The sequence below is a fragment of the Mytilus californianus genome, unplaced genomic scaffold (assembly GCF_021869535.1).
Source record: "Mytilus californianus isolate M0D057914Y unplaced genomic scaffold, xbMytCali1.0.p SCAF_11, whole genome shotgun sequence".
Lineage (NCBI taxonomy): Eukaryota > Metazoa > Mollusca > Bivalvia > Mytilida > Mytilidae > Mytilus > Mytilus californianus.
Window position 1 is genome coordinate 24,437,851 of NW_026262593.1, and position 72,089 is coordinate 24,509,939.

At 32.3% G+C, this 72,089-nt stretch overlaps 1 protein-coding gene across 1 annotated transcript; it reads right to left on the reverse strand.

Moving 5' to 3' along the window:
• Nucleotides 1–22,524: 22,524 nt before the first annotated feature.
• LOC127719760 (peroxisomal acyl-coenzyme A oxidase 1-like) lies at nucleotides 22,525–49,652 on the reverse strand. Its single transcript, XM_052226014.1, has 14 exons — nucleotides 49,517–49,652; nucleotides 45,922–46,084; nucleotides 38,097–38,257; nucleotides 36,024–36,131; nucleotides 35,297–35,416; nucleotides 33,827–33,942; nucleotides 31,997–32,166; nucleotides 31,406–31,568; nucleotides 30,202–30,392; nucleotides 29,296–29,448; nucleotides 26,388–26,493; nucleotides 25,072–25,218; nucleotides 23,864–24,070; nucleotides 22,525–23,469 (listed from the first exon to the last, which is right to left on the reverse strand). Exons 1-14 carry the CDS (start codon nucleotides 49,635–49,637, stop codon nucleotides 23,389–23,391), a joined length of 2,007 nt encoding a protein of 668 aa, XP_052081974.1. The 5' UTR covers nucleotides 49,638–49,652; the 3' UTR covers nucleotides 22,525–23,388.
• Nucleotides 49,653–72,089: the final 22,437 nt, after the last annotated feature.

Genomic DNA, 72,089 nt, shown 5'->3' on the forward strand with positions numbered 1-72,089 from the left:
ATGCATATTCAGGACGAGAACATGTTAGAGGTATAGGGGATGGTTGAGAGAATCTTTGCGCCTGTCCCAAGTCAGGAGCCTCTGACCTTTGTTAGTCTTATATGTTTTTTTAATTTTAGTTCATTTATATGTTTTAGAGTTTAGTGTGTCGTCCATTTTCATTGAACTAGTACACATTTTTGTTCAGGGGTCAGCTGAAGCCCGCCTCTGGGTGCGGGATTTTCTTGCTGTGTTGAAGACCCATTGAAGGCCTTCGGCTGTTTTTTGCTCTTTGGTCGGGTTGTTGTCTCTTTGATATATTCCCCATTTCCATTCTCAATTTTAATACGATATGAATATGTTCCCTGCTTTGCACTAGATCGACAACCTGAGCCGGATTTTTAAGGTGCTAGTTCGCAAGATAACAGTCCGTAGGAAGACATGTTACCTTACACGGACACTTATTTCTGATTCCAAGCCTACCAGTCTTTGATTGGCGGAGAAGCAGCAAATGCCAATTTTAAAGTCTTTGGATTGACACGGTCGAGAATTGAACCCTCCCGCACTCGAGGCGAACACGCTACCACGAGACCACTGAGGCTATTGGACAGTAAAGAAGTCATCTGATACATTAGGTAGTTGAAAAGGAAGTTAGTAACCCCCGTACATGTACACTATTGCATTGATGAAATGCATTATTGTCTATGTCGAATTTGAATTGATCTATTATGGTTTCAGTTAATTGACGGTCGCCAAGTGATTTCGACCACTCATCTTAACCACGATTTTGCCACAAATAGATATAAGAAGATGTGGTATGAGTGCCAATGAGACAACTCTCCATCCAAGTCACAATTTGTAAAAGTAAACCATAAGTATAGGTCAAAGTACGGCCTTCAACACGGAGCCTTGGCTCACATAGAACACCAAGCTATAAAAGGCCCGAAAATGACTAGTGTAAAACCATTCAAACAGGAAAAACCTACGGTCTAATCTATATAAAAAACGAGAAACACTTATGAACCACATCAACAAACGACAACCACAAAGCCTTTTTATATCAAATGGGACAAAATTCAAAGGATGTAATTCATAAGCTTAAACTAATTATTTCGTAGTTAAGCAGGCTGGGATTACATTATCTTGATTCAGTTATTTCTTAGGGCGGAATTTGATTTAGTTATTTCATAGTTAGTGATACATGAATTACGTAATATTTATTCATTTATTGCGTTGTTAGGCAAACGGGAATTACGTAAATTTTATTCAGGAATTTCGTAGTTAGACGGGCTGGAATTACGCAATTTTGATTCAGATATTCAGTCATAGTCAGAGAGGCACGAAGTACGTAATTTTGATTCAAGCTGGAATTACGTCACTTGTATTCATTTATTTCGTAGTAAGTCATACTAGATTTACATTTCCCAAAAGGAGCAGTGATATACACTTAATGTTTCACCATCTGCCAAAATATATAATGAGGAACGATTTTGTTATTGTTATTTCATTTAATTTCGGACTATTAGAATTCTGTTTTCTTACGCGACAAATTATGTGTTTAAACATCTTAAATGCCGACGTAAATTCAATTTGCCTTTAATATCTAGAAAATAAAAAAAGACCCATGCTTAAGAGGTCCTCCGTTTGGTTGTGTTTGGTAGGATTGGGGGCGTTAAAGTGAATGTCACGTCACGGTTCAGAGATTACCGAGTTCTCGCGTTAAAAAAAATTTCATCAAACCAACCCTTTCAGGGATTCGTAAGTTACTTGTTGTCAGCTTAAATTTCTGCTCCTGTCCAACATAACCTCAAAGTATAGTGTCTGTTTGAATTTCGCGCCCTAATTCCATCCGACACACATTTTCAAAGTCTTCGTATGAGATTTGTTGGTTTGGTCTCGGACATGCATGGAAAATTGACAATACCGCATAAATGTTGCAAAAGTGTTACGGATGTAAATGTTGAAGAGATTGGATTTTTTTATTCTTTAACACCCATTCAAATACATTTATGGTTGAAGTTCAAGTACAGTATAAGAATACAATAAAGCATTTTTTATACATTTCTCAGCAATATACCACTCCAGTACTATCCACTGACGACCACACGGCGTTTCCCACAGTTCCTAATACCTCAACAATTGTCTAACTTAAAAAGTGTCCATTATATCAATTTTATAGAAAAGAAATATGGTCTCGATAATTATTATGTTAGATTGTGCCCAGATAAAAAAAAATTCAAATGTATTAGGGAGCAACCATTTAACTTCTACAGGGGGTTATGTCTTTTTGTCTGAGTCAGAAATTTTTTTTGCGGAAAGCGCGAATATTTTCTTTTTAGTTTTTCGACGTTTTCAATCAAATTTAACACTATAAGGTATGGGGAAAATCTGGATTCAAAATATTTTTTTTGTCATCTGCTTGACCACAATATTTTTTTTTTATCAAATTGGGGATTATAATATCTTTTTAGGAAAACACTATACCCTCCCCCCTCCATTGAAGTTTAATAATCTTTAATCGCAGGCACTTGTTTTTTTACCTAATGTATACCTTTACATAAGGTATTTTGGGGAAACAATTCGTAAACAAGTGTCTATGTCTTTAGTGTGTAACCTTCAATTAATGTGGCTACAATGCATTTACACTCGAACTATGTATTTTTATTTAACTTAAATTAAAATTGAAATGAAATGTTTTCCAATGAAATTTAAAAAGTGGAAAATGAAAAAAAAAAAAAAAAAAGGGAAGATAAAACAAGAATATTTGAAAACAAACCATACCAATACAAGAATACATAATTCAAAACTTACCAAATTGCATGTAGCTAACTTCCTTTAAGTCTCCGTTAGATTATGAATTATACTACAAATCTGGGAATGACAGTAGATCATCGACTTCTATCTATTTAATTATACCTATTATTCTATAGTATACTCTATTGCGAATTTAGATTGCATTGATTAGAAGTTATAGGAAATGTACATATCAGAATCTCCTGTGATATTAATGAAACCTTACATATAGAATGGACAAGAGAAACATATTAATCATTCATTTCTGTCAGTATCAATATTTGTCTTCTGATAAATTAACGTCTTCTTGTTTGATACATTGGTAGTCATAAGGTTTTATTTTTTCAGAGTAATGTTGCTTTGTCCAGAAATGAGAATAGCTAAGTTATTTGTTCGTACATAAAATTATAATGATTTACAGGGTTTGGTTTGTACATTTTGAAATACATGTGATTTTATGTGTAAATGATTCCATTTTATAATTCGAACCTATTGATTACAAAAATGCTTGATATTTGTTCGCATATTTTAAATATGCTCGAAATAAATAGTGTTGTCCTGTTTGGAGCTTTCTATGCATTTCCTTATTTCTATTACTTTAAAGAAAGTCTGAAACTCCACATTTTGTCTAAAGGACAATAATTTTTTACCGTCATGCAGAATCAGGAGTTCATATATCTTTTTGGCGGTTTTTAAAGAGGTTACTAATTTTCTATTTATTCCTGTCTCATTTAGATTTAGGTTTTGACTATTTTGGGGGAAAAAGCCATTACTTTCACCTCTTCAAAGGTATTAAAAAAGATAAGCTATATAAGTGATATAAAAATTGGTATCCAGATAAAGCACCAGATACGATCACACAGTTGTGTGTTTAAAATATGCATAGCTTAGCGATTTTGTTTGCATCCTCAAAGCACTATATGAGAGGATCTTTCTTACAGGACAACCGGGAGTAAAAAGGAATAACTACTGTCTTCTGCACGTAAGAAAAGTGTAGTATGAAGTGTATATGCGCCTGCATATGGAGTACATATCTCCCATTTGATTCAATATTCCAGAGCCTGAACTTACTATCACGAATTCCTTGATAGAGGGTTGCTGCTCACAAGGAAGCTATTCAACCATGAGTTCCATGTGGCGAACTTGAAATCATCCCTTCGAAAATTTTACGGACATAATCACGAATTGGTTAAACGTTAAAGAATATCTGTTTCACAGATGACGACGAATATGTTTAAATGTTTGTAACCACAACCCCGTCTTCTTTTCCTCGAATATGACCTACCGAATTAGACTCACTTACATTAGTAACTCGACGGGTACCACATGTCGAGCAGGATCTGCTTACCCTTCCGGAGAACCTGAGATCACCCCTGGTTTTGGGGTGGGTTCGTGCTTCTCAATCTCTAGTTTTCTTTGTTGTGATTTTATATTGTTGTCTGTCTTTTGGTTTATTACCATGGCGTTTTCAGTTTTTCATCGACTTGTGAGTTTGAACATCTCTTTGATATCTTCCACCTATCTCTCGAGTTGGGTTGGAGTGAGCAATTTCAAAGTCATTACAGTTTTTTTTTGGCATTATAACGGAACTATCAACAACCGGCATACTAGTGGGAGGTTATAGCTAGCTATAAAACCAAGTTTAATCTACTATTTTCTTCGGAAATGGCAGTTGGTTTTCTCTTGTTTCGTTGATTAATAGCGTTTGATTTTGTCAGTTTTTATGGACTTCCCCTTTTTGAATTTGCCTAGGGGTTTAGTATCTCTGTTATACTTTTCTAATGGTCACAGTATTGGTTACTGGAGTGTAAAGGTTTGGTTGTGTTTAACTTTAACGACATGTGGTCGATTAGACAAAGGGGTAAGTTTGTATGTACGTCAATCTGGTTTAAAGGGAAATCACACTATTTATACTACTAATAATAATTCATTGAAATTGTGCATGTAGACAGATCATACTTATTAAGATATTTTAGGCGAAAAAAAAATTGGGGTCACCGATGTTGTTTTCGAGATATGACGTCATCAAAACTTTAAGAATCGCGTTATAACGAAATATAGAAATACCGCTCTAAATTGTTAAAAAAAGACAAACTTATTGAAAAACCATGTTTAACTGGAATAACAAAAACAGTCAAATGTAAATTGTACCTTATGAACATTTATTTGTCTCGGTTTCCTTATTTTTGAAGGCATTTGAACATTTCCCGCCATTTTTAATTGCTATTTTTAATAGATTTTTCTTGAAATAAAAAAAATCTACTAATGTTTTTCCCTTCAAACTTCTGCAAAAGTTGCAGCTTCAGGGAAGATTTTAAAAGCATAAATAAAAAAGGGGGGTCACCGATGTTTTAAATCCGCTAAAACGGAAATAATCTTTATTACTGAATTTTGGCGGGAACTTTAAACTTTGAACGTTATAAAACGACGTTGCTGGCATAACAGCATTTCTTGCAACGCTTGGGTTGAATTAAACCTTTTCACTACAAAATATAATATCATTTTTGAACATTTTTAAGGTATTTTGATTATTCCTTGATATCTTTATCAATCTATCGAATCGTTAAACATAGATTCAATAACAGTTTATTATAAAGTAATTTTCAAAGTTGAAGTCATCTCATTTTTTTAATTGCATTTGTTGTATGGGGAAAACGAATGTTTGCCTCATGCCGTATTATAGAAATAATTTTCGGCTTCCAGATAAAGAATCTTCTACCTAGGAAGACTGAGGGTATCCGGGCTGAAAAGTAACACGTTCCTTTTAGACTGCAGGCAGAATAATTTCGTTACCATAGTTTCACTAGCTTGTCCATTCGCACCGGGAAGATAAAACCTGAAATGCCGTGTTAAAAATGCCACAAACTCAGCACGTTAAAAGAAACCTATTTTCGGTAGGAATTTAAAATTGGTTCCGTTATTACACAACGCTTCATAATTTATTCGAACTGTGGAAACCAAATTTTTTCTGAGTTCTATCATCCCGCACCCATTTTTCATACATCGTTTCATGTTCATTGTACATAATATGTTCTATGTTCATCACCTGCGTATTAAAACTTTATTTATTACGTATATTCTATTACCGTTCGATTAATCGCTCAACGTTGGTATGTTATGAGAAATACAATGCATCTGATAATTTAGAGTAAATTGACAATAAAATACACATCGCCATATTGATATCAGGAACATATAATGTTCCCAGTTGATATGTATTTAAAAAAATCTTTTAATTTGTAATAAACGGATCTAGTTTTTTTTTCTTGTTCTGCTACATCTATCCGTGTTTCTGTGGACATGTTGATATATTTTATCTAACTCTAGTTTTTTGTCGAGCCTTCGACTTTAGTCGAAAAAGCGAGACATAGCGATCCTACATTCCGTCGTCGGCGTCCACAAATATTCACTCTGTGGTTAAAGTTTTTGAAGTTTTAATAACTTTCTTAAACTATCCTGGATTTCTACCAAACTTGGACAGAAGCTTGTTTATGATCATAAGATAGTATCCAGAAGTAAATTTTGTAAAAATAAAATTCCTGTTTTTCCATATTTGACTTATAAATGGACTTAGTTTTTCTGCCAGGAAACAATACATTTACTCTGTGGTTAGAATTTTTAAATTTTTAATAACTTTCTTAAACTATCCTGGATTTGTACCAAACTTGGTCAGAAGCTTGTTTATGATCATAAGATAGTATCCAGAAGTAAATTTTGTAAACAAAAAATCTATTTTTTTCCGTATTTTACTTATAAATTGACTTAGTTTTTCTGCAAGGAAACAATACATTCACTCTGTGGTTAAAGTTGTTAAGATTTCAATAACTTTCTTAAACTATCCTGGATATGTACCAAACTTGAACAGAAGCTTGTTTATGATCAAAAGCTTGTATCTCGAAGGAAATTTTGTCAACATTTTGTACCTGTTTATCCGTATTTTACTTATAAATGGACTTAGTTTTTCTTCCAGTTAACATTACATACAGTATGCAGTTAAAGTTTTTGAAACATTTATTAGATCCATAAACTATCCTAGATTTACACCAAACTTGGACATAAGCTTCTTACAATAAAAAGATAGTATCGAGAGGAATATTTTTATTGATTTTTTTCCTCATTTTTGTTGAGCCTGCGATTAACAGCAAAAGTAGGCGAGACACTGGGTTCCGTGGAACCCTTACGAAATTTTTTATCAGATGACAAATGAGAGTGTGGATAACCTTTGATGTAGAATAAGAGTTCGAGTTCCAGCTAAATTTAGAGTTAAAGTTCCAGTTTTTTTTTTAGTTCGAATGTTAATTCGAGTAAGAGTTCTAGTTAAAGCTCGAGTTCCACTTAGAAACTTCCGACTTATACTGTAAGAAAGAATAAATTCTGGTAAGAGTTAAAATTTTGAGATCTGAGATCCGATGAAATTAAAAGAAAGATTGCAGTTTCTATTTTCTGTTGGTGCACCTCTCTTTCTTGAATTGTATATTCTTTTATCACATTTATGTTTCAGTATGGTATAGCCTATATACTTTTTTTGCCAAAACTGATTAATGATTTGAATTTGAAAATAACTGATTGATTGTGTGTGCCACTTTCAGCACTCTGCTATATCATGTTGGCCTTTTTTTTTTTAAAGAACCAAGGTATCAAGAGTAAATCAGTTACCTTTGTATTAAACAAATGGTTGTCCTTTACAGTCATGATCGGAATCTGACAATCTCCCTATATCACTGTTGGTTGACATGCAATTGATCACATTGAGTGATCTGAACACGAACCTACATCTGAACTACTAGTTTTTGTTTTGTTTTTGTTTTCGTTTTTTCTTGATTTTTGCAAAAATTTCAGTGGCAAATATTACATGAATATCAGCACAAATTTTTTTTCTATATGGGATGAATACTCTTTCACAAGACGGACCTTAATGTGATGGTTACAGATTAGCACTCTGAAAGACATGTTACTCTACATAAATACATGTGTGTGTGTTAAATATTTCTCTTGTTGGAGTCTTGTAAAGCCAAATATACAGTGTGGATTTTTGTTGTTGTTGTAGGCAGTACTGTCATCAATAGTACAAAAATAACTAGGCATAGTGTTTGATATTCCCAGATTGCTCTGACGTCTAGCGGCCTTATTTATTAACTTGCTGGTCGTACAGTTCGCTATATATAATTGACAGTTTGAAGAAATACTACAAAATATGATTTTTTTTTGTGCCCAAATTATGTAGGCTTGTACAAAGCGTTAAAGGAAGATTGAGTATAATGTACTATATAATATCATTGTTCTTATTTACATCCCTCTGTTGGACAGAAAACTACAAATTCCGGAAGCTGTACGCTTACATGCTGTTACTCTTGGTATATTGTTATTTTTTCCAGTATATTCCCACATACCGCATCGCGACGATACGCTGCCAACAGTTGGGTTACACTAATGACAGGACAATTGCCCGTATTGACCGGATGAGATATAAATAGTCAGAACTTTTTTGTTATTTGATAGATTATTTTAATATTTGAAGACCTTAGAAATATTAGACTATATTTTATGAATATTTAACAAAAAAAAGTTGACCGGATGGATTTCACACTCACTGATGTACGCTTTACAATATTGAACTGATCGACAAAAAGTGTTACTAGTAATATCTCTTTTGTTTTACAATATTTTTTCATACAACTAAGAAATCTGCGAGATTAATAGTTATCTTATATGAAAATTTAAACTTCATAGTAAAACAAAATGTTTTTCTAAAAAAAAAAGTTGACCGGACGGACTGATAATAATAATAATAATAATATCTATATTTAAAGAGATTAACTCATTTGAATTAAACCAAATCGTAAGGTAATTCAAGACCATATCAAGACCACTTTCGGCTATTTTTTTGCCATACATTTTGTCCGTTTCGAGTAGCATTTTCATTTTTTGCACTTAAATCAAAACGTCATTTGCTTTCTCTTGCTTAAGTGAACGTCCCTTTGAGCGGGCCGCCATTTTAGAAATTAGCAACCTTTACGACGGACTCGAAACGGCGACGTCATAATACGGTCACGACACTATAGCGGCGCCGAGAGCGATGCGTATAAACAATAGTGTGATTTCCCTTTAACTAAACATAACTGCGTGGTTGTACCAATCAAGGCTTTCAAAACAATGCGTTGTTCGTTGTTGGTCATGAAAAAGTTAATTGTTTTTGGTTGGTGTGGTCTGATATTAGGTCTATTGTTTTGTATTTCTTATTATTCGTTTATTCCACACACCGACAGAAAGTTGACACCTATGTGAATATAAAGTAATAAAGGTGGGAAATCAGTAGTCGTATAACATAGGATGTTGGTGATATTTACATTTCTTTCATTTTTCGTATTTTCAGTTCATTTATTTTGCTGATTACTATATTTTTGTTTTACTGCCAAGCTGCCGCCTTTCAAAAAATTAAAAGATAAAACGCCAAGTATTGAATGGAAAATGCGAAGGCGTGTATTGCAGGACTAGACAACCAGCTGTCGTGTAGTTTCTACAATGCAGGCTATGTAAGAATGTTTAGTATACATGTACTGGTACTTTTAGAGGTTTTTACAGCTGCCCCACTTTTTTCAGAATGATATTTTCATTTCCAATTCAGTTTACAGTAACTTCATCCTATTTTTTTTAAGCAATGCTGATGTAAATATCTTTGGATGCTTAATCCCCTCCCCCTCCTGTTTGTAAACATTCAAGAAGAATCAACATGGGAAAATTTAGAGGGGGCGCGGCGATGCAATGCATTATCCATATATATATATATATATACTGAAATTGGATACTCGTTATCAAGCTAAGAATTGACCAACTGGTTTAATATTAAGTGTTCTTTTACTATCAAAACCTTTTGACTTCAAGCAAAAACAAGTGACAGTGTGTTCGGTTTCGATTCTCGGCTTTGTCCAAATCAAAGACTTTGAACTTGTTCGCAGCCTCTCTGTCTTATCTGTCAGGAACGTGGCATTTCAAAAGAAGAGCAAAATTAATACCGGTCGGCTTGGAGTTATCTATTGAATGTCGGAGTTGTATGTTATGTCTTTTTGTGGGATGCTACCTTATAAATTACACAATCCGAATCAGAATGTCGCGCTAGTGCAAGGAATGGATTATTCATATTTCATAAACATATTTTCCCGTAAACTTTATGTAATATTTCCCGCTGGACGTTAGGTAGCCATTAAAAAATCAATAAAACTGTAGATAGGTCATTTTCAATTCGTAACAAATACAATCATATAAAAAAACATATAAGAAACTAACTTAATGTTCGTGCGAAAGTGAAAATGCCTAGTAATATTTATTTCCTAGTCAGTATGAAAAAATATGGTTTATGGGGTGGAAATACACGACACAGCCTATGAATATTGAAGGCCGTGCGGTGACCTATATATAGATTTTAGCGAGAGAAATTTATGTATTACTGAAAAATTATTACACCAGGATTTTCGATATCATAAACTAGTCAAAACATTTACTAAATTTTATCATCGGTATAAGGACATCATTCGTAAATATAACTCAACATGCAGACATCTTATACGTTCGGGTATTTCACATCCAATCTTTTATGGTAATATTCTTTACAAAGCACAAAAATGTCAGTATTCACCTCAAAAGCTAACAAAACCTTTAAACAGACTTATTAAGAAGGGATATAGTTACGATACTGTTGTCAGGTCATTAAAGATTGCATATTTTGGCTTTAATATTGATTCACTTATAGGGTCTTTGCATCGGAATTAACACATTTATTCTAAAACCAGTTGTTGGCATGACACGGGTTATGTTCTTCTCATATATTTTATGACGGTATAATACTAAACCCCTAACAGGAGGGATTGTGCCTGATATTCATATGATGAAGGCATAATCTTTCAATCGGTTAAATTGAGGTCTGGAGCTGGCATGTCAGTAACTGCTAGTAGTCTGTTGTTATTTATGTATTATTGTCATTTTGTTTATTTTCTTTTGTTTCCTATTCTGACATCGGACTCGGACTTCTCTTATAATGAGTTTTACTGTGCGTACTGTTGTGCGTTTGTTTTTTCTACATTGGCTAGAGGTATAGGGGGAGGGTTGAGATCTCATCAAACATGTTAAACCCCGCCGCATTTTTGCGCCTGTCCCAAGTCAGGAGCCTCTGGCCTTTGTTAGTCTTGTATCATTTTTAATTTTAGTTTCCTGTGTATAATTTGGAGTTTAGTATGACGTCCATTATCACTGAACTAGTATACTTATTTGTTTAGGGGCCAGCTGAAGGACGCCTCCGGGTGCGGGAGTTTCTCGCTGCATTGAAGACCCATTGGTGGCCTTCAGCTGTTGTCTGCTCTATGGTCGGGTTGTTGTCTCTTTGACACATTCCCCATTTCCATTCTCAATTTTATGAAATACTAGAATGATCATATCAAATACCAATCCTACTGTTGTTCTTCATCTTGTCGTACGTGCATTGATTGTATATTGTATATACTTTTAATGGCCAATGCTGTATTATTGTATACACTTGTGACGAACATTGCTTTAAGTTTATCATTCATCCGTGAATACCATTACTGTTTGTTGAATAACCGATATAAACTGAAGGACGTTGTTAATATCGTTTATACTAAGTGCTAACAATTTATGAAATGGATAAAACTGTTATACGGTATGGGTTTGGTCAATATTGAAGGCCGTGCGGTGACCTATATTGGCTACATTGACGTCATCTGGTCTCTCTAGTGGATAGACAGATATATCATTGGCAATCATTCCACATCTCAACTACAACTATTCTATATTAAAGCAGAATAGTATAATAAGATATTTAAATTATATATCTATGATTAAAGCGATGTTTTCAAGTAACTTTTAAATTATTTATCAACATAAAGGTTTGTCACATTGTCAAGAATACTCAACCTGCATATGAACTCGAGAAGTAATTGTATATATGCTGACTATAAATTTTAATTCATTCAACAATAGAGAGAAAAGGGGGAAGGGGAAAGACCTCCATTTGAACCCCCTTATTGACAGAATAAGCAAAATATACATGTAAGGAATGGTGGGGTTCAGATGGAAGTCTTGCCAGCAATTTATTTGTACCTAGCAGGACACTCCAAATAAACGACTATCAGTACGGCAGATGCCAGTGGTATCACATATCAAAATCTACTGTACACGATTGTAAAATACATTGTATTGCAAATTATGGCATTAGGAACGGTAGATATTTACTGTACACGACAGTCAAACAATTGATATAAAGGCAAACACAGATCATATTGTATGAGGGTTTGGATGGGGGTTTACAGAAAAGAGAATAATGGGGAAAAAATATAAAAGATAGAGAAAAATAAACCAAAAAAAAATAAAGAACAGAGAATAATGAGGTGCCAAAATATAAAAATAGAGAATAATGAGCAAAAAGTATACAGAGTCTCTGATGCGTGATTTCTTATTATTAATTGTTTTTGGCTTTTAACTAGCTTTCAGTAACTGCGAGTACTCTCAAATCGTACTTTCGTGTTAATTTGACCTGTTGATACAATTTGTAATGTATTTTTGTTATTTAATGTTTACTTATTTAGTGTTATATCTCGTCTCACTATTCTTAATATATACCACCTTTGATAAGTGTTTTTTAGTATGACGATAAATTAGGAACAACAAAATTATTTATTTTGTAAAAATATTTCCGTACTCCATGTATACCTTACAAAAACAATATTTTTATTTACCTGTGTACGTTATTTTATTTGGCGGCATATTGTCCAAGGTGATGGTTGTCTTTCTGATATTGTTTTACATCTAACCCCGTTGTTTTATTAATTTTGTATTTACATTGTGTCATAGATTAAATTTATTCGTTCAGTGTTTGTTCACTTGTTTTTGTTAATATGTCTTTTGATTAAGTTAAGCAATTTCAATTGATATTTTATAGTGTGTCTTTCTATGTTGTGATGTTTCACTATTGTTTCAGGTAGGGCGCAGGTTGGCGCCTATTAAAACGTTTAAATCAGCTGCATTTGTTTGCACCTGTCCTAAGTCAGGAACCTGATGTTCAGTGGTTGTCGTTTGTTGATGTTGTTCATAAGTGTTTCTCGTTTCTCGTTTTTTATATAGATTAGAACGTTGGTTTTCCTGTTTGAATGGTTTTACTCTAGTCATTTTTGGGGCCCTTTATAGCTTGCTGTTTGGTGTTAGCCAAGGCTCCGTGTTACACATTGTGACTTCGAGGGAGAGTTGTCTCATTGGCACTCATACCACATCTTCTTATATCTATAAAATAGAGAAAATGGCCTTAAAATTGAAGAATTCAGAAATGAAGGAGGACCCCCCCCCCCCCCCCTCCTTAATCGAGACCCTCTTGTATCTGCCGTACCTATAGCCGGTGATAGGGTGTTTTATAATTACTAAGATTATATGTATAAACCTGTTTACTTGTCTATCTCATACTCTTTGATCTTGAATGACAATTTCTAGGTACTTTCAAAGTAAAGCTGCAGAAAACCGTGTTTACGTTGTTACATGTATCTGGAAAACTAGACGAGCTAGCTAAAAAGTAAAATTGCAAATTTGACCAGCATGACACAATCTGTCTACTGTAACAATTTCAGACAAAAAAAAATCGGTATTTTGCCTATTTTCTGGAATACTGTAGAAGCAACGATAAAAATCATTGCAAACATGATCAGCATGACAAAATCTATCTACACTGAAATTAACATTCTGTTGAAGGTCCTCGCAAGCAGACCTTGAACATTTTGTTCCATAGTAGGCAATGCAGAGTTGGACATTTAATTTACCTTTAAAGAACCAGTTTGATATTCAAAATGTAGTTGAATGAATGTTAAAGATTACAATGAGACCCTCCAAATCTTTAAATGTTTAATATACATTCCAAATTTCTTTGTATTCATGAAATTTTTGTTACTTTTTGTCTTTGAAATTTAAAAAGTTTTAAATGTCAATTTGATATTCAAAATTATATATCGAGTGAAAGATAATATTTAGTGAGACTTTATCGATCTTTCAATGTCAATAAATTTTGGCACGGATCGAGCTAGGTCAGTTAAAGATGCACATCATAAAAATAACATTTTGACCATCAACTTTTTTCGAAAATTGTCAAAGGGTAAAGAACGTCTGGAAAATGATGGATGGGCCTTCCATAGTCTTTCCTTTTCAATAGATTTAAGCTTAGAGTTAGCCAATATATAGAAATGAATCTTTTGAAGACAAATGTCTGTCTTTCAAGGATATGGAGATCTTTAAGAGCCACTTTTATATTCTAAAATAGTTCTAAATGATACTAGAGACAGTTGAAATATACAACTTGTCTTTCGATGTCCATGAAATTTGGTCTACTGATTGTTTTTTTATAATTGGCAATGAAGGCAAATATTAATAGGTATCATGAAATATTGGATATGCCTACCCAGAGACAAATATACATGTCTCTGACCCAACTGATATCTCAACTTTTACAAAAATTTGCCGAGAGTTAAATAAAACATAGAAAAGATCCTGTTAAAATCGTGTTTTAGACAACATTTCCATTAGAAAAGAAGCTACCTGCACTGGCTGAAGTTGAACTGTGAGCTATTGCTCACTTATTATGATAATTGAAATAGGTATTCAGTAAACAGGAAGTTGATAACTGTTGATGTGAATTGTTTTACATTTGTCAAAATGTCTTTTACAGCTTGCTGTGCAGTAAAGGTTTTGCTCATAGCTCAAGACCGTACGGTGACCTATAGTTGCTAACCTTCTATTTCGTTTGGTCTCTTGTGGGGAGTTATCTCATTGGCAATCATACCACATCTTATTTTTATATTATATAATACAAAGTCAGCCCATGTTGGATATATTGTCAGAACTCATTGATTTGTGCATTTTTTTCTACCTAAAAGCTTCCGGAAAATCTTGGCCCCCACCTGCAATCCACTATGTTCTGTTTCCAAAAGGTGCCAAGGTTTATAATGAAACCCTATACATAACATTTTTTTGGATCAGGGGTTTGGACAAAAGTTATCAACAATTTTCTGGATCATGGTTGAGCCCAAAGTTATCTAAGCAAAAAGTTTAAAATTGGACCAAAAATGATGTTTTAACAGTAATTGTGCATAATTAAGGAGTCATAACTGAATAATGTATACTGATAAAAAGAAGAGAGTTTGTATTACTTATATTATCACAACTATTTCTATGTAAAATTTTTAGTATCTTGGCTTGATTGAAAAAAAAAGCTCAAAATATTAATAACAATTTCAACCCTTCAGGAAGCTTTGTAGTTCCTGAGAAAAATGTGGGAAAAACAAAGGGAAGACAGACAGAAGTAAACCAAATTTACTGGAAGTTCCTTTTAAAGTCACTTTCTTAAGAGGTATTGCAAATACAAACTGAAAAAGGACACGCTCACAATCCGAATCTCAAAGAACAAATACAATGATCGATATATATGTCCTCTATCATGTGAACAAATGACCACAATGATCACTATATAAGGCCACTAAACATAGCAGGATATAAGTTGTGAAAGAAAATGAAAATACATTTTTTTTTGCAGTGTTTTCCTGAAAGATTTTTCCTTGCATTGGCTGAGAATATACTGTGAATTCATATACCAATTTTTGTTGATAATTAGGTAAACCAAGAATTTAAAAATGTTCAATAAAGAACAAATTTTAAAAAGGCTTGTATGCAGACTTTTTGAACACCACCAAAACCAAATGTGCACAAAATACAATTTTTCGACAGTCCAGGTAAATTGGTACACAAGAAAATAAATGAATCCCCAGACTGCACTGCATCAGTCATTTTACATACTGCAAAATCTAGAATTTAGAATTGATACTATAAGTCAGAAGAGCATTAGTTAAGGAACAAAATAAGCTAAAAATATTGATAGGTTATGGAACGCCTTTTTGAGATATTTGATTTTTTAAAAATGGCGGGAAAAGGCTGACTCGGACTTTTACCTTATATTTAGCATTGGCATTATTTGGGTCCCAAATCATAAGAAAAAAAATCTAGAATCTGCTTAAATCTTGGTAATGACCTTTTTGGAGCTATTGAAGCCTTCTATGAAAAGAAAAGTGGGTGATATGGGGAAAAATATTTTACCCTGTATCCTAGTAAACAAGAGTGCACACACTGAAATGTCTCGCCTTCTTTACTAATCATTGATATTATGTTGATAGTCCTAAATATAAAGCTTTATTACAACTGTCACATAAACTTAACATTAACCAAGTAAACTAAACATTGACCAATGAACCATGAAAATGAGGTCAAGGTCAGATGAACCATGCTAGGCAGGCATGTACAGCTAACAATTCTTCCATACAACAAATAAAGTTGACCTATTGCATATAGTATTAGAAAAAAAGACCAAAACTCAAACACTTTACTTTGACCACTGAACCATGAAAATGAGGTCAAGGTCAGATGACACCTGCCAGCTAGACATGTACACCTTACAATCATTCCATACACCAAATATAGTAAACCTATTGCATACAGTATTAGAAAAAAAGACCAAAACTCAAAAACTTAACTTTGACCACTGAACCATGAAAATGAGGTCAAGGTCAGATGACACCTGCCAGCTAGACATGTACACCTTACAATCATTCCATACACCAAATATAGTAGACCTATTACATACAGTATTAGAAAAAAAGACCAAAACTCAAAAACTTAACTTTGACCACTGAACCATGAAAATGAGGTCAAGGTCAGATGACACCTGCCAGCTAGACATGTACACCTTACAATCATTCCATACACCAAATATAGTAGACCTATTGCATACAGTATAAGAAAAACAGACCAAAACACAAAAACTTAACTATAACCACTGAACCGTGAAAATGAGGTCAAGGTCAGATGACACCTGCCAGCTAGACATGTACACCTTACAATCATTCCATACACCAAATATAGTAGACCTATTGCATACAGTATAAGAAAAACAGACCAAAACACAAAAACTTTACTATAACCACTGAACCATGAAAATGAGGTCAAGGTCAGATGACACCTGCCAGTTGGACATGTACACCTTACAGTCCTTCCATACACCGAATATACGAGACCTATTGCTTATAGTATCTGAGATATGGACTTGACCACCAAAACTTAACCTTGTTCACTGATCCATGAAATGAGGTCGAGGTCAAGTGAAAACTGTCTGACGGGTATGAGGACCTTGCAAGGTACGCACATACCAAATATAGTTATCCTATTACTTATAATAAGAGAGAATTTAACATTACAAAAAATCTTAACTTTTTTTCAAGTAGTCACTGAACCATGAAAATGAGGTCAAGGACATTGGACATGTGACTGACGGACACTTTGTAACATGAGGCATCCATATACAAAGTATGAAGCATCAAGGTCTTCCACCTTCTAAAATATAAAGCTTTTAAGAAGTTAGCTAACGCCGCCGCCGCCGCCGGATCACTATCCCTATGTCGAGCTTTCTGCGACAAAAGTCGTAGGCTCGACAAAAACCTAAAAAGTCCGAACATCTGACAAAAATTCCTAAACCTGACTGGACTACATCCTTAAGCAGATATTTTTTTCCATTTAACCTTTTCTACCTATTTTCAAGGGATTATTTTTCATTTTTTTTTTTTTTTATGTATTTATATAAAGTTTATATATTTTCAATGGTTTATGTTCTCATTTTTTCATTTTTGCAAAAGTCGCAAAAAAGCTAGCCAAATTTAGTTGGTTTACAGTATTTTTTATGAGAAACTGCATGAGGCTATCTTTTTAGTTTTTCAAATTTCTTTGATTCTTAATTTAGATTGAAGTTACGAATAAAACAACACCAAGATTCTTAATAATTTAATATATCATTATTTCGTAACATTTATACAATTATAAAAAAAATCAACATCATTATTAAACAATAAATTAAATATAACAAAAATAATTAATATAACGATATAAGTTCTTTAAAATTTTATATTTCTTGCCATTGAATAAGTCTGACTGTATGCAAATTATTATGAATTATACAGAAATATTCAACAAACAATACAAAAGTTAAAGAATCAGATTATGCTATTTTCTTTTGGACCCTTACACTTAAAAACAGTTAAATGTTAAGTCATAAAGGTAGGATATTGAGAACACTAAAATTGAAAGAAGGTAAAAATACATAGATAATTTAGAAAAATAACAATTTTTTCTTTACTTTGGGTCTTTAAGGCTTCTTTTTTTTGTATATTTTCAGTAAGGTTAAATAAAAAACTCTAAAGTTTTCAGACCCTCCCTTTTCTAAATAAAAATTCTTATCATGGTTCCTTAAGATAGAATAGAATTTTGATTCATATGTTACTTTTTCTAAATTGACTAACAAGACTATTTTTTTGTTTGTTTGCCCTTAATTGCCTTGTATCAGTAACCTCCAAAATTTAATTTTAAACAATACACAATTATTTCATGTCTTAACTAGAAGAAACAAGGAAAAATCATTTGTTATAATTTACAATATATACTTTTTAATCATCTTATCGATATACTATTATTTATATCTATACCATTGTCCATTTCTCAGATATTTTGTAATGTTTAAAGTAACAAAAAAATAAATCTCATTATAACGTAGGAAAAATTATGCCTGCCTTACAGTGTACATACAATCAATTTTTACTTCATTAAAATATAATCAAAACAATTTTATATAAAATATTTTTAAGAATAAATAAATTACATGGATATTATTTGATACTGAGTGTCAATAGAAACACAATCCCTCCTGTATTTTCAATTTGATTAAAATTTAAACAGATGAATTTCTTTGTAGCCAATCAATCCTGATAAGATTTTGAAGACTTCTCATGATATGGGATAATGGCTACAAAACATTTCCAGCAATTTTCAGATTTGAACATCTACAAATTCCACATTTAAAAAAAAAAATGAATTTTACACTTTTTGGAATAAATTTCCACCAAATGAATCCCTGTAGCAAAGGTTATCAAAAAGTAATGCAGATTAAAAATTATCTTTGCATTTGGTCCAGTGTGAATACATTTGGAAGAACATTTGCAAGTTTTAATTTTTACCCTTATTAGACTAATCAGAAGTTTCTGAACTGAAAAAGTGGAAGCAAGACCAAACTGTTAAGAGTACAATGTAGCAAAATGTTTGAGGAATGAACTGAATGATTATTTTTTCATGTCTATTCAAAAAGGACCAAAGAGGGCTTAAAATTCATTTTGTTACATTTCTATTTGCACTCAGTATAGATACAGAAAATAAAAATACTTTGTTATAAAATAAGTATCACAGTGTTATTCAATATTAAGATTGTTCTTTTATCAAATTATTTTAAGTAATAAATACAAAGATCAAATAATAAATACAAAGATTCAGTAATACATATAAAGATCTGGTGATAAATACAAGGATTTAGTAAGAAGTACAAAGTTTTGCATATCTTATATTGATAGAAATGCATTGCCTATACTAAAATAATCAATTATGATATCTTTATTAGTCACAACTTAAAAGTCTCTATGGCACTATACTATCATCACACACATAGGTATCAACCCTCTGGATAAAAGTGAGAACCTCAAAATATCTTTTTTTTTTTAATTTGATATATTTTCTTTGAAGTCCAGTCCCTTGACAGGGAAGTAAAATCTCACAATTTAGAGAAAAAAAACCCAATTTCTTTCTCTTTTGTATTAATTAATTTCAACTGTTAGATCACTGACATTTAAAGTAGAAATCTACACAACAAATGTTTGTATTATCTGCCATGACAGCTAAAAGTATAGCAAGACATATAGAATCATGTGCAAAACAGTGTAGCCGAGACCATTGATTGGCGCGCTGAAATATCCCATTGACTGGGTCAGATTAGGTGAACGTTCGTCTGTAACGCCCACAACTCATGACGTATTTATTATAAACATTTAAACTGTGGGGTTGCCAAAGGGTCTCAGTATATATACGAACTACAGTGCACAGTTTATTATATACATATTTTATTTGCGATCATAAAATGTACGAAGTCGTCCATTACTATGTAAATTGGGTCGATTAAAAAAAAAGCTGAATATGTTTCTGTTGCCAAGGGTTTTTCACAAGTATAGTAGTTAGCAGAAAAGATCATCAAACTATACATTTTATACTGAACTGCGGCCAAGCTTAGCGAAAGGTCGTACAACAATAATCAGTCAAACAAACTTTATTAGATTAACGATCGTTTTCATTGGTCAATTCAAACCTTCGACCTCATACCTGCGAAAATTGAACACGCGTACTATAAAGCTGAATGGACTGATCAGTATTCACGTAGCCGGTCAAGGTCGTTAAAAACTTCCATCGTCATATTCACGTACATGATTGTGTTCTTGATTATCCCATGGCAATTCTAGCTTTTATACATGTGCATGTAAAATTTTAAACTTTAATCTTAACAGTCTCGTCGAAATATTTAATTCAACTGTCTCCTCTCAATTGGTTCTGGATCAAGGGAGCTACCATTTTATTTTGATTGGGGGTGGGGGACTTGGATGAAACATTTTGTCCTGCATTTTTTTTAGTTGTTATCTCTGTCCTGTCTTTCTATTTTTCAGTCTGTTAGGTCCTGACTATATTTATTAGTTTATCCTGATTTTTTTACATAAATCGTCATCCTGCCTTTTTTGGTCAAGTTGCTCACCCTGCCTTATCTTTTATTCAATGGACTTGATGAATTAACGTTGTACTTGAAATGAAACCGTACTTAACTACAAAAATAACCAAATTACATACTAAAGATATTGCTCGATTTTTATAGTAAATGGGTTTGTGTTATAAACTGTCATGTTCATTATTCATATTCTTTCATAAGTTTTAGGATAGTGTGATTTTTTTCTGATTTAGTTTACTTGATTTTGAAAAAAAAATCCCGAAATTCTAAGTAAATTCAGAACATGTAACCAGCCATGCTTTGTTTAGAGAAAAATGGAGATGGCAAACCATGGCACAGTGGAAGGAAATGTACTTTATAAACTCCAGCGATATACTTTCTTAATTCATAATTAACTGTTTTGCTATCCTTGGTTGAAAATTATATATTGTAAATATTTAAATAGTTGCATAGAAAACAATCAGTTTTAAACAGTGTGGTTATTCACTAAATGTATTGATAAAAGGTGACTCCATTTTTGTACATACTTTTACAGTAGTCATCCTTAATTTCTTAATATTTCGTTTATAAGTTTATCATACATGTATTTCATTTTAATATGCACGCATGCCACACGTTACTTTGGCGGATAGTTCAACAATGTTATGCAAAGCTCTATGATTACGGTATGAAATTAAAGGATAAATTTTCAACCAATTAAAATCGAAAACAGTACATTTATATAGTTCCTTATAAACTACGACATTTCTCACAAGTATTTATTTATTTTTTAGTTCCACACATGCAAAAATAAAATCTTCGCCGATGAAACATTTCAAACCTTTTTACACCAACATGCCTTCACTGAATTCATTTGAATTTCGTGGTGACCATGATAGTACATTGCATAGTACATCTATATTCACGTGCACACATGATACGATCTTTCGGGGACAATTTGCTCGTTTATGAAACATCATTTCTGAATGACCAAACGCTTAGCTACTTTATTTCTGTTTTATAGCATGAAAACAATAAAAGAGGAATGTGCAACCCATCATAAATTTGAAATGGATCAGTATTATGAGATCCTTATTATAAGTAACTACGACATTGTCAGGATAATAACCTAGCGTCAATATGAAAGAAATTAAAGTGGTTCATACATTCATCCGTATAAAAGCGGCACATGTATTTTATTTTATCCTTATATTTTTCATAGTGCGGTACAAGTGCTGTATGCATAAAGAATATTACTTAACACAAATTATTAGTATAATATTTCGACCCCACTATTTGAAATTCACAAAATACTTATTTAATTATTTCGACCAAAAATCATTGTTTTTTACGTTCGTAGTAACGTAGTACATTCCATTGTCGGTCACCTGTGTCAATTCACGTGCACACTACAATTGTTGTTGTATTTAAATCTTTCGGCCAATGAAATGAGACGTTACAAGTTGGTTGTTTGTGATACGCCAGAATGTTATCAATGAATTATCAATCGCTAAACTTGACTGCATTTCAGTGTACCTATTCAAAAACGTAAATGCAAACTTCACAAGGCTTGATCCAAATAGCCTTTTTACTGTCTAATAACTTGCAAGTACGAAAAAGACAGGAAAGAAGTATATTTTGTCTATATGTTTTGTGTTTGCACACTTTTTAAAGTTGATCATGCATTCGTTCTAAAATAAAATTTTGACCAGATAAAAGTTAAAAGATGACATAATTGGACAACCGCAATTGTTAAATCGCTTTGACGTCCGAAAAAAAGATAATAATCAACACATTCATTGTAACTTTTAAAGCCAGTTAAATCCTTTTTTGCTGAAAGAACGTCCGATATCATAAAAATTCATTATCAAAACATAACAAAAACACAAGTAAAGAACGTTTAAGTATTCAATATAAATCAAAACACAAAGGTTATTCCTGATTAGTTTTTCGAATTATTTTATTTAGACGTTGAGACCCTTTGGTGACCCCACAGTTTAAATGTCTATAATAAATACATCGTGAGTTGTGGGCGTTACAGACGAACATTCACCTAATCTGACCCAGTCAATGGGATATCTTAGCGCGCCAATCAATGGTCTCGGCTAGACTGTTTTGCACATGATTCTACTGTGGATTCAATTATTTTTGCTAGTATCTAGTATCATTTTTTTCAATGTTTGAAAATAATTGCTATTCAGAGGGTACTTCATTCCTAGCATTGTTTCATCATTTGCACTTATCAAAGTAACTTAAACTTATATTTAGTTAATCATTTATATTCAAATAAAGCCAAAAATCGGCATCCCACTAATAGTCATGAATCCACAATATGTTAAAGAAGAAAAGGTTTTCATATCCCATCCCATATCAACCAAGTGGTTTCCACTAATAAAAATAATTTCTAAAAAATCGCAGGAGATAAGTTTATTGAATATTAAGCTTAGAGTATGTAAAACATAGGTTTTTCTGTTGCAAATTGAGTTAACCTAGCAAAAGGAAGCAGAGCTAAGCAAACTGATATTTGCGACACTAAACCAAGTTTTACTACGCGAAGCTTAAAATAGATTACAGTGATCTCAGTTATAATGCAAAATAAACAAAACATTGTATTTCAGTCATCATTTTGGCATAAAATATTTCATTCCCAAAGCATTGTTCAAAATTCAAAATGGCTGATTTCCATAGGTTCCGATAGGTAGTTGAGAATTATTCACTGCCAGTTATCAAATCAGATCCATCAATAACAAAAAATTGAATTAGAATCTATGAAGATTATTGCTATATCAAATTTGGACAAATTGACTTTAAAAGTTTTTTTTATATCTATATCGGTAGTTATGATGTGACAACTTGTGTATCTGATTTCTAAAATAACAAAATACTGGCCATGTTTTCGTATAACATTTATATCAAACTAGTTAGTAAATCTCTTGATTGTTTTGCTCTATATTTTACTCTCATTATAATTTGGCACTGATGTTCTTAGATTCTGACCTCTTTTGCATCATAGGTCGGATGTAGTTGTAGTATGAACTATGGATCTACAAAAAAATTAGAATATGTTAAACATAACCTACAGATTACAAATATGTAGACAATTACAATTTTCACCAACTGCAGATGGTAATATTATTTTTGTTGTGATGTGTGCCACTGTAATCTTGAATTTGTATATGTTGAGGTTTTTAACATGTTGATGATGTTTTTATTTTGTTGTGTGTCAGCTGTGGCTGTTTATTAATCATTCATCATAGCACAAACTGAATATAATACAGAGTATTTAATATAAGTTTGCAGTTGCTAAATTATAAATCCTGATTAGGTTAGATACATTTTTTGACAAATTTTAAACTTATATGTGACTTTCCATTAAACTTTAAGCTTACATAAACCACTTCTTAATTTTTTGAAGTTTCACACTTAATAAAATCTTACATCCGTATTGTTCAAAGGAGATGATTTGGAATATTCATACAGAGCTTCATACACCTGTCCATCATACCGACCCAAACAACTTTGTAGCAAATGGTCAGGATAATCAAATGCATCTACCAGGGCCACAGCATTTGGTCTTATATCCTCTAACAGGGCCAGCACCTTCCTGTTTAAGATGCTAACTTGGTCTTGATTAAAGTAACCATCCTAAAATAGAAAAAGTTCATTTGTTTTTGCTGATGATAATAAATCATTGAAGTTAAAACTTTGTATTTGACCAGGGATGGCATCAACAATAGATGTCTTTTGCGTTTGTTTTTTTCTACATGAAATTTTACTCATACTTTAAATTTGAAAGGCAAATACCCTCTAGAATGGTGATCACAGATACCTCAACCCACAGTAACTGAGAGAGAGAGTGATTTTGCTTAGTGGTCAATAACATTTTAATTAAATTCCAATCAATTTCAAAAAGGAGTTCTCCATCTTTTTATCCAGAAATCACAAAATTATGAATTTTCCAGCAATTAATTACCATACATGTAACTCTGAAACTGTGAAAATTAAACAAAGAAAAATGGAACTTAATTCAATCAAATTAATTTTAAAAAGCAGTTCTCTATTTATCATCTGAAAACCAAAATTGTGACAGACAGACATGAGGATTCCTATATACCTATGACTCTGTCAAGAGGAGTATAAAAATACATAGAAAAAAGTAAAAGTTTTTTTTCAGCAAATACTGTGGATTCATTTATTTTTATGGGTACCAATTTTTGTGGATTGAGGAAAACTTGCATTTTCTTTGATATTTGATTTCATGGTTTTGCCAAAGTCTGTATATAAAGACTACAGGAAATTTGTTATTCGTTGAACATTTAATTTTGTGGTTCACCTGTTACAACATAATGCACGAAAATTGATATCCCACAAATTATAATGAATGCACAGTAATGTTTTTCACAATGAACAATTTGGACATGGCAAACATTGAATGACAAATGATTATGAAGCTTAAAGATATATATAAATAATGCACATTTGAAATATTTCTTACATATAACAGAGCTATTTCATTCATTTTAGTCAGTGTCATCAGAAAGAGTATATACATTCTAATAACGCTGATACAAAATTCCAAAACATAAAAAATCTGGATGGTTGCAAACATATGGTTTGGAATTGGTTTGAATCAAGACTAACTTTACCTGCATAAATTCTCCCATATTTTCCACAATACCATACACTGCATACAGTGTACACAGTTGTGACAACACATTGTGTGTGGCAGGATCTACCTTCCTCTGTGATAAAATGGTGACAAAATTCCTAACTATAAACAAATGGCAGTGAGCCTGAAAATTTAAATCAAATATGTAATTAAATCACTTAAAATTCATATAAACCTTGGTGGTGTATTGAATTAAATGGTTTTCTTAAAGTTTCTTGCTGGTTAAAGTAAAGTATCTAACAGAAACAAATTTCTCTGCATCAAGTTTTCCCCTTATTTTCTGTATTATTTTAAGATAATCAATTTCAAGTTTGATTATATAAAACTGACTGAAATTATTGCCAACCCAATGAAAGTTTTCCACAGTGCCTTCTCTATCTGGACAAGGTATTTAAACTTTTGTAAGTTCACTTGTACTATTGAATAAATTTAATAGCTATTATTCTATGTGTAGTTTTTTTCACTGGGACCTTTTAATTTCTTCTAAGAGAAATCTATCACTCATTGATTAATTTACCTGAGTAAAAAAATTATCTTACATACAGACAAAAATACTTTTTTTATACTCATTAACTGCATGTATTCACTATTAATAATATATTTTCTATCAGTTAAATATAAACACTGATTCAAACATAAATAGTTGATTTCTAACAAAAGTTTTAGCAATGTTCCTATTGAAATTTGCATTTTTTTTGTTAAGTAATAGAATACATTTTAGAAGGTCTTAATTTTGAACATCATAATTTTCAAGTTTTTATTTGTCAAACAAATTTTTTTTTTTAAAAGGAACAATGTTGAAAGTTTTGTCAAATCAACTTTTATTAATGTTTGCATTACTGTTTACATTCAACAGATTGAAAATATATTATCAATATTGAATAAATATAACATCACATGCAGTTTTGAGTATAAAACATGTATTTTCGCCTATTTTTTTTACTAGGGTAATTTAATCAATGAGTGATAGATTTCTCTTAGAAGAAATTTAAAGGTCCCAGTGAATAAACCACACAGAGAACAATAGCTATTGTATTCAGTCAATAGGACAGGTGAACTTACAAAAGTTTAAATACCTTGTCCAGATAGAGATGGCACTGTGGAAAACCTTCATTGGATTTGCAATAATATTAAAATCTTTCTAATGCAAATATTGGACAGATGAGAATCCAATTATAAAAACTTCCATTTATTTTAAATTCTTATTATTTTTTAAGTGAAATAGCATTAATTAATCTGACTTTTTTCAGCCTCAGAAATTTACAAAATTAAAGCCTGATACTGGAAATTTACCTTGGTAGCAGCAATAAATGGCACAGTAGATTTATTCCAAGCATCATGACTTGCCATTCCTTTTTGTTGGTTTGTCTGTTGTAATCTGCAGGCTGCTGCTACCATCCTGAAATATAAGATTTCATCAAAAATTAAAAAAATCAAATTAATTTTGTAAAGAACATTAGTAAGATTTTGGCAGCTACATTCCCCAATAATGTATCTTAACTTACTTTGAATTAGATATATTAAGGTATCCCCTCCTTTTTGAATATAAAATAGACAATCAAAACATTTAAAGGAACAACTAGCCGAAATAACAGATTCATAGACCTCACTTCATATCTTTGTGACCCAGTTATTAAGGACAAATCTGGCAAAATCATTTTCTGCACAGGCTAGCAACAGAACAAATTCTATCAAATAACAAAATACTATAGGAAGAAAAATAACATTGGGAAAGTATAACTTAATTTCATTTAACAGTATATGTTTATGTAAATTATGAGGGGATAACCTCAAGAAGGCAAAACTCTTAATGCATAAAAACTAAACACAATACTATGACATGGATTATTGATGCTGGATGCCAAAATATTTAAAAATCCCAAACTCCAAAAATAATTGAAGAGCTTATAAATCAGTAAACAGCTGTGCCATGAGCGCATGATACGCCCGTCGTCTTGTGTGTGAATTTTTATGCAATAATCATAAATAGTTTCTGACATACGGCCTGACATGGGAAAACCCCCTTTGTTTTTACAAAAACTCAAATTCTCTAAAATAAAATTTTGAATCAAAACCAAAAAGTATACAGATTAATATAACAAAGAAGTGTGTAAAATTTTAAGCAATAATCATATATCGTTTTTGAGATACGGCGCGACATGTGAAAACCCCCCTTTTTATAAAAAAAAATCAATATCTCAAAAATGAATCAAAACCAAAAAGTATACAGATCTTTAGATTAATATAACTAAGAAGTGTGCATACCTGCCAACCTCTGAAACCTTCAAAGAGGGAGATCTCCCCCTCAGCTATGACAGATGAGGGGGAGATTTTGCGCAAACGACATTTTCAATTGAAATATATGACCTGTTTATATATTCATCTACAAAACACAAATAAGAGTTTCATATCCTATACAAGGTGTGTTGTTTGTTTTTTTCCTTTTTCATCGACTTTACATTTGTGTCCAATCAGGCTAGCATATCTCTGAGATATTTGTTTTGAATGATAAACCATATTATACCTAATGGTAATGGTTTATATGTATGTACATTCACATTTCTTTATCGTAAGTTCAATACATTCCTTATCAATTTCAATTAAAACATTGAATAGAAGTACAGTATAGATCTTTTAAATGATTTTCAAAATATAATTATTTTTTTGTCCTAAGGCATTCAAAATCATTAAATTACCATCCTTTTATGATTCTTTTTTCAATTTGTTATTAATTTATATTCTTTTATCAATTCACATTATTTTAAGGAGGGTTACACTTAAAACGTGATTAAACAAGGGGAAGTAACCCGAAATTTCTTTGAAGTGTTTTCAAATGTACAAAGCTTGAGGTAAAAGACGTTAGTGATTGTTAATTAATATTATGTTTGACACCCAAGCTGTCAAGTGAAGCCATTTAATTTCAAATGGTCTGTGATTTACAGGTAACAACTACCCTCATCAGTCACACAAAAGCGTAATTAATGTTGACTGGTCATTCAAGTTTAAAATATCCAAAAGCGGGAGATTCTGTACTCCCGTGCAGTAGCGGACCGGCAAGCAGGAGATTTCCGGAATTTCGCAATTTGAGCGGGAGTCTCAAGCTCAAAACGGGAGGGTTGGCAGGTATGAGTGTGTAAATTTTTAGCAATAATCTTAAACTGTTTTTTAGATACGGCGCGACATGTGAAAAACCCCTCCCCCTTTTTTAACAAAATACTCAATATCTCTAAAATTAAAATTTTGAATCATCACCAAAAAGTATACAGATCTTAAGATTAATATAACTAAGAAATGTGTAAAGTTTTAAGCAATAATCATAAATTGTTTTTGAGATACGGCGCGACATGTGAAAAAAAACACACACCTGTTTTAGTTACTAAGTCCCGTAACTCAAAAAGTTTTAATCTTATTTTCACCAAAAAGTATACAGATCGTTTGACCATCATAAGAAACAACTATTTTAAGTTTCATGAAATTTGGATAAGTCGTTCTCAAGTTACAGTGTGACATGTTTACGCCGGACAGACAGACGGACAGACGACATTTGTATACCATAATACGTCCCGTCAAAATTTTGACGGGCGTATAAAAAGGACAAAAGTATAGCCAAAGCCGGGACAGAATCAGAGCTTTACATTATTTGGTTCAGGAAACACAGATATAATACTGATTGGAAGCATATAACATCAGATACACATATCCACATTATCACTAAATTACACATGAGGGTTGTTCCCTGGGAAATGGCACAGCCCTGAAGGTTATTTTAAAAGAACTGTTAGATACTTCTGTAGATGCATTTATTTTGCAGGTACCAATGTTCATGGATTGAGGAAAAATTGTATTTTCATGTATATTTAATTTTGTGGTTTATCCAAAGACTGCAATCAAGCATATAAAATAATTGTAAATTGTCGAACATTAACATTTTGTGGTTCACCTTTTCCCATGAAATCCACAAACAAATGGTAGCCCACGAATAGAAATGAATCCACAGTATTTTGTAAAACAAAGTCTTTGTGATTAAGATAAAATTGTGAAAACATTTCCTTGTGTAAATTTGATCTTTAAAGAAGATCAGAATAAGGGAGAAGACAAAGTAAAACCTAAAAATTAAGTTTTGCCATAGAAATTGTGAATTTCAACACTGCAAAACATAACTTTACAATATGTCCTGTCATGTGCCAAGAAAAGGTATTACCTTGCTGCTCTGTGGGAGTAGGCTGCTACTAAACTTTCAAATGAACAGTCTTCACCAAGCGTTGATTTGACATTTAGATCTGTAGTCAGATACTGTATAAGTTCTGGTAAAGATTCCCCTCTCTGACCTCGGAAGTAGCACTTTGATAGATATCTACAAAAAATTTCAATAATTCATATTTAATTATATATTTTATTAAATACATTGTGTTTCAATTAACTACATGTCAATTCCTATCTCATATTCTTAGGAAGGCATTTATGGTTAAAGGCAAGGCAACTGTGATAAATTTCGTTTTCTAAGGGGTTTGTCTATGTAAATAATTGTACATTATTTATGATTCATATATTATTTATGCATTGGAGCTGGCATGTCAGTAACTGCAAGTAGTCTGTTGTTATTTACGTATTATTGTCATTTTGTTTATTTTCTTTTGTTTCCTATTCTGACATCGGACTCGGACTTCTCTTGAACTGAGTTTTACTGTGCATACTGTTGTACGTTTGTTTTTCTACATTGGCTAGAGGTATAGGGGGAGGGTTGAGATCTCAAAAACATGTTTAACCCCGCCGCATTTTTGCACCTGTCCCAAGTCAGGAGCCTCTGGCCTTTGTTAGTCTTGTATCATTTTTAATTTTAGTTTCTTGTGTATAATTTGGAGTTTAGTATGATGTCCATTATCACTGAACTAGTATACATATTTGTTTAGGGGCCAGCTGAAGGACGCCTCCGGGTGCGGGAGTTTCTCGCTGCATTGAAGACCCATTGGTGGCCTTTGGCTGTTATCTGCTCTATGGTCGGGTTGTTGTCTCTTTGACACATTCCCCATTTCCATTCTCAATTTTATTGAATAATCCTAATACCAGCCAAAACACGTTATGGTTTATGGTTTAAGTTATAACCTACCTGGCAGTCTGCAGCATCATCACAGTATTTTCTCCTTCATATGTACAAGATCCAACAATATTAGCATAAATCTTGGGAATACCACTAGCGTGTGAGTAACCATGACCACCACAACTCATTCGGCACACCTCTATTCCTTCACAGCCAACCCATGTACAGAATGCTTTCAGTCCACATGCAAGAGCATGGAGCTGAAAAATTGGAAGGTTGGCTATCAGTTATGTCTGCTAAATCCACAATGCTTACTTCATTACATGCAATCTTGACAATAGTCAATAATAGACCATATATGGTAATGGTGTGAAACTTAACAAAATTATTAAGAAATGCTGAATATCTTGATCACTTAATACCATTAGGAAATCTAAACTAAGATGCATATATATATAGCAATGTTTATAGTTGTTTAATGCCTTATGTTTAGATAGTGTTATGAAAAAGTTAAATTTTTTATTGTACTGTTCACCAATTTTTTTGTGGATGCTGTGAGAATTTGCTTTGGATGATAAGGCAGCATAAAATACACTTTTTAGGTTTTCTGATACAGCCATGTAAGCAGAAAATATGGCATTTGCTTGTATCTATCCACAAATAAAATAATAAGAATGAGAAAAGGATCCATGTGTGTATTCAACTACCTTCAACCTGATTAAAGGGAGATAATTCTACAGGAGTTACAAATTCTACTGTAGGAATACTAAACCTTTAAATCCAATTAACATGCAGGTTTACACTGGAAAAAAACTTATGTGAGTGTTTTCATTGTAAGACAATACTTCTCTCCCTGGATCATCATACAAATGGCATGACTATAAATAATCTGTCCAAAGGATAAGTACAATGGCTTGTGGGAAATTTTTAATATACCAAAAGTTAAAACCCCTTGAACAACAAAGACTTTTATGTTCATTTGTCAATTGACAAGAAGTTAGTGTCAGATTTGGATACAATTCTCAAAGTAAAACCTCAGCATTGCAACTGAACTTTTCAGTTGATATTTCAAAATAGAAATTAGAACAGGTTCTGTAAGCTGTCAATTCATGTGTAAATCAAGGAGTTAAATGTATGAAACTTAAATTGATATTTATATATCTTATTGACATTTACCTAACATTGACATTTTTCTTTTTATTTAATGACAAAGGTTATAAAGTATTAACACACTAGGTATAACAAAACCTTTTGTTTCAATATTCATACATACCTGTGGCATGTCCTCAAGATTTCCTCTTTCAATGTCACTACTAATTTTGGCATAAATGTGACTCATCCCTTCAGCAGCCAATAGAAATGCATAGGAAGTAGCTAACAAGGGGAATAACTTATACTGCTGTGTCTGGTAATCCATCACTTGTGCCTCCTCTCCTCTTTAAAACAAAATCAGGAAATTACATGCACTGTTGATTCAATATTATTCTTTGAGAGTCCAATTTTTGTGGATTTCCTGGATATAACAACAACTACAAAGAACTACAAATTAAAATTTTCAACAAAGATAAAATTATCTATAGGTACCCACAAAAATAAAAAAATCCACAGTATGTGACAATCAAAGATTAATGACAAATGATACTATAATATTTATAACTTTATAATAGATGTCATATGGATTCAGTCAATGCTTAAGTCAAGATATTGGAATTTTCTGAAAATTTATTTTAGAATAATAAATGCTAGTGAATATATCAAAGATAACTTATCAAAGTATGTAAATTTATCTAATATATCAATTTTGCACAATAATAAATAAAATTATTTAGAACTTCATCAGACCTAGTTTTGAATATTGAAATACCCTGGTCGGAGTTCACTTTGTCGTCTGACTGCACTATATCTTATAGCAATAACCGTGGCCTTGGACAAAGTTTTGAAGGCATCCATAACAATCATAACTCTAACCATCACCATAGCACCATATGTCAACTTAGCATTCTTTGGTTTTATATAGTCACCATTTTCTAGCACCTTCAAAGGAAAAACAAATATAATATATCAAATTTGAGAAAAGATTAAGGATTAAATGTAACAAGAATTTGCATCAAAAGGAAAAAATGCCTGCTTACACTATCATATTTTCTAAAAATCTTGGTCAAAATCTTAATTTGGCAAATATTTTTAAAAATTTACACCATAATCATAACTAACATGTCTACTAAGTTTCCAGTTGATGTGCCCACAACGTCACATTAAACTACCTTAAACCAAAACTTTAACCTGATACAAAACAGGCCTATAGACAGTACTATATAAAGTACACATAGCTGAGAGGGTGATAGAGCAGGTTGTTACCCCGAGAAAACATTGTCAACTGAGGCGGAGCCAAGGTTGACAATGTCTTTTCAAGGGGTAACAATCTGCTCTATCACCCTCTCAGATATGTGTTATTTAATTTATTATACTGAATGTTCTGTTATTACTGTCTATTAAATTTCAAATTCAAAGTAATAAACTATGACGTCTTGTAACAACCATCCATATTTAATAAAGCGCACACTTGATCAAGTGTCTTCGTGAAGGGTAATAGAGTATTTACCATAGGATAGAGTGAATTGTCTCCCTCGTATTAACCAATCAAAATCTGGAATTTTGACATGAAGTATAATAAAACATAATGTCCCCTATAGACAGGACCCATTAAAAGGGTAAACAAAAATTCAATGAATATTCTATGTATGAATACATTTTCATAATTGCAGTAAGAGTTTGATAAACAATGCAAGCTGAATTATTGAAATAAAGCTAAAACAAATGACATCTGCATGCATAAAGAAAATGTTTCAAGTTGATGAAAAGGTAGGAAAGTGAAATTGAATAATTACTTTTGTCAAGGTATTCTAATACAACTTTGAAATTATACCTAAAATAGGCCAAATATTTTAAAAGTTTTTTGGTGAAAGTTGACAAAATCGTCTGGATTTCAACCATATTTAAGCCTAAGAAACATAGAGCGCAAGCTTCAACAAAATAACTTTCAAATCAGATATATTAATTGTTAAAGCAAACATAATGATAAAAGATCTTTTTTTGTTGATGCATGAACTCTATGTTTTCAGTCCAAAAAACGTATGGAAACTGACATGTCTTCATTGAATTTTCATGAAAAATCAATATGTGTGCTATTTGTGATGTCACCCTAATATGTAAATTTTCAAACAAAAAGACATAATACCTAGTGGTAGTTTTAACTATAATTAATTGTGATATTGGTCAATAAATCATAATATGAAATTTCAGCTAGAAATAGAGGCCTTATCAAACCTACTCCTTTGCTTTATTATCCCCGACTACACGTATATTCAATTTTTTGTGTTTCCTTTTTGGATTTTTTTTTATCTAAATTGTAAATTTTTAAATGATGTGCCATAATCAAAGTTACAGTGGCAAAATAATGACATTTCAAAAATATCTTATTTTGCTTGAATGGAAATTTTCATTTTTTTGAAATAGGACTGCATTAATTAAGGTTTTGTAAGAGTTGATGGAAGATAAACTGGGACCTCATATCGATTATATTAAGTTTTTCTTATTTATTTCAATTTGTGAGTGCGAAAATGTCAGAAATTCTAAATAACAAACTTTCATGAGTTCAAACCTATGCAAATTCTAATCATTACTTGTTGGTTACCTTAGCATATCTCATTAACATATTCATTCTGGGAATTCTGTATTTATTGAACCTTATAAAACCATTGTCTACACCATCAAAACCAAACTTTGGTCCAATATCCCCAATTTCTAGACCTGCAAAAAACCCTCAAAATTAATAAGGTTATCTAGAAAAGATGCTGCCGTAAAATCAAGAACTCCAATCTGTTGATATGATTTAAAAGTCCCAGTATTTACTGCCTCTTTTACTGGGGTCTATTCTACAATCGTCGTATGGTGAAAGCAGCTATCAAATCATGGTTGAAGTTGCATAGCGACCAACAGTATAAATTTTAGCAAACTTAAATTGCAACAATGTTATCTCATTGACATTTATATGACATCTCCTTTTATAAATACTATTTCAAATTTACAACATGCTTACCCGGTAAATTTTTGGCTGAGGGCAAATCTCACTTCATTGGGCCTCAGTCTGTAGGGTGATCGCTAAACTTATGTCTAATCTCATTTATTGCCCTGTTTGTTCAGCTGCATTAACTGATGCAGACTCCTCAAATTAACACAATAAGCCTCAGGACTATAAATTTGAGGTTCATAGTTAACTGATATTCAACTCTCACATATCCATTTAAAGAAGATACAATGTACAAATCAAGCTAAAAACAAATAAACTGTTAACACAAAGATATGTCTCGCCTTTTTGTCATTTTGATAGTAAAATGCAAATGTTGAAATTAAAATAGCAATACTTTAACATGTAAGTTATGCAAAATATTCAAAGTCAATAAACAATGACTGAATGTACAGGGCCAAACAATCTCCATGGAAATGAGATCTGCCAATGCTAAAACATATACATACCAAATATCATTGACCTACCACTAGAAGTTCCCCAATAACTGACCTAATCACATACTTATACATGTAAACTAAGCAAAAGTTTCAAAGTCAATAGACCATGACTGAGGGGCAGGGCAAAATAATCTCCATGGAAATAAGATGTGCCAATGCTAATTCAACTGTATATCAAATATTATTGACTTACCACTAGTGGTTCCCCACAAAACTGACCTAATCACAAACTAATACATTGTTGACGCCACTGCCGCCTCAAACAGCATACCTTTGTCTTGCTTTTTGACTCCGTCAAGGCGAGACAAAAACTAAGGGAATTGCATGACCTCCAAAAAGGACCAGGTGCGTCGACTTGTAACTATAGGATTTAATAATTCTATCACAACAAGCACTTTTTGAATGTTACCTACACTTACTCAAACAAATAATAAGTCTCCAGTAGAAATCTGGATTATCACAAAATTTTGACACTTTTTGGTGTGTATATATATAACAATCCCAATATTAAGCAAAATGGTATAATTCTAGTATCCTACAGTTTTTATAGTTTCATTACAGATCAAAAGTGTATTATATTATAAATATAGTATGATTTTTGTAAATCTAAATATCTAAAAAGTAATTTTTAACAAACCAGGCATTATTGTATGGTCCTCCATATTTCTAACTTGTACCAGAAACAAATGAGTTCCATGACATTTTCCCTGTGTATATAGCTGTGCCATGACCAAACAATGGTTTACTGTTTTTGCCACTATAACATCAAGAAATACATTTTAAACATTTTACATTTCTTCAAAGAAAATATCATCTGTCAAATATTAGACAGATCCAGGTGACATCTCTTATTAATAAACAGCCTTTTGTGTCCTCTTCAGATTTTCATTGGTCACATGATTGTGTAGGTTTTTCCTTTAAGTTCCTTTATAAATTCCTGATAAAGTGAAGACATTTTTCAAATCTTTTTGTTTGATAATGGGACCTGAAATTCAATGTGCATTACAATTCCTTTCTTAAGTTTATTCTGTAAAGTTGTGTCAACTTTTGATAGTTGCCTCACCTTTCTTTGTTTAAATATTAGCTTTCTGTCCTTCTATAACTTATAAGACATCTCTCTTTGGAATGTTCTTATTTTCCCTTAAAATACTGTAACTGATATATCCAGACATGTTGTCTTTATGGTGTTTGTTGTCAAATAGATAAAAAAAGTGTTGAATCTCTTTGGATAAGGACTATACATGTAACTGAGTTTTCAATCAGTGAGTTTGGGGTCAATAAAGAAATTTGCAATCATGTGATACTTTCATTGTACTAATAACAGGATGATAAGACATATTTTATCCATTTGTAAGCATACTTACCATTTCCAGGCCAATACTTGATAGAGCTAAGAGTAGGACTGTCTAGTATGAACTCTTGTGTTTCAGGGTCAAAGGTTGCTGTCGTCTCTAAACCTCTGATGAAAGTTCCTGAAAAAGTGAAATCATTTTTCAAATCTTATTGTTTGATAGTGAAGCAAGAAATTTGCATGTTTTATAGTTCATTTCATAAAAGAAAATGATGGAAATACAGAATTTATTTAGGTAATTCCTTTTATTCATACCAAAAATTGTATCTCCATTTGAAACGTTTACACAGCATAATTATTGCCTTTGTTTATGGTATATTAAATTTCTTATAGCTTTAACCAATTACAAAATAATTCAAACTTTCACCCAATAATATTTTTAAGATAGTTAAGACCATCCATGAATTCAAATATGCCCTTTTAAATGTTCAAATGTGCAGCTGTTTGTCAAGAAAGGAATACAGTAAGTAAACCTATTCAATGTTCTACTGATAAACTGACAACACACTAAATTAAGTACTCTGTAAGTGGTTGAAATTTAAAAAAAAAAAAATTCGTAAGGGTTCCGCGGAACCCAGTGTCTCGCCTACTTTTGCTGTTAATCACAGGCTCAACAAAAATGAGGAAAAAAATTAATAAAAATATTCCTCTCTATACTATGTTTTGATTGTAAGTAGCTTCTGTCCAAGTTTGGTAAAAATCCAGGATAGTTTATGAATGTAATAAATGTTTTAAAAACTTTAACTGCAGACTGTATGTAATGTTAACTTGAAGAAAAACTAAGTCCATTTATAAGTAAAATACGAAAAAAATGGAACAAAATTTTAACAAAATTTCCTTCTAGATACTAGGTTTTAATCATAAACAAGCTTCTGTCCAAGTTTGGTACAAATCCAGGATAGTTTAAGAAAGTTGTTAAAATTTTAAAAACTTTAACCACAGAGTGAATGTAATGTTTCCTAGCAGAAAAACTAAGTCCATTTATAAGTAAAATACAGAAAAAATGGATTTTTTTTTTTACAAAATTTACTTCTGGATACTATCTTATGATCATATTCAAGCTTTTTTCCAAGTTTGGTAGAAATCCAGGTTAGTTTAAGAAAGTTATTAAAATTTCAAAAACTTTAACCACAGAGTGAATGTAATGTTTCCTGGCAGAAAAACTAAGTCCATTTATAAGTAAAATACGGAAAAAATGGAATTTTTTTTTTACAAAATTTACTTTTGAATATTATCTTATGATCATAAACAAGCTTCTTACCAAGTTTGGTAGAAATCCAGGATAGTTTAAGAAAGTTATTAAAATTTCAAAAACTTTAACCACAGAGTGAATGTAATGTTTCCTGGCAGAAAAACTAAGTCCATTTATAAGTAAAATACGGAAAAAATGGAATTTTTTTTTTACAAAATTTACTTTTGAATATTATCTTATGATCATAAACAAGCTTCTTACCAAGTTTGGTAGAAATCCAGGATAGTTTAAGAAAGTTATTAAAATTTCAAAAACTTTAACCACAGAGTGAATATTTGTGGACGCCACCGACGACAACGACGCCGACAGAAGGTAGGATCGCTATGTCTCGCTTTTTCGACAAAAGTCAAAGGCTCGACAAAAAAAATAAAATACTGTTATTTCCAATGGCATCTTATTTGATAGAGAATTTAAAATGGACCATAAATACATAAGAAAGGAATTATCCTCATTATTATAATAACTGCACAAGCATTAAACTTTCATTTTTTTCTTACATTAAACTGTATCACTAAAGCAGTGCAAATTCAAGTGTGGTTCTTGCAGTTATTGATCTGCTCTGCACCACTAATGACTGAATTTTGTCATTCACCACCCTGTGTTTTGTGACCTTTGAATTTTTTTTACCTCCTGTACATCCGATGTCCATCTTACAAAGATTTATAGGACTTTATTTAATCTAATTAGTGAATATAAAAGTGAAAATTCTAAATAAGCTTTCTTGGACAATTTCTGTTATTTTTCTTCATATTTTTAATTTGTTGTCATCAAAATGCACATGACAAAATTTATGCTTATGTGATATGCCATCCAATAAAAATATGCTTTATTTACCATGTCCTAGTTCTGTCTGAGCATAAGTGCCAATCATCTTGAAACTTTTCCCTAATGGAACCCATTTCCTGCACTGTTCTGGGGTACCCTGTCTTTCCAGTGTAGGAACAAACATACCAGAATGTAAACCAAATGGACTCAATTCAACAGGTGCTGCAACCCTTTAACAAAACATATACAAAAATTAACACGGGTGAATTACTTATGTTTAGAAAGTATAGAGTCATCACACTGATAGTTTGAACTTTCCAAGCTATTAATTCCTATGAGTTTAAATGTCCTAAGTTGTAGAATCCAGTAGTGAGGGTGTGGATTGGGGTTTACAGAATAGAGAATAATTTGCACACAATATAAAGAATAGAGAAAAATGGACCAAAAAATTAAAGAATATCAAAAATAATGAATGAGGTGCTAAAATATAAAGAATAGAGAATAATGGGCAAAAAGTATAAAGAATAGAGAAAAATGGCCTAAAAAATTAAAGAAACAGAAAAGAAGGACCCCTTACACAGACCCTCAGTAGTCCTCTCTGAATTATTCAAGCTCAAGACTTCTATGATTTCGAAAGTCAAAGTAGAATATCAAGGTATGTTGAAACGTCTACCTGTGGGTTATTCAGTTTCATTTTTGATATATCATAGTTTTTCACCCACTCTCTTTTTATATAGTCTTTTGTTTTTACCATCATACTGTTTGCTGCATTTAGCCCATGTATCTATGACATGATGATATGAAATTAGAGGTGTTACTGTCAACAATAAAATTCTTTCTATATTTGTTTCCTGTGTACATGCTATGGAAATGTCTCCTCTTATTGATCAAGAACAGTAATGACAGCTCAAGTTTGAACCAACAAATACAAATTTAGAAGTCTTTGGTTTGACACAGTTGCGATTAAACTTTAAAACTATGAATACCCCACTCAAGGTGAGCTTGCTTAACCAAGAAGATGCCAGGGGAATTGATCAATTGCCTTGTTCTCAAAAAGTCTGAAGCAATGTCCACATTTAAATTTATCCATTTATTTCAATTAAGAAAAAAAAGCCATGATAGCTGCTATTTGACTGAATTCTAAATTCTTAACTACAACTTTTCCCTTAATACATGTAATAGCTAAGTTACATTTATGCAGAAATTTTTCATCTTATCAAACAGAATTTGCAATTTAGGCTAATTTTATGTTTTGAGCCAGTATATTTCCAAGTAATTGATTTTTTTGTTTTTTATAAAGATTTTTGATTAAAAATATTTTTCTTAGTAAACCATAATATTTTGTTCAAAACCAAAGAAGTAAGTGCAGGCTGTTTACTGAGAGCATAAAGATGGCAGGGGTGTAGCTACCCGGGGGCACCACAGCACATGCATCCATGTCGTTTTCGCCAAAAAAAAAAAAAAAAAAAAAAAACAGAGAGAGAAAGAGAGATGGACAAAGTTAACATATATGAATTGGTCAATCGGACAGAGTGGGAGGGGTATTAACATTATGCATCTATTATGGGACATGATATTTGTTTAACGTTGGGAGACTGTGTCTTCTCCTTCTATCCACAGTATAATAACAAGTGTTGATGAAGCTGTTAGAGTCATGCAGAAAAAGATATTTTCTTATTTCGAACCAAAATAAAATTAAAAGTCACTCATCTACTTAGTGTTCTGAAGGAAGAGGCTCAGATGATCACAACTCCACAAAGTTCAATATCCAATGCAATAGCGACGCCCCCCACACTAACTGACTCGTCAACTCCGTCTTCATCTAACCACCCTCCTTATCCAGATATTGGCAATATCTCCATAGAATATTTACAACAAGACAGAGTGAAACTAGATTTGCTGACAAAAACATTAAAGGAAAATGTTGCAAAAAACAATGCATACAGAAAGATTTTCTAGTCGATCCATCCTTCACCCATACAAACATTGTACTTTAATAGTGTCTTTTTGTTGTGGGGATATGTAAGTAGCCTGCCGCGTCCACTCTATTTTTGTTAGATGTATTTCTATTTGTATCCATCTGATGAGTTAATAGATATAAGAAGATGTGGTATGAGTGCCAATGAGACAACTCTCTATCCAAGTCAAAATTTATAAAAGTAAACCATTATAGGTCACAGTACAGTCTTCAACACGGAGCCTTGGCTCACACCGAACAGTAAGCTATAAAGGGCCCCAAAAAATTACTAGTGTAAAACCATTCAAACGGGAAAACCAACGGTCTAATCTATATAAAAAACGAGAAATGAGAAAAACTTATGAACCACATCAACAAACGACAACTACTGAACATCAGATTCCTGACTTAGGACAGGTGCAAACAAATGCAGCGGGTTTAAACGTTTTAATGGTACCAAACCTTCACCCTTTTTCTGAAACAATAGTGTAACATCACAACATAGAAAGACACACTATAAAATATCAACTGAAATAGCTTAACTCAATCAAAAGACATAATAACACCATTGAACATACACTGAACAAATAAATTTGACCTATGACACAATGTAAATACAAAATAAATAAACTAAGGGAAGAATAATAAAAGTAACATGTTATATCAGTAAGAAATTTTAAACAATTAAAGAAAAACAATATGCTCTAACAAAAATATCAGCCATTTGCAATAACTTTAAACACAGGTAAATGAAAAAAATTTTGTTGTTAGGTATAAGTGTACAGTACCAATAGAGAAAGGAAATATTTATACAAAATAAATAATTTTGAAGTTCATGCATAGTACGAAGTGAAAATTTATAGTTATACCAAACACTTATCAAAGCTGGTATATAGACCAGATATAACCCTGAATAACATTAAATAACAAATAAAATGCTCCGCAGGGCGCAGCTTGATACGACCGCAGAGGTCGAACCCTGAACAGTTAGGGCAAGTATGGACACAACATTCAAGCTTGATACAGCTTTGCATTTGGATTGTGATTAAATATTTGACACAGCATAGGTTTCTGACACAGAATAAATGTGGTCTAAGAACTTAAAAATTTTAAATTGGACATTCATCTATTATGGTCCAATATCCAAAATCTAAATACATGGTTAGATTCAGCATATCAAAGAACCCCAAGAATTCAATTTTTGATGAAATCAAACAAAGTTTAATTTTGGACCCTTTTGACCTCAATGTGGACAAAGTTGATAACGGGGCCCAAAAATAAAAAATCTAAATACATGGTTAGATTCAGCATATCAAAGAACCCCATATATTCAATTTTTGTTGAAATCAAACAAAGTTTAATTTTGGACCCCGATTTGGACCAACTTGAAAACTGGGCCCATAATCAAAAATCTAAATACATGTTTAGATTCAGCATATCAAAGAACCCTAAGAATTCAATTTTTGTTAAAATCAAACTAAGTTTAATTTGGACCCTTTGGACCTTAATGTTGACCAATTTGAAAACGGAACCAAAAATTAAGAATCTAAATACACGGTTAGATTCAGCATATCAAAGAACCCCAATAATTCAATTTTTGATGAAATCAAACAAAGTTTAATTTTGGACCCTTTGGACCTCAATGTGGACCAATTTAAAAACGGGGCCCAAAATCCAAAAACTAAATACACGGTTAGATTCAGCATATTAAAGAACCCCAAGAATTCAAGAATAAAACCCCATTGAAATTGGTCAAGTAATAAGCAATTTATATGAAGTATCTTCTTTTGCACAATACTGTGCAATTAAATATTTCTTGCTATTGCGCAATACTGTACAATTGACAATTTCTTGCTATTGCGCAATATTGTGCTATTGGATATTTCTTGCTATTGCGCAATACTGTGCAATTGAAGATTTCTTGCTATTGCGCAATACTGTGCAATTGAAGATTTTTTGCTATTGTGCAATACTGTGCAATTGAAAATTTCTTGCTATTGCACAATACTTATTATATAATAATTTACACATTCTGTTTGGTGTGAATCTCCTACCATATCATTATTATTTGCTTTTAAATATAAATCAGAAATAACCAACTTAAAATGGAAAATTTTAAAAGAAAAAAAAAAGGAAAAAAAAAATCCCCCCCACAAATTTTTTGAACCCCCTTATGATTCATCACCCCCAAACTCAATCCCAGCCTTTCCTTTGTGGTATGGTACCTTGCAGTACAATTTCAGAGAGATCCATACACTTGAACACAAGTTATTGTCTGGAAACTAGAAAAATGTGTTTTTTGGCCCCTTTTTGGACCCAAATTCCTAAACATTTAGGGCAATTACCCCAAAACTCAAACCAGCTTTCCCTTTGTGATATGGAACCTTGTAGTACAATTTCAGAAAGATCCATACACTTACACACAAGTTATTGTCTGGAAACTAAAAAAAAGCTTATTTTTGGCCCCCAATTCCTAAACGTTTCAGCAATTACCCCCAAACTCAATTCCAGCTTTCCCTTTGTGATATGGAACCTTGTAGTACAATTTCAGAAAGATCCATACACTTACACACAAGTTATTGTCATGAAACTAGAAAAATGCTTGTTTTTTGCCCCTTTTTTGGCCCCTAATTCCTAAAATTTTGAGGCAATTACCCCCAAAATCAATCCCAGCATTACTTTTGTGATATGGAACCTTGTGGTACAATGTCAGAGAGATCCATACACTAACACACAAGTTATGTCTAGAAGTTACAAAAATGCTTATTTTTGGCCCCTTTTTGGCCCCCAATTCCTTTACTGTTGGTACCATAACCCCCAAAATCAATCCCAACCTTCCTTTTGTGGTATTGAACCTTGTATTAAAATTTCATAGAGATGCATTCACTTAAACTAAAATTAGAGTGCGAAAACCAATGTGTCTTCGGACGACAACGACGATGACAACGACGACGTCAACCTCATACCAATATACGACCACAAAAATTTTTTTGCGGTCATATAAAAAGCAATACAATTAGTATCAACAGGTCAAATAAACAAGAAAGTACGATTTGAGAGTACTCGCAGTTACTGACAGCTAGTTAAAAGCCAAAACAATTAATAATAAAAAATCATGCATCAGAGACTAAAATCAACTAAAACACATCCCAGGGATTTAGTATTTTAACGTCATGGACAGTCAAAGAAGACATGACTAGTGCAATGCCAAAAATAAATTGTATCTACAGACAGTAGGATAGTTAGGAGTTTAACCTCTCTATAGATATAAACGAACGTGGGTGTGTCTTTATACATCACACTTGAAAAAAAATACAAATTTAGTTATGTTTTAATTTGCTGATGACAAAATCGATATTAGTGCCAATGTAAACTATATTCAAAGATCTAATTACAACATTGGTAAGATAACCTTTACTAATAAGTTTGTTTAAAGGTTCGATGAGTTTACACGGATCACATAGTGATTTCTGCGCTTTAAGTACAATATTACCGTAAAATTTAGGATGTGAAATACCGTTTTTAATCAGTTTTCTACAAGTACAGCCAAATTTACTAATCAAATCTTTGTATCTATGAAAGAACTTAGCAAAAGTTTTACGTAATTTATGGTAACGAAATCCTTGATTTAATAATTTACCTGTGATGCATTGATTACGTTCGTTAAAATCTATGACATCACTACACACACGGGCATAACGAACGAGTTGGGATATATATACACCGTATGATGGAGCCAAAGGAACATCGCCGTCTAAAAAAGGAAAATTAGCAATAGGGAATGAAAAATTGTCTCTTTTGTCGTAAATTTTTGTATTGAGTTTTCCTTTAGAGATTGAAACGTCCAAATCCAGAAAAGGACAACTACTGCTGTTTATGTTAGATTTAATTAAAGTAAGTTCTATTGGGTAAATTTCGGTAGTATATTTAGAGAAAGCCTTTTTCAACTGATTTTTATAGTTTGTTCTTACGTTGTATTGTTACACCACTGTCCCAAGTTAGGGGGAGGGTTGGCGCCTTCAAGGTAGTTTAACCCCGCCACATTCTACATGTATATGTGCCTGTCCCAAGTCAGGAGCCTGTAATTGAGTGGTTGTCAGATTTTTCTGTTTCTCATAATTGTTTTTCGTTTATTGTTTTGCTTAGTTTGTTCTTATGATGTGTCGTAACAATTTTAATTTACACCACTGTCCCAGGTTAGGGGGAGGGTTTGGCACCAACAAACTAGTTTAACCCCGCCACATTCTGTATGTGCCTGTGCCAAGTCAGGAGTCTGTAATTCAGTGGTTTGTCGTTTGTTGCTATGTAACACATTTGTTGTTCGTTCATTATTTTGTACATAAATTAGGCCAATAGTTTTCTTGTTTGAATTGTTTTACATTTGTTATTTCAGGGCTTTTTATAGCGGAATATGTGGTATGAGCTTTGCTCATTGTTAAAGGCCATACAGTGACCTATATTTGTTAATTTCTGTGTCATTTGGTCTCTTGTAGAGAGTTGTCTCATTGGCAATCATACCACATCTTCTTATTTTAATATTGGGAATTGACATTGAGAAAGTGATTGACGCATTTGCTGTTTGGAAGAAACGTCGTTTGGAGTTTCTTTTTCTGACCAGAATTGATATTCTTCAAGTATGAAATTCAAAAGATTGAATGTTTTTATATGTTTATGCTAACAGAAACTCCACATATAGCATTGTGCTCATGTTTATAATTTGTTTTTTATACATTTTGTACATCTACTTTGCTCAATACAAATACTAGTATATGGAACAAATCTTCGTGATTTTAAAAGCTCTGGTGACCGCGTACAAAAAAAAACGCAAACAACAATGTTTGGTCATTATTCAACTCAAAGTTAAACAAATAGTTGACAAAAAAAACACAACAAAAATGTACAAAACTTATTTTACGGTTGTGATTGTATTGAAACGCTTTATATGCCAAGCTTCCGGGGGCTTTACCCCCCTGGTCCGCATACAAGGGCTTTTCCCTGAACCAACTGGAGGTATCAGGCTGCGCCAGACCCTTTGCCCTTTAGTTTGTGATTCCACTTCATTAAGAAGGTAGCTACGCCCCTGGATGGTGTGCAGGATCTAAACAAATAAACTCTATCTTCTGTGAGATTCAGAGCGTGATATATTTCTGTGTAGCTGGATTGACATCCCCAACTAACTTACAATAATGTAACATGCTAGACATCTTTATTTCTGAACTAATGACATATCTGGACAAATAAATAACACTTGAAAAAAGGCAATAGTCTCAGTGGACAATTTTTTTTTAATAAGGCAAATGAAACTCACATATCTCTGCAAGAAGAAAGTTTTATAGTCTTTTAAAAAAAAAAAGAGTTCAAATGTCCCCCGTGTTGTTCTTTAAATTTTTTTATAAATATCTTAGAGAAATGAAGGCTTGAGAGTAAATGCAATGCAATTTCTGATAAAATTAATATTTTGAAGGAGCATAACTCTTTAAAAATATTTACACGGGACGGACGCCTGGTATTTCTATGTTGTGCGGGGGACAATAAAGGAAAATGAAAGGATATGGAGTAAATCATCATACATGGGACAAAATTGCACACAATACATAGAAAACATAGAAAATTATCAATGAACAGGGCTTTTAATAAAGGGTCCATTTATATTTGTCAATGTTAACAGAAAAATCTGTTGTAAAAAAAGATTGCTACACATAAGTGCCCTTTTTCTTAAACTGTGCACCTCTGCCCTCAGATACTAGCGAGAACACTAAAATGTATTATAAAAATACTGGCAGCTATAGTCAATTATCATATAAACAAGACAGACAGACAGACCTTATTGTTGTATCCCATTACGGCTGTGCTGGGAATAGTATACTGACTATTTATTACATGTATGTCCCAGGCTGGGGATAAGAAAATGATTAACATTTTTGTATACATTCTTACTCTCTAAACTTTTGTCTGTCAGTTTCTGATTTTAATCCCAGTTCTTCCATTCTATCCATAATATAGATCTGACGTCGCACAGCATTGTTATATTGAGCATCTCTGTCGTAAAATTCTGATGGCTTAAAACTTTGTAAAAACTTGTCTTGGAGGACTAAGTTTTCTAAAATAAAAAAGAACAAATTAATATTCATAAATAATAAACACAATTGATTTTTGGTGCTAAAAATGTTATAAATTTAAATATAGAAATGTGTTGTATGACATTATTTTACCTACTTTAGAACAAACTAAGGGAGGGAATACTCTGCTGTGGTGAATAATTTGGTGGCAATTAAACCATTTTCAAGAAGCAAGTTGAAGCTTTTCATGATGTGTTGTTATTGATAATTTTCTAAATGAAAAGGCTATGATAGATTTCCCCTCTCTTTCCAGTCAAAGGCTAGACAATTATTTCAAATAATTAGTGACTTGTGATGCCTTGGAAGGCTTCTTTTTTTAATTTTCACTTTGAAGCCTCTTTGAAAAACCTAAACGCAAAAATTTGAGACAAATAGACAAATGTTTGTCCAAGCCAAGGAAAAATATCCTCAGCAGACACCATGATTATCTGGACTGTTGCTATAATAATAAATATACATGTAGAATGATAATTTATCCTTCCTCTGTACATGTACCTTGATCAGGAATAACCATTAATTGGTGGATTATAACCTCAATTCACACATAATCATCTGTTTGATATAAACTGAGATAGGCCAATTGAGGAATAATGACATTTTCGTCACAATAAATTTTTGAATGAAAATGGGTATGTTATTGCACATACAAAGAGGATAAAAGGGGGGTGCTTGCACGGAAAAAACGTGAAATAAGACATAATTCCACGTTGAACGTGAAATAATTTCTGTCATGAATGTTGCACGAAAAATAAAGACTTTGATGTGAACCTTTTGTGACTGATTCACTGTCTTCCTGTATATTTATAAACTCTCTGTTTTACTTAAAATATTCCCAATTTCTTATACACATTTATGATATAAATGGTTTACAGCTTTTCAAAAAGTATATAACAATTTTCGTAACTTTTAAAATGCATTGAGTATCCCGCAGACATGAAAGTGTATTATTGATCTATTTCATTGTCATATTAGCCATGCCACCAGCTACCACGACTTGTGGTTCAAAGTATCAGAAATAGAAAGTTAAAACTGACAGATGATGAAAAGTGCAAACACTTTAAAGCTCATCACTGTTAAGATGTTGATACTATTTAAAGTCATTCTTTTCATTTCACCAAAAAATTCAAAGAATCAGCAATGAGGAAGCATGTATCTATTTTTTTTATGTTTTCTAACATTACAATCATGAATCAGAGACAAATAAGGCAATATAGCAATCCATCAACATTTTCATACAAGAGGACTATAGAAGCATATGGTACAACAATTTTTAACTTATTGCAATGTGAATCAAATCAAAAGAATATGACCAAAAATAAAATATGTATGGCCTGTTACAAATTTGTTTAGACAATAAAATGTAAGTGTGATGTAGTTTATTAGTACTTTATGAACAATGTCATGAATGTGTTAGGCAAAATAAGCAAGTCTATAATTGTATTTATAATGGCTTGTTTAGTCGAAGCTCAGCAAATTTTGTCGACACTCTTGTATGATCAGGACATAGGTAGTAGATGACACACTCAATAATGGCGGAATTTGTATTTTCTGCCATTTGACACTTTTGTATTGGTTTGGTAATTGTGTCATTATAGATGGCCGATTATAATAGAATAGCTTACCAAGACTGGAATGATAATGAACAACATCAAAAGCCTTTCCGCTCTATTAAAAAACAAAATTAAATCCCTGCCAAGTGTTTGAATTTGATTTGCAAAATAAGCATTTGAAAATCAGGATGCACACAAAACTAAATAAGCAGAACAAGTTCAATGAGGCACCTGTCTTGCAAAACTGAACGTCAAATAAAAAAGTAAAAACATGTTGAACATGAAATAAAAAACAGTGATCATGTTGCACGAAAATAACCCTTAATTGTTACCACCCTCTTCAAAATCTAGCTTAACTATGATGAGCTGACCATACTGACAGAGCACTCATAGATGAACCATTTCTATTTTTTGGGTTGCATCTTTTGTGTGAGGGTCCCATAAACTGCAGCTGTATTCTAATTTAGGTCTGACTATTGCTTGATATGCTCTTGATTTAATGTCTGTGTTTGATATTTTTAAATTTCTTTTAAGGAATCCTAAAGATTTATTGCCGTTTGAGATAATGTTGTCATAATGTAGGTTCCATTTAAGATTTGATTGTAGAGTAACGCCCAGATATTTAGCAGATGTAACGGATTCAAGAATGTGACTATGAAGGATGTAATCATGTAAATATGGTTTCTTTTTATGTGAAATTGAAAGTTTAGTGCATTTATCAGGGTGGAAAGCCATAAGCCAATCTGCTTCCCACTTTGCTGCAGCGTGTAGATCCTCTTGTAATTTATCACAGTCTGATTGAGATTTGATTTCTCTATATATGATGCTGTCATCAGCAAAGAGTCTTAATTTGCTATGTGTTAAATATTCAGAGAAGTCATTAATGTAAATGAGAAGTAAATGTACTGACTTTGTGTCATGGATGGATACCCGGGCATATCCTTTCTTTTCTATAATATACAATTCATCTGATGTGAGTCAAACTTGGAAGTTGTACTGATGCTGGGACTATTATATTGTTAGTATAATAGTCCCAGACTGATGCAGCATTATGAAAACCATTAATTTGTGGATTATACCTCAATTCATGTATAAATAAATGCATCATAGATACTTCACTTTTTCACAAAATGCAGCATATGAAGTCTGAAGTTATTGCATATCATCTATGAGTGCTCTGTCAGTATGGTCAGCTCATCATAGTTAAGCTAGATTTTGAAGAGGGTGGTAACAATTAATTCACGGCCTCATTGCCATACCGGGTACCATCTGAAATTTTAATACCAACAGACAGTAGAACAAGACAAAACCATCCAAATACTTATAGACATATACGAACCACAAAGGAAACATATAAGTGGTCATTTTTCCCACACACCAGCATACAATGGAACATGCTACCTATAGCCACAGTACAGTCAACCACAGTTTACAGTTTCAGAGCACACCTTACACAAGGTGTTCTCTGCCAACTGATTTAAATCAAGACAATAAATTTTTGTATATAATTTTTATTTTAATCACTAGTTTTTGTAAGTATCCTGAAGTTTTGTTGTATAACTGAAGAAGAAGACATTTGTACATGGACATAAAAAAATACCAAAAGCAAAGAAACAGCACTTTTATTGCTGTTCTTCGTCTCTAAGGCATAGTAATCAACAGAGCAAAAACTCTGACCTCACTGCAATGTTAAGACAGCTCCTAGCACCGATTTGAGTGGAATACTTTGCAAACTGACGGACCCACCACAACTGTGAATTGAAGAACAAATTATAAAGTCATGGAATTTTAAAGAGATCGAAGTGCAAGTTTTGAATGTCCTACATTTTAACCTCTGAGTATAGATCTAACTATGTTACGTACGTATTTGACGTTTTCGCTTAACTTTGTCTGGTCCCTTATAAATGAATTCTGTTAACCTTTCAGCATCAAACGTAGCTGTAGATCTTTCTCTCAACAAATCGGTGTTAACTTCATTTGACATTTTGGTTGTCCTAGTTAAATGATAAACACAGGAAACTTATCCGGACATAACTGTTTCCGGAATGTTGCAAATGTTAAATAAATTTTATAATTTGATGAAAAAAAACCACATGGACTCGGATAGGAGATTAAAATTTTGTTAATCAATGTTTTTCATTGTTTTTTCGTATTTCCTGTATGGCAAGCCGTTTTACTATTTATTCGAACTTCAAGATATCTCATATAATATATAAGATATCTTATATAATCTAGTTTTTATAAGATAGTCTTATATACTTTATAAGATATCTTCTAATGTTTATAGTTATAAACTATATGAGATATCTTTGAATAAATATTAAAACAGCTTGCCATATTCCTGTCTATTTCATTTTTGTATTACATTATTAACTTATCTAACGTTGGCATCAAAATTTCTTTGTTTTCTAGTAATGTGCAATTTACTATCCATATCCGTATACTAAAAAATCCTAGGATTTATAAGATATGGATAGTAAAGAAGGAACACTATAATGGTTTATATAAACAGAGTCAGCTAACAAACAAGCCTCTCTAGCGTCCATAAAGGATATAATTAGGGATCTGCTAAAGTCAGACCTCTGAAAAACCAAAGGAGAAATCTGCTACAAAACTCTTTCCCTGCTATATAATAATCACCAGATTGAAGAGTGTCATCAGTCAACATGGTTGAGACCTATATTGATTTCAAGTCTATAAAGAAAGGAGGCCAAACATTTATTCGAGAGAGAATTCTACAAGTTAATGAATAACAATGTTTTGGTAAGTTTTTCTTTAAAAAGTGTCTTTCTTTCATTAGTTTTTGAATAATCAGAAAAATCGAATTTATAAAAGCGATATTCGCAGACATATATAGAAATGCCAAACGTGTGTCCGACCAGAAGACTTTTTGGGTGTAGAAAACAAAAAAAAGTTAACATTCTTCTAAACAAACCAAGCTATGTTGGTCAGGTGATATTAGACATTTCGAAGGTACTGATGTATCAATTTCATTACAAGGTCACGTGTATGGAAAACACCTTCCACTGCTTTAGTACGATCAGGTAAATATTCTATTTTATTTTTAACATTCGTGTAGAATTCATCGCGATATATCAATTTTGATACAGGAAGATGTGACAATGAAACAACTCTCCACCAGAGACCAAATCTCCATCGCAAGATATCAATTTTGACACACAGACAATGTGTGAATGAGAGAACTCTCTACCGACGACCAAATAACATAAAATTTAACAACCATAGGTCACCGTACGGGCCTTCAACAATCAGCAAAACTCATACTGCATAGTAAGCTATTAAATGCCCCGAAATAACAAACGTAAAACAATTCCAACGAGAAAACTAACGGCCAGGTTTATGTACACACCAATAAAGAAAAAAAACAAATATGTTATACAGCAACAAACGACAACTACTCAATTACAGGGCTCCCGAAATGGGAGTACACATACAGAATGTGGCGGGTTAAACATGTTTGCTGTCGCCAAACCCTCCCCCTAACCTGGGACAGTGGTGTAACAGCACAACACAAGAACAAACTATAACAATCAGTTGAAAATGGCTTAACTCAACAACAACACAATAAAAAGACACAAAGTACAGATCTGAGAGTTCTCACAGTTACCGAAAGCAAGTTCAAAACCAATAACAACTATGAAAAAATTATGTTTCTAAGACTAAAATATCAATCAGTAAACTTCCAACATCCAATGGATCTAGTGTAAAGACGTCATTAACAGTAAGAGAAAAAAATAACCTTGTGCAATGCCAAAATATAGATATAGATAGATTGTGAGACTATGAATGTACATATGTGTATAACAATAATATTTAATTACTGATAACAAAATCAATATTTATACCGATAAAAAGTTAATATCCAAAGATCTAATTACAGTGTTGATTAGGTAACCTTTAAGAATACGTTTATTTAAAGGATCGATAAGTTTACCCGGATCGTTTATAAATACACGGGTTCGGTAAACAACATCACCGTAAAAATTAGGATATGCTATCCCGTTTGCAATAAGTTTTCTACAGGTACAGCCAAACTTCCAAAACCAAATCTTAGGTTTTTAGCAATTTGTGGTAACGAAATCCTTGACTTAATAATTTACCAGTAATACATTGATAGATGTTATCGCCTTTTCTTTTTTCTTTTTTTTTTTTAAATTATCGTGATTCGTTTTTGCAAACATGTAATATATATATATAGAGGGACTGAAATCAGTGTCAACAGAGCTTGAAGAAAAATTTGACATATTTTTAAAACTTTATATCATTCTGTATGCTGATGATACTGTTTTGATGGCCGAATCCGCAACTGAACTCCAAAAACTTTGAGATTGTTTACTAGATTATAAGATGTATGGAGGCTAAAATTAATGTTGATAAAACAAAGGTCATATTTTTTTAAGGAGACGACTATTATGTAAATTTCAATTTTCTTTAATGAAAAAAAAACAAACTAGATATTGTTAATGAATTTAACTACTTGGGTATAGTTCTAATAGGAACGGGCAATTTTAATAAAACAAAACAGTTTATTTATAAAAGGCTTCTAAGGCTCTTTACGAAGTGTTAAAAGACTCGGTCGTCTACATAATCTTTTTATAAGTTGTCTTGTAAATATGGTGTACTGCAGTCATGTTACGATATTGGAGACTTAGAGCTTCTAAAAAACACCATAGACACATCGGAATGGCCCAAGACCTCGGTATTACTGCACGCAGCTGCTAAGAAGGCCAGCTTTTCATTGGCAAGCAAAAGGTGTAACTGCAAAGGATCGTGCACAACCAAGACGTGCAAATGCAGAAAAGCTATGGTACCGTGTGGAAGTAAATGTCATCCTAAGCATGCATGCAAGAATACAATTAGTGATGAAAACTAACTGTGGCATCAATATTGAACGTTTATGTAGCCTTTAAATTATTTATTAATACATGTTCATGTTACCATCATTGTTTTTTTTGTTGTTTAAGTAAAGTTTATTGCATATTTGAAAAATACCTATTTGGTCCTAGTACTCATATGGTCCGGCCCGTTAATAACCAAACGAGTATATACTCATATGGTCCGACCATATGAGTATACGCAAATGGTCATGACCATACGCGTATGGTCCAAATACTCATATGGTCCGGAACATATATAATATTACTGTACGGTTGTGAAGTATCATGGGGTATTGGAAATAATGACATAATTGAAAGGGTACATCTAAAATTTTGTAAATTATTATTAAGTCTGAAAACATTAACACCCCGGCTTTTCTATCATATACTTTATATAACTTTATATACATATCAATCTAATTAGAATTTATATCTATATTAACTCGCATGCTCATATATGTATAACGATATCAGAGATATATATTTTGATTAGATTATATAAATATATGAATTGTAAATGGTTAGTTTCAATCATCAAGCTCAGACTTAAAGATCAGTTTGTACAAGTCTGGCATTCTTTGCTTCAAAACTCACCAAAAGCACTTAATTACAAACTTTTTAAAGATTTTTTTGCAAAAGAAGATTAGTTTGAACTTTTTTGGATCAAACTATCTATTGAATTGTGTAGATTTAGGACCACAAGCTCTCCATTGAACAGGGTAGATGGAATACTTTAATAATAGACTTTGTGTAATAAAAATGATATTGGCGATGAATTCCATTACATATTAGAATGTAAATACTTTAAAGGAGACAGGAAGCATTGTATGTCACATTATTTTTTTAAGAATGAAAATATTGTTAAATACAAGCAGATTATGTCTTGAAAAACAAATTAGAATTGATTAAACTTTGTAAACAATTTATTTATAAAGATTATCAACACAGGTATATGTGAAAAGCCACTTAAGAAAACCGAACGGAAAAAACTAATCGGAATAAAGATCAAGTAATACTGGAAAAATGAATGTCACAATGAAAAAAATGGAAAAACATCGCTTAAATACATAGAGATACCGGACAATTCATTAAATGAAGCTCACAATATATGGAAAAGTGTAAAAAAATAATACTAAAGATGTAAAGGCAGGAGATATAAAAGCAAGACTAAGTAAACGTACATATTCCAAGCCAAAAGAGCTTAGTTCGATCCAAACGTTAACCCATTATGTACAATCAGTGAACAGGAAAATGAAGATCTAGAACATTTCATTCTACATTGCACAGAATTGGAGCAAATAAGATCTAAATATTGCCCAAAAATCAAACAGAAAATGGATGAAATCGATACTTCAACATACAGGAAGATCATACAAGGGAATCTACTCCAGCTCATAATGTATTGTACTAGCAAGGACATAAACTGTTATTCTATTGTGTATGAAAAAATAGAAACCCTGGCTAGAAATATGTGCTATGAGATGCACATGCTGCGCACAAAAAAGATAAAAGCTTGATCAAAAGTACAGTATAAGTGATAATTGAAAATAAAATAGTTCCTTATTTTTACCATTTTACTATTTTATGATAATTTAAGACTTAAATATAGCTTCATTAAAGTTTTTAAGATATATAAAGTACCTTTAAAGAATAATGACGAAGTCTATAAAATAGGAATTTTTAAATTGTGATGGAAAACTTATGTATATACGTTGGAATTGTTCAAAACCCTAACCCATTTACATAACACCCTATTAAAATAATCTTTTTATTTTAAATTCTGATGTAAGAATAGCACCTTTAACTAACCAATAGAATTAAAATTTAAAACTAATTCAAACTTTTTAAATTTTAAAAATTTTATTTGTAAATATATCCAGTTCATACTAAACTTTTTCTTACACCTCAGCACATGTTTCTTTATAATATAACTATTATATATGATTAATTAATTTTATGTTTTAAAACTGTAATGACTATCCTTTGAAATAATAATAACATTGCCCTTATTCCTTTATCTGTACATAGGTTTATATGTTCCTTTATGTTTTAAGGTGTATATAGATGCTACAATTATACCCTATGGGTAGTGCTCCACAATTAATGGAGGAACATACAAGAAACTGAACTGATCTGAGCTCCTCGCTAAAATGTACTTCATATATTGTCCTAGCAGTATTTTTGTTTGTTCTGTCTTATTGTAAATATTAAAATTGAGAATGGAGATGGGGAATATGTCAAAGAGACAACAACCCGACCAAAGAGCAGACAACAGCTGAAGGCCACCAATGGTTCTTCAACGCAGCGAGAAAATCCCGCACCCGGAGGTGGTCCTAAGCTGGCCCCTGAATAAAATTGTATACTAGTTCATTGAAAATGGACGTCACACTAAACTCCAAAACATATAAATGAACTAAAATTAAAAAAACATACAAGACTAACAAAGGCCAGACTGAGGCTCCTAACTTGGAACAGGCGCAAAAAAGCGGCGGGGTTAAACATGTTTTGTGAGATCTCAACCTCCCGCCTATACCTCTATATGTAGAATAAAGAAACACATAGCAATACGCATAGTAAAACTCGGTTTAAAAGAAGTCCGAGTCCGATGTCAGAATAGGTAACAAAAGAAACTAAGCAAAATGACAATGATACATAAATGAACAAAGGACTACTAGCAGTTACTGACATGCCAGCTCCAGACCTCAATTAAACTGATTGAAAGATTATGTCTTCATCATATGAAAATCAAGCACAATCCCTCCCGTTAGGAGTTTAGTATCATGCCATCATAAAATATATGAGAAGAACATAACAATGTCTTCTCTATACTTTTGTATATGGTTTATTGAGAATAAAGATATCTAAAGATTACGTTCATTGAAATCACTACAGACACGGGCATAGCAAACTAGTTGGGATATATAAACACGGTGACCGTTAGATGGTGTCAAAGGAACATCACCGTAAAAAAAGAGTTTCCCGTGTAAAACTGAAATATCTAGTAAATCTTGCCCATAAAAAAATACCTACAACCTGTCGATAAACTCTATTCGAAGTGATTATGAAAAAGAAAAGCGGTAGAATATGACGACCAAAATGACTCTAATGTGTTTTTTTCGTTTTCTGTTACAGACAGTGTGTGTATAAAATCACGAAAGATGGTGTATACATTAAGGATATGGAAATCAACAAAGACTATTTCGACTTTTCCGGATATCCCCACCCTCACTACCTATTCTCAAACAAAACAAGAAAATGCTTGTGAAATTTAAGGACGAACTAGATGGTAAATTTTTTTTATTGATAAACAAATACAAAAAGTCATTTTGTCATAAGAAAAAAAATTTATAATTTTGATACTGAAAAATATCTATGTAAGAAACAAATTAAAAAAACCCATAATGTTCATTAAACGAAAATATAAAAATTTAAAAAATCCCCATATAAAATAAAATCTAAATTTACATTCAATAAAAAATAATTGAAGTATTCATGAATTCATTTGTTTTATGCGTTCCAATTAAAGAGTTTGTTGGATTGCAACCAAAATGTAGTTTGGTTTATGATGACAAAATAGAAAAAGAAAAGAAAACTGTCAAAAGACAGTTACGACATATGAATTATAAACAATGTTTATTTCAAAATGTGTTGACAATGAATTCAATGAAATTAATTAATAGTAAATATCATGAACTCTATATTAACCATATACTAGTAGTTAAAAAAAGGTTATCTAATTTTGATGAGAAAAGATTTTGGATAAATCATATTAAGAGTTATGCCTATGGACATTTCAAAATATATTATGCATTATGCCTTAAATTCATTATTTATGATATTAATGTTTTGTGATTTTTTTATCATCTGTGTTTGTGACACACCCTGCTTGCTTGGTTGATAGCTTGACTGAGTGAGTGGTTGGTAACTCAAAGTGCTTAGTTGATTCTGAAAAAAAAAAAAAAAATTTAATCATATTATATTTTTTTGCGGTTTAAAGCGACAAAAGTCCTTCGAAAATTTAATGTATTATATTTAATCTAATAATATATTATATTTGTAATATATTTATATTGTAATTGTATTATTAAAGAAAATCCCTCCCCAGGCTAAAGAGCATCACTTACTTTTGTACCAGAGTATTTAACATACCTTTCTATATTCAAAAATATTTTTTTTCAAATCAAAATTTAAATTTAAATTCATTGACTGTTTTATCTCGTTGGCTAATACCTCATATTTAAAGTAAAAAAAACATACTGTAAAAAAATGTCTTTTAAGAGTTCTAGTTGACTTTACAGCTCTCCAAAATTTCTCTGTCTCTTCAATTGCAAAAAAAAAGCTTTCCTCCTCCTCCATAATTTGGACAGTTACCGTATACATTAATCCAAAACTTACCGTTTGAGGATTTTTGTAGTACCAAATTCTTTTGGTTTCCAACCCTGGGAAGTATCTGGAAGTATATAATTGTTATTTTCTTTTGTGATGAAAATGATTGCAAAGGTAGTAGAAAGAATTCTGATAAAGATATTCTTATGTACTCTCTATAAGTTGTGACGAATCAGCAAAACCCACCTCTTATCCAGAAAATTTTAACCCCCACCCCCACTGAATATCAAAAGCTTCATGTCATGCTATGTGATCATTCACATGAAGCTTAAAATTTAGATGATTTTCGTGGGAATTCCACCACTTCGAAATTTCCCGCCAAAGTCCCACAAGTGTAATACATGTGATTAAAATATCAATTAATACATAAGCACACAAGCCAATTATTATAACATATATATAATAATCATTTTAACACACACACACACACGCACAGATTAAAAATTAAAAAAATAATACAGATTGATGATAAAAAAAAAAAACAAGTTCACAACTCAAAACTTGAAAAAAATCATATAATTTCGAGAATTCTCAAAGCACAAACGACTTTTCCTGTAACGAGAAAGAACAAAGAGATAACAAATATTTTCACAACTTGAACGCGAGGAGCCTACCCTCAAGTTTTGTTATTGCGCTTTTTGAAATAGACATTTGCGCTTTAAAAATGAACATTTGCGCTTTTTCTACAGGACATTTGCGCTTTATTATCATAACATTTGATAGATATCTAACGCTGGTATAGTTTAAGGAAAAAAAAACAGAAGATGTTGAGTGAGAAATATATATATACAGGTATATAGGTTAAAACAATTCAGAGAAAAATGCCTGTGTACCAATGACTGCATCTTTTGCCAACATGCTTGTTTGAGATGAATACGAAAACCTTTCAAAAGAGCAGATGGAAATAAATTCCTAATAACAATCATGATTCTTTCTTCAAATTCAACATGAGCACAAGAGGAGTACAGTTTCCAGTTTTAATCTTATATAAATTCGTATAAATCTGTTTGTAGAGTTTATGCCAACATTTGAATATTCCATCTATAAAATTTATAGCTTACTATGTGGGATGGGCTTTGCTCATTGTTGAAGGCCGTACGGTGACCTATAGCTGTTAATTTCTGTGTCATTTGGTCTCTTGTGGAGAGTTGTCTCATTGGCAATCATACCACATCTTCTTATTTTTGTATTTTCACAAATTATTTTTTTATTTTCACAAATAAAAAGCGAACAAATCCAGTCAATTTAGTTTAGGCTATCAAAGTATAAAGCGCAAATATACATAGTTCTGGAGCGCAAATGACCTGTCGTGTTATAGGTTAAAATGCACAAACGTCCCGGCTACGTCTTCCATAATTGGGACAATTATACATTGTGTAAAACAATATGGAAACATACAAACATTGATATTATAGTCCGTAGGTGACATTGAATAGATTATAAAATTAGAGAGAGAGAAAAAGTGAAATATTCAAATAAAAATTTTTGAAACAAAATGTACAGAAGAAGAAGAAGATAGCAATAGATTTAACGGTTTCGGTTTTAATGCTGCTATGTTTTGGTATTTTATTAGATTGTAAAAGATTTTTTTAATTAATAATTTTTTACTGTTTGCGCCAATTCTGAAAGTAAAACTTTGACGATTTTTCTTATATATGAAACTTGGCCACGAGCGTAGAAATGTTTTTGAATAACACGTGATGTATAAAACCAATCAATCATATTATTGTGTTGTCTTGTGGCATGGCAGTACATGTTTTACAATGACCTGTCAATCTACACGTAACTTCCATGATTGACCACTATATGTTTACAGTTGATAAATGTCGAAGAAAGTTTCTCACAGATCTGTATTTGCTTACAAATAAATTTGTTGGGTTTTCTTTGGGGGGGGGGGTTGTACATTCTAGTTCAATTTGATAACTTTTCATCTTTCAATAGCCATATTTTAACAATTTTCTTTCTTGACTTAAGGATGACATTTTTGATAGTATAATACCTTTCTTCCCATGTATGTCATATTTTGATAAATGTTTAATATTTTGTTAGAGACGTGGTCAAAGTGTCATATATTATACATTCAGTTTTTGAAATAGAACCTCATTAGTATGATGGAAAACTGTTCAAGGTGGTCTGATAATTTCGTGTCCCCCTGGATTGTGATTTAGTTTTTAATATTTGATTTTTATTTGTATCATCATGCATACTTTTGATTGTTTTAAGCTTTATATATCTCACTTTTGATTGTTTTAAGCTTTATATATCTCACTTTTGATTGTTTTAAGCTTTATATATCTCACTTTTGATTGTTTTAAGCTTTATATATCTCACTTTTGATTGTTTTAAGCTTTATATATCTCACTTTTGATTGTTTTAAGCTTTATATATCTCACTTTTGATTGTTTTAAGCTTTATATATCTCACTTTTACACGGATATATATTTTTTATTAAGTATGGCATATTGCATTTTTGATGATTTTGTTGTTTTGTAGATGTAGTCATATTGTGTTACATTTTTTATGACTTTGTTAGAGATGTCGTCATAGTCTATTTCTCATCTTGTTATCTTGGTCCAATTAAAGTTAAGATGTAATTTTGATATCAATATATTGCATATTTTCTTTCAGGTTACATATTCACATGTCTTATATTCATTGTTTCAATTGAAAGATTAATTTATTTCTTTTTGTTTAAACTTTATACTTAATATCAGCTCGAAGTTAAAATACTGATCCATGATGCTCTTTATATTTTCCCCTCAGGTTATATCATCTTTATGCATTGTTATTGAGAAAATGATGTTTTCTTAGCTTCAGGTTATATGTTTGTTTTGTATTGATTTTAACAACAGGATTAATGCTTTTTGCTTGGTGTTACAGATGTGATCATATGTGTATATTGTTAAGGTGGTCATATATGTATATTATTGTTAAGAAGGCGAAACAAGAAAATAAAGTTTCTCCACTTGTTCATGACTGGCTTTATTTGACGAGGCCTCTATAAACAAAAGGTCAAAAAAGGGAATTCAGAAAAGCGGCGATCTCCAACAATAACACACAACGGAGCACCTCTCCAATACTCCAAATTGATTGCCGATTCCAAACAGAAACTTTCAAACAGTACAAGTCATCTGATGATGGGGGTTTTTAACGACCTTGACTACCCATGAGGGTCTTGCACGGCCGGCCCTGGCTTGCGCCGTTTTGGTCATTTGTATAATTTATTTTTACCTTATGGTAATTGATATAATATTGAGTGACAAAAATAAAAAAACATAACATGAATAAAAATAATTTGATAAATAAAATAAATTATATATAAATATACTAAATAAATAAATGATTTGGAAAATACGTTGAAGGTATAAAAAGTCATGAGAATTCTGAATGCAAAATACGTTGAAGGTATAAAAAGTCATGAGAATTCCGAATGCAATTAGGTAAATTTCCATTAATATATACTAAATAAATAAATGATTTGGAAAATACGTTGAGGTATAAAAAGTCATGAGAATTCTGAATGCAAAATACGTTGAAGGTATAAAAAGTCATGAGAATTCCGAATGCAATTAGGTAAATTTCCGTTAATATGTTAACATGTTGAACTTGGAACCGGGGTTAATAAACCAATTGACAAATAGAGATCTCCTTGCGCTCAAATGTAATTCTTAGTGATGTATACTGGCAACTTCTTTTACAGAAATCAATACAAAATACTCACTATACAAATCCTTGCAGAAATATATACACATTTTATTATTAATATGTTGTCATGCTTCTGCATATTCACTTTTGTTTACGCTGAGCTTTAGTTAAATTTAATTCTATACAAACTTTATTACGTCAAGGAATAGGCGTAAGAATATTTTTTCGCGCCAAAATAACCTGCATCACTGCCTGCATCAGTATTCTATCGTAATCTGTCTGACATTTCATTTAAATAGCGTTTAATAATATAGAGTAATTTTGGTAAGTATTACTTATTAATGTTAAGGTTCTCCAGAGGTGCATGGTTCTCTGGACCTTCTTGACGGTCAGTTTAATCCCATTTATCAATTATCCCCGATGACAGAAATGTTAACCCAGTCGATTTGTGTCATGAGTGAAAATCTTATCTATTTGATGAACTAATTTCTTCATTAACTGTACATGCGATATTTTTGTATCATTTTACAACCAATCACATTCACTTTGCATGATAAATGGGTTATGTATGTGTGAATTGTGTAGTGTATTGTAAGGGCGATGCAAATTTGTGACGTCAGTGCGCGATCACGTGACATTATTATTTGTAAACAAACCGGCTCCCCATGTAACACGTGTGGGAATTATCCATACAAAGTGCAATCAATCTTATATTTCACTATTTTATGATATTTTTGTGTCTGTCTGTAGGTCTGCAGATCATTAGTCAAAGTAAAATAGACATAGTGTTATTGTTCCTGTTCTGAGTTGTGATTTTTTTTATATATCCCGGATAGAATTAGAAGGTAAGTACATTAGTCATTATTTAATAACTTAAGTCTGAAAAGATGACCCAACTTCCCTTTAATTTTCCTCAATTTTTGAAACACGCAAAATTTAAAGAGCATTTGCTTCCCTTGAACACTATTTGACCCCCTCTACTCCCCATTTCCCTCCAAATTTGCTCAAAAGTCATACTCATAGTCCAATGGCTGTTTTGTGATTTTGACATTTTAACTATTATTTTTCATATTGAACACATTCAACCATTCAGCTTCCATGTATTTGCATCTTATATGAACGAGGTGTTAGGTCATGTTTTCCTATACACCTTATTGCTATTTGTCTGCCATTACTGGACATTACCCAGGTTCCTGTAAAATTTTGATGTCACAATACAAAATATCTGATGCCACAATTGAAAAATGATTGTTGCATGACATCAATAGTTCAAGCAGGACAGATTATCAGTTCAGCTTTCATGTATTCGCATAATATGAACGAGGTGTTAGTTTTATAACATTAAACATTTCAGCATCGCCTGAAAATGAAGCTTTGAGGTAAATACATTGTATCTTCTCATTTAAATTATTTTGACATTGGAAACTAGACAAAAATATAGAATCTTATGATATTTCCATAAACCTAGATATACAGTATATCGCACATCCTTTTCTTTTTAAATCAGTCGGAAAGAAACTGTCAGTTTCATTCATTTTTTAACCACTCATCCCTTATTTCCGTCTATATTTTTCTAGAAGTTTTATCTACACCAAATTAGGACATGGTAACTGGTTCAACATCCGGGTTGTTTGGTTATAGAAACCCAACTTCTTGGTTCTATCCAGGTTCTTTTCTAATATTCCTGTTGAACTTTGAGAAGATATCCGCAAGTATCCGAATAAAGAGATAAAGTAGGTCCAAGACGCTTACCTTGTTTTATATCATTTATACATTCCAGCATCGCTGGAAAATGAAGCTGTAAGGTAAATGCCTTCTCATTTTAATTATTTAACATTGGGAAACTGGACAAAAATATAACATCGTATGCATCTTAACCCAAATATACATGTGCAGTATATCTAACATCCGTTTTTAGAATCAGAGTCGTTCCGTTTTCATTTATTTTTCACTACTCATTCCTCAGTTCCGTCAATATTTTTCTGAGAAGTTTTAAAAACACTGATTAGGACATGTCGTTCATTTGGCCAATTACAATGTATATGTGCATATAGCACTTTGATCCTTTTGTAGTAGCTTTTGAGCATCTGGGACATCCATTTCCCTTTTCATATATTTTTAAAATATGTATCCTATCATGCACAGCAGGATTAAGCTGTTCCGCAGAGAAATAAATAGATTTAACAAAAATTTGATGCACATGACACCCCACCAAGACACATATGATCTCTAATTACGATTAACCACAAGCCCTACTGCCATGGCCAATATAAAAATCGGTCAGGTAAATTAATTTGTTCACCACTAGCCATATAACCTACACCAGTAAATTTCATCACTGGTAAGAGGCCTTACAAGTTACAATTTTAATACAGACAATGTAAAGTATAAGAAATTTGATTTAAGATTAATTTTCGGTCTAGAAAGTCGAGAAGCTTTTCAAAGACTGAATTCGCCCTGAAAAAAATGCCTCACAAAAAAAGCCATATAAACCAAAAGAAATTCCATGAATTACTGATTTTCGGGTTTGTAAGGGAGAATTTTCCTCGTACCAGGAGACAATAGACCATATCGCTACTTGAATATCAGAACACTTGACCTGATAATCTGCTACACTTGAAGTATTGGAAACTTGAAGTATTGACGTCATACAACAATCACTTTTCCTTTGTGGCGTCACACATTTTGTATTGTGAAGTCAAAATTTTACGGGAACCTTTGTGATGTCCAGAAATGACAGACAAATAGCGATAGGGTCTATCCAGTTTACCAGAAAGTTGAATATGTTGTTCGCATCTTAATTGCACGGGTCTGAAGGGAACAAGTTTTTGAAATTCTTTGTGGGGGAGGGGGGGGATTTATCTGACATAACATTCATTTTCACCTGTTACTATAGAGGCTTACCTTAAAGTCTGATAATACTGTGCTCATCTAGCAAGTTGGTTGATTTAATAGTTCATATCATTAAAACTGAGGGTCGAATCAAATCACAAGGATCAAATGTGTCATGATTCAGGGGTGGATCCAGCCATTTTTAAAAGGGGGGTTCCCAACCCAGGATAAAGGGGGGTTCCAACTATATGTCCCCATTCAAATGCATTGATCGTCAAAAAAAAGGGGGGTTCCACCCCCCCCCCCCCCCCCCCTGGATCCGCCACTGCGATTCCACAGCTAATACAAATGTTGAAAAGGACCCGAATCAGTTAAGGAACCAGAGCTACAGCATATATAATAATAAGAAGATGTGGTATGATTGCCAATGACAACATGACAACTCTCCACCAGCCTGAGACCATATGTCATTGAAGTTAACAACTATAGGGTACCGCGTACGGTCTTCAACAATGAGCAAAACCCTTACTGCATTGTCATGTATGAATATTAAAGGGTGAATGTCACTATGAATACTATGTAAATAATGTTTAAGAAAGGAGCACATATAGATTAATCGACTTAAAATAAAATTTACTCTAATACATATATTTTTGTACTTGAAGAAATAAATTTGCTACATGTTTTTATGGGTCAAGCTAGTCCTATATATATATATGCCTTTGCGTCATCTTTTCATTAGGGCCCCGCCGAATGGCGGACTCCCTATAGTGATCAGTCTGTCTGTCTGGTTTAGTTTTAGTTTCACTTTTTGAGTTTCAATGTTGACATTCTTTTCCTTTTATTAGCTGAACATGCCTAGATTATGCCTAATCAATCTCTAGCTAAGGGGTTTTATTGAAGGTCACATAAAAATGGATTTAATGAGGTCGAATTATTCACTTGCAAGTGAATAATTAATCAGCGATGTTTCTTAGCTTATGTTGACAAAATTGGACCAAACTGGCTGCTAAAAGCGAATTATCATTTCACTATTTCACTTTCATTAATGATTGAACAAAATGGAAAAGTATTTTTTCCATATCTCATAGCTCATGCCTCATTAAAGCTGATATTTTCATTTCTTGCTTTTTTTTTAATTTTGAAGCTTATTGTTGACAATCTTTCATATATTTGCAAGATTTTATATGAAGAATATAGAATCATTGATTGCTTGAGGCCAGTTTATATTTTACTGTGAATGTAAAACTAAGGAGATGTGGTATAATTGCCTTAGAAACAAATATGAGCCCAAATTGGCGTGGATGAAAGACGTAAGCAATAGGAAACTCATTTTAAGCAATTTCTTTAAACATTTATATTGGTCAGAATATTTATCTGTATTAAAAACTATACTGTTTTCATTTCTTGTTTCAGTGTTTTTTAAGCAGTGGCTGTACCTTTCCGGTTACTATTCATGTGTTGTGTATTATGTATCGTAACACTTTATAGTTACTGGACAGGTTGAATTTAGGCGACAAAACATCCAAACAGCACCAGATCATTATGATCATTTGCGATTCCAGCTGATTTCAGATAAGTAATAAATGATAAAAGAAAGTTAGAAAGCTCTAGTTCATGTAACCGATTTTATTAGATGATTGATAAATATTGAATACAGAAAAAAGCTTAACAATGATCGTAATACTGAAAATGTAAGTTTTGTGATTGAAATGAAAGTCAGAGGCGGATTTAGAGGGGGGGCCCGGGCCCCCCCTTTTCTGGGAAAAATTTGGTTGATTATATAGGGAATCACTGAAGCATGACCGGAGCTGGCCCCCTCTTAGGCAGTCAGTGGGCCCCCACTTATGAAAATTTCTGGATCCGCCACTGAAAGTAGATCATGACATGATGTGCCTACGCATGGGAAGTTGCATACAGCAAGTCCAGTGATATTGGCAATATCCAGTACGTATAATTAAAATAAAAATTTAAAAGATTTTGCATTGTTATCAAAGTCATGTATTATTGTATGTAGGCAACTGGGGAAAACAGATCTCCTTGTGAAATAAAAACAAATCATGACATGATGTGCATATAGCAAGTCCAGTGATATTGACAATATCCAGTACGTACAGATGAAAGAGACCAGTACTGATAATTAAAATAAAAATTTAAAAGATTTTACATTGTTATTAAACCAGTACTGTATTATTGTATGCAGGCAACTAGGGAAGACAGATCTCCTTATGATATCTTATATATTTAATGCCAATATATAGTTTAATTAAAAATGGGGGTTTGTCATAGACACAAAATTATAACGCAGGCTTACTGTTACAGACTTCATATGAACAGATATGAAGCACCTTAATAAAGTGCAGTCACCAATCTGAATAGTAGAGTGTATGTCTATGATATCATTTCAGCAGGCTATGAGGTTAAGCTCACTTTCAGTAACCCCAAACACTCTTTAATACAATATAATATTGTATATTACTGTTTCGTTTTATTTGTATTTTTGTAATTCATCACAATAAAAGTCACCAGTTTTAGATTTATGCACTTTTCCTATATATTTTTTATATACCGTAAATAATCAACAAACACCAAATATGTGAATTTTTTTTTAAAAGATAAAAGACTTTTCAATTGAGCGATTAAACTTAAGTCACCTGGTCAAATATATAAAGAAACATATAATGCAAAGATGTCAGCCTTTAAACAAAACGGTCACCGGCTTTCACAGAAACAGATGCCAGCATCCAAAGGAAATGACTGTCAGCATTCAATTTATAATGTGTTGAGACAACTTTTACTTACAACTGGGATTCCAGCATCCCTGAGATTAAAAATGAACATCCAATTTTTTTCATGGGATGGCAGCATCCAAAGAGAAAGTTGAGTCTGCATGCATATACATGTAATTGGGATGCCAGCATCCAAACAAAAGGTATATATCAAAGTCTATATATATGTTGGATGCCAGCATCCAAATGATGGTGTGTTCAATATGGAACTTTATAAAGCCATATCAGCATCCTGCAAAGATGAAGATACTATTTCAATATTTTTATGCCCCAGCCAAAGCGGAGGGGGCATTTAGTTTTACCCTTGTCCGTCTGTACGTACGTACGTCTGTACGTCCCAAATTTGGTTTCCGTTCTCTAACTTAAGTTTGCCTCAAACAAACTTATATACAATGCTTATTACCACAAAACACAGATCAAGTTTGAATTTTGGTGGCGTCACTTTAACCTTTCTAGAGTTATGCCCCTTTATAAATGGAAAAATTGCAAAATTTTTCATTTCCGTTCTCTGACTTAAGTTTGCCTCAACCAAATGTTATGAAACTTATACGCAATGCTTATCACCACAATACACAGATCAAGTTTGAATTATGGTGGCGTCACTTTTACTGTTCTGGAGTTATGCCCCTTTACAATAGCAATTTTTCATTTTTTTCAAAAAATATCAATGATGCCATTGTTCAAGTAATTTTTATACGACCGCAAAAAAATTTTGCTGTCGTATATTGGTATGACGTTGGCGTCGTCGTCGTCTGAAGACACATTGGTTTTCGCACTCTAACTTTAGTTTAAGTGAATGGATCTCTATGAAATTTTACCATAAGGTTCAATACCACAAAAGGAAGGTTGGGATTGATTTTGGTGGTTATGGTACCAACAGTTAAGGAATTAGGGGCCAAAAATAAGCATTTTTGTAACTTCCAGACATAACTTGTGTGTTAGTGTATGGATCTCTCTGACATTGTACCACAAGGTTCCATATCACAAAGGGAATGCTGGGATTGATTTTGGGGGTAATTGCCTCCAAATTTTAGGAGTTAGGGGCCACAAAAAGGGGCAAAAAACAAGCATTTTTCTAGTTTCAGGACAATAACTTGTGTGTAAGTGTATGGATCTTTATGAATTTGTACTACAAGGTTCCTTATCACAAAGGGAAAGCTGGGTTTGAGTTTGGGGGTAATTGCCCTAAACGTTTAGGAAATTAGGGCCAAAAAGGGGCAAAAAAACAAGCATTTTTCTAGTTTCCAGACAATAACTTGTGTTCAAGTGTATGGATCTCTCTGAAATTGTACTGCAAGGTACCATACCACAAAGGGAAGGCTGGGATTAAGTTTGGGGGTAATGAATCATAAGGGGGTTCAAAAAATTTGGAGGGGGGATTTTTTTTCCCCTTTTTTTTCTTTAAAATTTTCCATTTTAAATTGGTTATTTTTGATTTATATATAAAAGCAAATAATAATGATATGGTTTGAATAGGTAAATTAATTTTTTTTAAGTTCTTAGACCACATTCATTCTGTGTCAGAAACCTATGCTGTGTCAAATATTTAATTACAATCCAAATTCAGTGCTGTATCAAGCTTGAATGTTGTGTCCATACTTGCCCCAACTGTTCAGGGTTCGACCTCTGCAGTCTTATCAAGCTGCGCCCAGCGGAGCATTTTATTAAAATTGGAGTTATCTTCCTTTGTCCATGATTATAGTTGAATCACCTAAAATCAATGCTTTATACAATGCAATGTTTAATTTTGCCTTCCACTGATAAAACACAGATCAAGTTGAATTTGGGTTGTGTCACTTTAACCATTATTGAGTGATGCCCCTTTTTAAATCGAAAAATTGCAAAATTTTTAGTTTCCGTTCTGTTACTTAAGTTTGCCCCAACTAAACATGAAACCTATACACAATACTTATTACCACAAAACTATGATCAAGTACAAATTTGGGTAGCGTCACTTTTATTGTTCTTGAGTTATGTCCCTTTATAATGTATGCAAACAGGGGCATCATCTGTGTCCATGGGGACACATTCTCCATTTATTTTGTATAATCCGCCAACACATTTTTAAAATATCCTGTATACAAAAATAAAAGTTGTTAATTGAATAAAACAACCTCTCAACTACAAAAGGCAAAGATTAGAAAGAATTACATAGGCATCCGATATTTTTTAAAACCAATAAAATTTGTTCATCAGAATCTGCTACCCATAGAGATGAAACGAATCCGTATGCTTGAAGTAATATTAGCATATGTTGATACTATATATATTATCATACATGAAATTGAATATTATGTCCAGAACAATGCAAGACAAAGAGGTGTATACGAATGAAAGTTATGATAGATCCGAATTTTATTCATAATGCACCAATAAGAAACCGTAGTTTTTCTTCAATTTATTTACCTAAAACTATTATATCAGCTGCAAAATTATTATTATATGTACGCCTACATTGCACTACACAATGGAAATTAACAATGTATATTTATATAAACGATCAAACTTGTAAATAAATAAATAAATAAATTAATTAATTAATTAATAAAAATAAAAGGTAAAAATAAATAGAACTTAAATGAATAAAATAATTTAGATGAAGAAAACAAAAACTTATATAAAAAATAAAAATAGGAGTCACCAAAAGCCGGAACAGGAGAAAAGGCCAAGCAAACGACAGTGAGCGGCAGCAACGTTGTCATGGTACACCAGCAGCCAAGTAAAGAGCGGAGAAATTTCATATGCCTAATTGTGTATGTGAAAAACCAAATAGGCCTAAATATGTGTATGTGAATTTAAGAAAAATAATTAGTATAAGGTTTTATATGTACATAAAACAAGAGGCTCTCAAGAGCCTGAATCGCTCACCTGTAATTTTTTGCTTAAATCTTTCATCAATGATTATTTTTGCTTTTCAATATATATACGAGTGGCTTAAAAATACCATTTAAATGTTCTTTGTATCTGTCATATTTTCTTCAAAAGCAAAAAAAAAAAAAAATGCATTTTCCGCTATGTTCTATTTTAGCCATAGTGGCTATGTTTCTTGACGTACATTGTACAAGGAAATAAAATATATAAAATTTATACTAGATACTCTGAAACTCATTCAGCCCAAGTTTGGCTGTAATTGATTCAGCAGTTTCAAAAGAGAAGATTTTTTAAAGTTTCTGAGATATAAGCCAAAAAATGCATTTTACCCCTACGTTCTTTTTTTAGCCATGGCGGCCATGTTTTTTGACGAAACAGAAAATAAAACACAAACTTTATTCTAGATACCATAAGGATCATTCAGCTTAAGTTTGTTTGGAATTGGTTCAGTAGTTTCAGAGCAGAAGATGTTTGAAATAGTTTACACCGGACGGACGACGACGACGACGACTGACTACGACGGACGACAAGTGATGGCAAAAGCTCACATTTCCTTTGGAAAGGTGAGCTAAAAAGAATAAGTAAAAGAAAATAAAAGAAAAGAATTGAAAACCAAAGGGTGTATGTATAATTTTGACTGCTTTTTGCTAGCCTACTGTTATTACAGGACTTTAAAGTGCTAGTAAACTAGAACGCTGTCCGCAGGAAGACAAACGCCCCACGCTAATTAAAACTGGGTTAGCGCAAACCAGATCTTGCGAAGTGTCATTTTTAAGTCTTTGTGCTGACTTTTCATTTCTTTCCACCTAGACCTTTTATATAAGAGGTCAAGAGTCGATTTTGACATCATGTGCAGGATACATCAACAAGAGGGGAACTAAATTTTTCCAATGTTGGCGAAATTAAATCAAAATCTTTAGCTCCTGGGGCCATGTCAATGTAATTATCCTAGATATTGAAACGCTGCCTCCCTGGTGCTAGAGTCGGCCACCAGAGAACACAGGGTCACAAAGAAAAAGAGAGTAAAAGGTTCTATAAAGTGTAAGGTTCGACGTCCACTGTTTACCGTCGGACCAAAACACGTTACAGAAAGGAAAATCGTATATTTGTAGTTATATATATATTCTCAGTTTTTAAATAAAATATCTGAATAAAATAAAGTTTCATATTTTATTAATATCAAAAATAATCCACGACGGAGAGAATGGGTCTGGCAGGCTCTGTCACTGGTCTGTTCGGGTCCTCAATAATGGTTGGTCTTACAGTATACAAACAAACTTTTGATAATAACCAGCTAATAATATACAATTCAACAGTTAAGTAACCCGGTGGTCCCTTATTTGGACTCTTTCAATAATCCCAATTTAAGGATATTATTACCATTTCACAGTATTCAACATCGACTTATCATCATAAAACATCTAAAACAAATATTAAATATAGAAAGCAACAATTTTATCCCCGTCACTAACAACCTTACTTAGGACTGTCATTAACCACCTTAGCAACGTCCTCCACAACTTTATTTATTACTAGCACTTACAACATTAGCACCCTCATCGGCAATATTATTTAGTCTCGTCATTCATAAAACAATTCCTATCGCTAACAAACTTAATCACTGTCAATAGCAATATTAATTAACACCACCACCCACAACCTTAGCACCGTAACCCACAACTTTAGCACCGTCACCGGCAACCTGATTTAGTACCGTCACCCACAACCTTAGCACCGTCACCGACAACCTTAAGTTGCACCGTCTATATAACTACATTATAATTAGCACCGTCACCGGCAACCGTATTTAGCACCGTCACCGGCAACCCGATTTAGCACCGGCACCGACAACCTTTAATAAAAAACAAAGTTAACTTTCAACGCTTGGTTGTGATTATCAGACACATTTTAGCTTCTATTCAAATTTGATACTTTCCAACTTTGCCAACCCAACAATCCGTCGGTTCTGTCGTTGCTTTTGCTTTTATACTTTCGACTGACCAATGGCAGACCTTGTTACATATTGTTTACCAATCGGCAACCATGGATCACACAAGGGAAATTCCCGTTATGTTGATATTGTTTGTAAACATGGATTTATCTTCATCAATAAAGATGGGTTTTGACTTTAAATACATTAGTAGATCATTAGAAGAGTTTTATTTGAGTTTATATTCTAATAAGGTAACTACCGCGACAATATGGAATCAGTACGTGAAATAAAACTTCTTAACAAACTAACATACACAAATCTGTCGTATCATTGAAACAACAGCCAAAATAACAAATTACAAGTCTGACATTACTTGCAACATTAGACATATCACTAACATCTATCGTTTATCTTCAATAATTTCAAGAAACTATACAGACATAGGTTTACCATAAAAAGGGGGGGAACCGGCATTACATTGCCCCCACCTTTAAGGATTTGGTCCCCAAATACATCCGTCTGCAAGGTTTAATTCAAATAGAACCAATTCATATTTTTTTTAAGCTGACGAACATACAAAAAGAAATGCACGAATAAATAATAGTGTTAACCACCTACACTTACGGGACTTTTGTACTTTTATTTTTGTCAACTCTGGTTTCAGGTTTTTCCTTTTATTCTGATATTCCGGCTTGCAAACATTTTGAAATGCTTCTCTAGCAAACTCGTTTTATCATTCTTTGCTCCATAAACACTGACCAGTAGTTAGGTCACTCATGTGTCTATCTCTATTGAGCAAATTTGTCGTTCCTATCTATTCCTAAATATTTTTTTTTTCTGCTCTTAGTTTTTTTTTCAGCCCTATTGTGTATTACATATACTATTTCTCTCATTATATTCATATCCTTGCTTGCAAATATTGTGAAATATTTCTTAAGCAACCCCGCTTTTACTAAGCTTTACTCCATAAACATCGACCAATGATCTGGTCACTCTCATGTTTATCTCTATTGAGCAAATTTCTCTTTCTATCAATTTATTATTCTTTATTATTTATTCTTCCAGTTTTGACAACATTATTT

What these genes read in the sequence shown, in the direction of transcription:
- LOC127719760 (XM_052226014.1), bottom strand. Translation starts at nt 49,637, where the DNA reads ATGTCAAATGAAGTTAACACCGATTTGTTGAGAGAAAGATCTACAGCT. An exon ending in ATGATGCTGCAGACTGCCAG is followed by an intron (nt 29,449 to 30,201) that starts GTAGGTTATAAC and finishes AATTTTTTGTAG; the next exon opens with ATATCTATCAAAGTGCTACT. An exon ending in ATATGGGAGAATTTATGCAG is followed by an intron (nt 24,071 to 25,071) that starts GTAAAGTTAGTC and finishes TTTCTATTTTAG; the next exon opens with GATGGTTACTTTAATCAAGA.